Source organism: Protomyctophum parallelum (assembly GCF_964188405.1).
Source record: "Protomyctophum parallelum genome assembly, chromosome: 9".
Classification (NCBI taxonomy): domain Eukaryota; kingdom Metazoa; phylum Chordata; class Actinopteri; order Myctophiformes; family Myctophidae; genus Protomyctophum; species Protomyctophum parallelum.
Window position 1 is genome coordinate 28,748,821 of NC_139706.1, and position 72,089 is coordinate 28,820,909.

The 72,089-nt window shown below is 41.8% G+C and overlaps 3 protein-coding genes across 4 annotated transcripts in view; 2 read left to right on the forward strand and 1 right to left on the reverse strand.

Annotated features, from left to right (window-relative positions):
- Positions 1-4,304: 4,304 nt before the first annotated feature.
- Positions 4,305-14,026, forward strand: aipl1 (aryl hydrocarbon receptor interacting protein-like 1; the record flags this gene model as incomplete). Of its 2 annotated transcripts, none has more annotated exons than XM_083772942.1 (7): positions 4,305-4,519; positions 8,247-8,426; positions 9,220-9,408; positions 9,763-9,939; positions 10,779-10,920; positions 12,334-12,573; positions 13,945-14,026. In XM_083772942.1, 5 exons carry the CDS (start codon positions 8,325-8,327, stop codon positions 12,531-12,533), a joined length of 810 nt encoding a protein of 269 aa, XP_083629068.1. In that variant the 3' UTR covers positions 12,534-12,573; positions 13,945-14,026. The 2 variants fall into 2 exon arrangements, with proteins under 2 accessions (XP_083629068.1, XP_083629067.1); XM_083772941.1 differs by lacking the exon at positions 4,305-4,519 and adding an exon at positions 5,940-6,044.
- A 2,312-nt stretch (positions 14,027-16,338) lies between these two features.
- trarg1a (trafficking regulator of GLUT4 (SLC2A4) 1a) lies at positions 16,339-42,211 on the forward strand. Its single transcript, XM_083774097.1, has 3 exons — positions 16,339-17,290; positions 37,438-37,564; positions 40,942-42,211. Exons 1-3 carry the CDS (start codon positions 16,886-16,888, stop codon positions 40,950-40,952), a joined length of 543 nt encoding a protein of 180 aa, XP_083630223.1. The 5' UTR covers positions 16,339-16,885; the 3' UTR covers positions 40,953-42,211.
- A 3,831-nt stretch (positions 42,212-46,042) lies between these two features.
- The window catches only part of LOC310865116 (Golgi SNAP receptor complex member 1), a 39,577-nt gene continuing 13,530 nt past the window's right edge, over positions 46,043-72,089 (reverse strand). Inside the window, exons 7-9 of the mRNA XM_083774120.1 lie at positions 53,585-53,614; positions 49,932-50,014; positions 46,043-48,035 (exon numbers count right to left, since the gene is read on the reverse strand). Of these exons, the coding sequence (XP_083630246.1) occupies positions 47,911-48,035; positions 49,932-50,014; positions 53,585-53,614 (238 nt within the window). The 3' untranslated portion in view covers positions 46,043-47,910. The remainder of the gene's footprint in view (positions 48,036-49,931; positions 50,015-53,584; positions 53,615-72,089) is intronic.

Below are 72,089 nucleotides of genomic sequence, written 5' to 3' on the forward strand. Positions count from 1 at the left end.
GTAATTGATCTATGTGTAAGTCACATTTTACAGTGTTCAACAACCACTATACTTTGTGTGTCCTCCTTGGGGGCATATATGAATCCAAGAAGCAGACTCAAGGTATGTACTGTGTGCGTGGGTGGGTGTGTGTGTGCGTGCGTGCGTGCGTGTGTTTTGCATTTGCCCTTTGTCCTGGCTGCTATGTGCTCTGGTATGTAGCTAAAGGTCGGACTCTGGGCCAGGAGGAGAGGGGGGTGGGGGGTCAGGGGCTCTGTTAGGGGAGCTGTGGCCGCAGAGAGTCGAGGCCAGTCACACTGAGGAGTCGTTGTCGAAGAAGTACTCATTTTTGTTTAAAGGGATATTTCATTAAAAATGTATAATAATTGGTTATTGGTTTTATGAATCTACTCAGTTTTAAGTTTTTAAGTTGCTCGATTCAGTATTTAGATATACATTTTTATATTGATTTTATCAGACACACCCCCTTACTATACAAACCCATTGTCACTTCAAACTCTCATTTTGACCATGTTCGATTCATGGAAAACACCCATCCTTGGTTCGAGTGCCCTCCTAATACTGAGTGGAGCATTCTTTCATTTATATTGGGGGAAAATATATAAAAATATTTAAATAAAAGAAAAAATGTCATTTAAAAAAGTCATCATGAACCGAGGACAGGTGTTCTCAATCTATAATGATTAAACTGGAGTCTGATACAATGAATATCGAATATCTAAATACTGAAAAGCTGTCCGGTGTGTTCCCAAATGCCATAATATGCATTACTCATTTAAGTAAATATAATATTGATAGTTTGGAATCTTGTGCATTTCTGAGAGATGTGCCTGCAAGTCTCAACAGCTACAGCTGTCAAAACACACGCACGCGCACACACACACACACACACACACACACACACACACACACACACACACACACACACACACACACACACACACACACACACACACACACACACACACACACACACACACACACACACACACACACACACACACACACACACACACGGCCAGAAATAAATGAAACTGTCCTCTTAATCTGTGTGAAATCTGTGCACTAAACGTTTAGGTTCGTTTTAAACAAGGAACCGTGGAAGTTTGATTAGGAACACTTCACCCATTCTAACCTTATCTTCATATTACTGGTCTTCACTAATGCTGATTATAAGATGGCACCATTTCTGTCTATACTCGCCCTGTGTCTCAGAAACCTGTCCAGTGTCCACCAATGACATCACCGATGGGTATAAGCTAATAGAAACTAGGCTACAGCATTTTGCCTAATGGAAGGTTAGCACACTGAAATAGAAGTCATTGTTCTTAAATCGATACATTTAATAGGAAAAATAAAGTTTGAAATCATGTTTGAAGTGATCAAACCTGCTTACCGATGATGTCATTGGTATAGGCAGGTTTCGGAACTGTCCACAGCACACCTCTGAGACGCAGTAGAGAGCAAACTACACATAAATCGTTCCATCTTATAAAGAGCATTAGTGTCCTGAGGAACAATTATATGAAGACAATGTTGAATATGGGTGAAGCTAAACCTTTTAAAATGTGTAATCTCAAAATGGAAAAGGGGCCCTACACATTGAGAAGTGATATTCACCTTGGGCTTTATATCACATGACCCACTCGTGACCTCACAATTGTAACCAAATCACAGAGAGAATAACAGGTAATACATAGCTAATCTTTCTTTTGTTTACTTGAAACCCGTTTAATAGGTTCAACAAGTCAGCCTTTCTATCACCTATCACATGCATTGTTTGAATGTCATGGAAGACAAATATTGAAAATAAAGATTTGCTTAGACATACTTCAAGGTGTAGACTTCCTGAAAGCCTTATCCCCTAAACCCTGCAGGGCAATTTCATTTCTGTGTGGAAAAAAAAGAAAAGTCAAGAATTTATGTCTATATCGTTTATAGTTTTACACAGTGGTTCTAAAGATTAGCATTAATATTATTAACGTGAAACAGCTGCCATTTCCTCTACAACTTTACCATTGTTGACCTGCATTTGATATGAGATGAATGGATTGCTATTTTCTACCCACTTTGTTGTTGAGTAATCTCTCAAGACAGATTCAGAACTCCGCAGCTGAATCTGTCGGCAACTCCCGTTACAACGTGCACTGTATAGTGTGTTGTTAGTAGGAATGCAAACATTCGAACAAAGAGAAGCACTACTGGATGAGGAGGGCTGGAGGCGGGTGAGCCCGTTCTCTCTCCTCCAGCCCTCCTCTTGCGGTCTCTACACTGGAATGTGGCCAGTCAGAGTCAGACTAATGCCTAGGCCTAGTAGTAGATAACAGTAGATGCACGGCTGTGTGAGCATGTGCACATATCCATGAATGTTAAATGGTGCATTTATATAGCACCTTTATCCAAGGCGCTTTACAGATATTGTGCAATGTACATTCAACGATTCACACACCGATGCCAGATGAAACCATGCAAGGCACCAACCTGCACATGGGGAGCAATTAGGGGTTCAGAGTCTTGCTCAAGGACACTTCGACACTAACTCTAGGGGAGCCAGGGTTTGAACTGGGAACATTGTGGTTGCCATCCGGTCACTCTACCCCTGAGCCACTGCCACCCGTGCATGAAATGAATGTGCTCCTGGTGTAAAGTTGACTGAGGCTGGAATTGTCCTATGTGTGGACCTTCTAAAGTCAGAACAGATGAAACCTCTGGCAAAATGCCTCCACTGAACATGTTTAGCATTCTGTCCCTTCTGTGTGCGTGCGGTCGGGCGAGTGATATGTGGAGGGGGATGCATGTAAAGCAGTCTATGTAATCCATATTTCCGATTGAGGGTACGGCCCCCAGGCGAAGCCATATACGCATGTCTGAGCTTCCCAGAGTGCAGTCATTCTTAATACAAAGAATGCAAATTCCTGGATTCTGGCATGTTATGTGACGGGAACAGGGCGGGGCTGAGAGCATGTCAAAGTGTGTGTGTGTGTGTGTGTGTGTGTGTGTGTGTGTGTGTGTCTGACTGGCTGATTGAGCCTCTCCAAGCGAAGGCTTTGCTTGCTAGGGAGTCCACCACGCACCCTGTCACATCGTCTCAGCCTCAAGAACACACAAATAGACACACACACACACACACACACACACACACACACACACACACACACACACACACACACACACACATAAACGTTAATGCACGCATACATGTAACCCGCACACCAATGTACCCAAGCACACTAAAGTGCATGCACACACACAGTTGAGGTATCCTGGCTCATTCCTGACGTGCGTAGTGTTGTGTGTGTGCATGCATGTCACTCCATCTTAGATACCGCCCTACAGTGTTTGTTGGATGTTTGTTCTCCTCTGCTAGGTCAGCTCTACATGTCATCCTGACAAATAATGGCCACGCACACACACACACACACACACACACACACACACACACACACACACACACACACACACACACACACACACACACACACACACACACACACACACACACACACACACACACACACACACACACACACACACACAGATACTGTATGGTTCTGTGTGCAACTGAGGCTGAGCACACAGAACCACTGCAGAGAAAACACAAAAGAAGCACACAAATTGTGGAGTGCAGGCTGTGTGCTCAGTGCCCTGCGTACATCCTGTATGTCGGTCCCATGTGGTCTGTATACGTGAATGAATGGCCTCAGTGTATATGAATGACACAGCCTATGGCAACACCCTATACAGCAGCAACGACACTGATCCAACGTCCACAAATAGAAGAGGAACTAATGCAATCAGCAGTGGGTTTCCACCAGGGCTAAATATGACTGAGCACGGATTTGTACGTACCCTGGTCCAGAGAGAGAGAGAGTCTCTCTCTCTCTCTCTCTCTCTCACACAGCAGTGGAGATAGGCGTGGGCGATGTGACGCAGGCAACATGAGTCACTCTGTCAGAAAGCCTGAACCCTGATTTATAGCCTATACTTTGTCAAACAATGGTGTATGAATTAAGCATTATACTGTAGCTGCAGCACGTACACCATTCTGTCCTGTTACATCTCCAACAGGTGGTGGGAAATGCAGTTCCCTCTCTCCACCCCCCCACCCCCCTTTCTCACTCCCTTTCTCTCTCTCTCTTTCTCTCTCCCCCTCTCTGTCTCCCTTCTCTGTTTTTCCTCACTCTCTTAAGTGAGCAAAGGTGACGACATGGACGGATAAACTCTGAATGAGAACATTACGTCCATCCAAACATGGGACCCATGCATGCAGCCAATGGGCTTGGCTCATAAACATATGGAGGGCAAAAACCATCTGGAGCATCACAGGAACTGCCCTCTACTAAAAGCACATGTCATGGCCGCTGCAAGCTGTTAATATTATTTACTAGATCATATGTCTACGGAATTGGACACGAGCAATGCAATTTAAGGAAGCGATTATGTACTGAGCAACAACATACTATATAAACCCACAGGAAACAGCGCACACAATTATGCCAGTAATGCATCATGAGTTCAGGCAAGTTATACTTTCAATGATCAATTTCTATCAATGCTCATTTATGAATGTAAGGTCAGACTTTGTATGTACATTTTTACTCAGCTCTATTTCTTACTTTGCAAAAAACAGCAAAAAATAGCAAATCTACAAGCTCACAAATGTGTCTCATCATGTACATGTGAGCTTGTGTAGTAGATCTGCTATTTGCTATTGTTAATACAAGTCTATCCTTTTTCTTTTTTCCTTCCTTTCTTTCTTTTTTTCTTTTTTCGAAAAATGGTTTGAAAATTGTTACCTAGTATAAATATGACATGGTTGAGAGTGGTTAAGTACCAGTGCCAGACAGTACCCATCTGCTCCACAGGAGGGCGTCAAATCCCATCACTATGAATTGTGTTGGGCTGTTGCCAAGTGTACATACTAAACTGTTGCACAATTCTTATTGCCACATCATGGATGAAGAACAAACTGTTGTGTTGGGTAAGGATATAGGGTTTCTAGTTCAATACAGATAACACTTTATTAAATGTGCCTGTGAGAAAAATAAATCTGTTGCTTTATATGGCAGAAACACAAGCCTATAGGTCCCACAATTTGAAGAACTGCCAAGGTTCAGTTAAGGGGTTTTCCATTGTGGTAATTAGTGCAAAATAAGAGACTAACACTAAATAATGTTAGGGAATAATGGCCCCTTAAACTGCATGCTTGCAGGCGTTGTCAGCAAGCACCACCACAGCCTTTTACACGCACGCACGCACGCACGCACACACACACACACACACACACACAGCACAGATGGGAGACAGATGTGTAACAGACAGGGTCAAGGAGTCCATAATTGTCTGTGCTACTATTTCTCAGTATTCACTGCAAGGCTCAGATCAGTTCATCCACATATTACTAAATCCAGGAAATTTCCTTTGGAATGGAAACCACGTCCTACTCTGCTTTTGTTCCCCCCCTACTCTCTCTCTCTCTCCCCCTCTAATTCACACACACACACACACACACACACACACACACACACACACACACACACACACACACACACACACACACACACACACACACACACACACACACACACACACACACAGTACTCTCACTATCCATATTATATCTCTCTGTACTTGAGAGTACTTGAGGTGCACTGAAAATAGCCAAATCTACAAACTCACAACAAGACTTAATTGTAAACTTGTAGCTTGCAACTATCAGCTATTTCTTCCATGCAACACCGCAGCCAACAAAATATAAATCAGGCTTAACAGAGAGATGATGGGGGAAGGAAGGAGTCATATCAGATTGTAATCTCATTATCCTTGCCCAGCTAATCTACCAGTAACACATACAGCAGCCATATACATCCACACATTTGCTGCACCTGACCACACAGGACATACGCATAGAAATATCTAATTACCTTCTAGTCATAGAAATGAACGATATGGGGGACACCATGATGTTGGGGGTGGAAGGCGTAAAGAAAACCATTTTGAATGGAGGAACTGGAGACATCCCAATATTCACCTGCGGGGCTAAGGTAGAGTATCACTGGTTCATCACTGGGAATAACTTTAGATAGAGTATCCATCACTGGAAGTAAGGTAGCACGTTCATCACTGAGACTAAGTTAGAGTATCACTGTGGTTAAGAAAACCTATTCACACACTGGGACTAAGGTCACCTATTCACACACTGGGACTATAGGGCAGATTCACTTCACACTATGGTCCCGTGTGCACACTCGGGACCACTTGGCAGATGTTGTGGTAGTGTGAATACTGCGTACCGTTCCCAGAAGAGGATCACCCAACCATTCCCGGGATCACCCAACCATTCCCGGGACCATGGAGGTAGTCTCAGGGCTGATGTGTACTCGGAAACGGATAGCTGCAATGTGAAAGCATTGAATACAGTTGAATGAAGTGTACTTTGGTGCGGAAGAATCAAGGCCAATGTGAATCATGGCCAGCCAATCGTATTCGGGAACAGTTTGAACTAGAAGAAGTGCCCCTTGGGGCACAAGTCTCCACCAGGATTGATCTTTGGATAAAATCTGAAGGACTAATATAAAATAAGAGTGTTGCACTTGCACATAAATGGGCCTCCTGTTCCTGGTTTTCAGGGCCTCCTGAAAACTTTGGAAGGCAATCTTAGCCAATCAGTGCATCCAACAGACACGAGTCTGTTGGATGCACGTCTTGATCACATACAGATTATGTGTGTGGGAGATTATGTGTACCGATTTGTGTAAGATTTGGATGAAATCTGTGCGAATAATTTTAACAAATGTGTTTTACAGAAATCGGCCTCATGGTGAAGCTATAACAGGGAGATGTGGAAAATGCAGGGAGCATGTTTTGCCATGGCCTCTAGGGAGTGCGCATAGAAAGTTGTACACAGATCGATGCAGTTATAGGTAAAAACAGGAATTGGCCTGTTATAGCGCCACCGTGAGGCTGATATCGAAAAGATTAAGTCGCATGTTGTCCTCGGCCTAGTGGAAATGTGCGTGTATAATTTCACGGAAATTGTACACTGTGTGATTTGTGGCATTTTGTTCAAAACGGACTAATCATGCAAGCTTTGGAAGCCAAGCCAATCAGGATGGTATATGGTGCAGATCCGTGTTGATCACATGATTATGGAGATAGTGTATACCGAATTGCGTGATGTATGGATAAAAATAATGTGTATGAGTAATGTAATGCCAAAATCTGCCTCATGGTGGCACTATAACAGGCCGTTGTGGAATATTTGGCATCCAGGGAGTGTGTGTGCACAGTTTGGCATGGATCGGGCCAATGGTGCCAGAGATTAGCTGGTAATGGACGGACGGACACACACACAGGGACATACACACACGGACACACGGACGGATGGAGTGCAAAACATACTCTCTCCCCATGCCTTCGGCCTGGTGGAGACAACAAACAGACTCTGCCCTTAACGCAGGGTTCCCCAATAGGCGGCCCGCGGGCCATTTGCGGCCCACAGAGCGCCCCCTTGTGGCCCATGAAAGAATTTCAAAAAAAAAATATATGTTTTTTTTTGTTTTTTTTGTTTTTTTTAAGGGTCCCAGATATAAATGGCATTAAATGGGGGTCAGTAGCCTATGCATGTCAAACTGGGCATCCTTTTCAAATGGGGTCTTGCCCTGAAAATTAATTTTCAGGGCAAGACCTCGACCTCGCGCGTGCAGACTCGGCCCCCAGCCTGTTACGCTAGTCAAAATATGGCCCTTGAGGAAAATTAATTGGGGAACCCTGCCTTAACATAACCTATTCACAACTGGGACTAAGGTATTCACACACTGGGTGGGACTAAGATAACCTATTCACGTTTTGATTATTCAATTCTATTATGTATTTATTTGTTTTCAAATGTGGCATGGTGCTTGCCACAGGAAACATCAAAGTGGTTATATTGATTTGTCTACAAATGATCAAAGCCCTGATCGAGTCCTGCTCCTAACATTTTCTGTTCTTGATGGCCTTTTGAACATGTCCCAGTAGGCCACTACCATGTTGTGACATTCATGTTATTTAATTTTTTTACATTTTTATTTATTTTGATTATTTTCTCTTTTTTTTGGGGGGGGGGGGGGGGATTTTCCCCAAAGCTTCCAGTCATTTAATCTAATCCATTACTTATGCAACATTGGGAACCCATCACAAAACAGACCCACACGCCATACATTTTTATCTCTGCCTTCCATTCACTTCCCCCTCCATCTCCACAGATAACGTTCCATTTCCGTACCCTGCTGTGTAACGACGATCGTACAGTGATAGATGACAGCAAGGTGGTGGGAACGCCAATGCAGGTGCTGGTCGGCAACATGTTTAAACTGGACGTATGGGAGACACTACTGGCTTCCATGAGGATCGGCGAAGTTGCCGAGTTCTGGTGTGACATCATTGTGAGTGGTCAATCAAGTATCATTATTGCATTATGTATGGTTTAAACTTCATGTGGCACATTACTACCATGCATTTCGAAATCCTCCTAGTGCGTTTTGACTAACCTGTGAAGTTTGCAAAGACGTTGGATTTCCTACTCCTGATAGTGTCTGGGGGGTGGGGAGCATGATTGAGGAAACTACAGCAGACATGACTTGTATAAATTGTTTGACCTATTGAAATGTTACATTTAAATCATAAGCACAAGTACTGTCTTACTGTACCATTGTACTGAACCTCTATTTACTCTCACAGTCACCATTAATATATACTACAAACACAGCCATCCTGGGGTCTCCCAAAAGTTTAGACAGACAGACAAACACAGATTAGACTGGTGTAGCCATATCAAAACTGCCTCAATGTCAACCTTGTGCATGTGTGCCCTGTAGCCTGTGCATACAATGTGTGTCCAAGCATGCAGTGTCAGACAGGAGCCGGGCTGTCATTAATCTGTAGTACCCTCAGATTTCCCTAATCATGCTGACTCTGCAGTACTGCCACAGTCCCACTCAGATTATACACAGGCCTGCCCTACATATTGCACTGGGCCGAGCACTGTGTCTAAATTATAATTGTATTATCAGGCCTATATCCATGGGGTGCAACACTGCCCGGCTAACTGGAGAGATAAGAATTATGTTTTAAAAGAAGAAAATTAGTAAGCGAGCTAGCTGATGCCGCTTACGTTATTTTAAAATGTCATAATGAAATGAGTTCATGAAGAAAGACTAACATATATTTACTCCTCAGCACACAGGCGTTTATCCCATTGTGGCCAAAAGCATGAGGCGCATTGCAGAGGGTTTAGATGCAGTAGACTGGCAAGTCCATGGCTGTGGAATGGCCAACATGATGGCCTACAGCACCCTTGGCTATGATGATCTGGATGAACTGATGAGAGAGCCGCAGCCCCTCTACTTTGTCATGGAGCTGATCCGGGTTAGCAACACACACACACACACACACACACACACACACACACACACACGTATTTAGATGCTAATTATATAGTTCCATGTGCTAAACAAACTTATCTGGCAGATAAGGTTAAAAAAGAACATAAGATTTGCAAATATGACAAGTAGTACGTAGGCATCGTTTCTTCATTGGAGATAGAAAGGAACACATACCACATCTGATAGAACACAATGAATAATATTTACAGATCATGCATTCTATGACTACATCTTGTAGATTATATCCATATCAATGAAAATATAAAACATAGATGCGTGTGTGTGTGTGCACGTGCTTATGCATATGCATGCATCCGTTTGTGTGTGCAAATAACAGGTCCAGCAGCCCAATGAGTACAACAGGGAGACCTGGGCGTTGAATGATGACGAGAGGCTGAAGATTGTGCCTGTGCTGCACGGTCAGGGGAACCAGCTGTTTCAAATGGGACGCTACAGAGAGGCCACACTGAAATACAAAGAGGCCCTTATCTGCATCAGAAACATTCAGACTAAGGTAACTGTAGGCATTTTCCATGTGATTTTATTGTCAATTATCCTGACATATAGAATTTAAATCTGTGTAACAATGCAAAGATTATCTGGCAGATTTGTGCACGGTACATAGGCCTATACACGTGCATGAACTCAAGCCTAAAGCAATGTTGGCATACTGCTCTTAACCACTATCACCCTACTGTATATTTAAGTCCGCATTTCCCTCTACACCGTAACCAATCTCTTCTGTGACATATAGCTAATCTGAATTATCGTGTGTCTTATAACGAACCCAACCCGAACCTAAATGAGATGGAAAGTCTTGCTATTCGGAACACATATTATATAAAATCCGAAATTATTATTTTTAAGGGTACTTAGGACAACAGAGGCAAAAGGGTAGGTGCTCCTCAGCCCCCTGCCCTGCATGTGCCTGTGGTGTCACACACCACAAATAGCTGATCTACAACAAAAAAATACGGGGAAGCAGCTTTTTGCTTCTACGGGCCGTCGGCATGGAACAAGCTCCAACTGTACCTTCGTCAGGCAGCCTCTGTAGACATTTTTAAAGCTCAGCTCAAGACCCACTTCTACAACATTGCTTTTAATTGATCATTTATTTTTTATTTTTTGTTATTCATGTCCTCACTGTATTGCATTACTGCTTGTTTTTTTTAATGTCGTTGCCTTGCTTTTCTTTTATTCTCCATTGTTCTGTAAAGCACTTTGAGCTGCATTTCATGTCATGAAAGGTGCTATACAAATAAAGTTTATTATTATTATTATTACAAGATCACAAAGCATCACGTCATTGACAGAGCATACATTTGTCATATAACAGTGTGCATGTATCCTCAGGAAAAGGCCTGGGATACGCCATGGATGAAGCTAGAGAAGATTGGAAACACTTTGACTCTCAACTACTGCCAGTGTCTGATGCGCTTGGAAGAATATTATGAAGTCATTGAGCACACTACAGAAATTATAAGAATGCACCCAGGTAGGCCACTGAATGTATGTATATTAGGGCTGCAACTAATGCTTATATTCATAATCAATAAATCACACCTGTGTGAACTGAGCCGTGCAGGCTGCTCAACAACACCGCTGGCTGGCTGCAGTTATTGACCTTATGCACACCGCTGCCATCTTGACAGCAAGGTGCTAACTAGGTGCAAATTCCCATTGACAGCCCATTCAATCAAAAAGAAAAGTCCTATCTAATTGTATTAAACAACATCAAACTCACCAACATTGCAGCTGTACAAAAAGCTTTAATTATTCTCATAAAAATCCAAAAAGAAAATCATAAAAATCCACTGTAGACATGTGCTGGAGCAGCCCATGCAAACTCTGACAAAATAATAATCTGCAAGGAATTTCATGACAGGAAGTTTGAAACAAAGATAGAAAGAGGATAATTCAAGCTTTTCGTACAGCTGCAATGTTGGTGATTTTGACTTTGTTTAATACCATCAGATAGGACTTTTCTGTTTGGATGAATGGGCTAAGTATCAATGGGAAGTTGCACCTAGTTCGCACCATGCTGGCAAGATGGCATTGGTGTGCATAAGGTCAATAGTGCTCAGTGTGAATAGCCCTTTAGGCTGCTCAACAGTGCCATGTTACCGGTAGGTCACCCAGAGGTATTGCAGCTGTTCATACATACTGATAGACTATAAAATAATGGTAAGAGAAAATAATTAAGTACAAACACATCATTAGCCAGCAGGAAATACCATTATTTTCCTTTTATAATATAGAACATGGACACATTTTGGTGAAGTAGTAAATAACATGATAGCAATCGCTTGATCGCTGAACTGATTACTACCATTTAATTTGATTCATTGTCTGTCAATGAGGATGTCTATCGTTGACAGGACATTCATCACACTCAAGTCAATTAACAGATTGGTATTGTGAAAGCAACCTCATGGAGCTTCAAGTAATCTCCCCACTGACTGGCCTCCAAGCCTTGACTCTGTGACATATTAATGTCTGCACGTTGTAGTCTACATTGTGAATGCATCCCATAGCCCAATGCTGTATGTGCAGCCTGATTTTTTTTATCCAAACGTGGAAGCATATGTGAGTCCATGGCATTATTTTAAACAGTTGGTTAAGGTCTCTATATTTACATAATACCCAAGTCATCTATCAGTGTGCGGTTATAGTCATGCCAATGTGACAGAGGGTGATACTATCACCCTCTGTCACATTGGCATGGGTAAGTATTGAGAGAGTCCCATTATGAAAAGTGGAACTGGAATGGAAATGACCCGGGGACGTTGTGATTACGAGGCTGTTATGATACAGACTGGCTTAAAAGCTACTAACAGGGATGGTCTCTGTATCGGTCATGTGTGTGTAGCCACTGCAACACATTGATGTGTCTTTGTGTGTCTTTCAGGTGATAGAAAAGCCTTCTACTTGCGTGGGAAAGCCCACATGGAGGTGTGGAACGAGACAGAGGCTCGACAGGACTTCAGCCGTGTGCTTGACCTAGAACCTGGCATGAAGAAGACTGTCAAGAGAGATTTGAATGTACTCAACATGCGCATGGCACAGAAGAACCAGGAGGATAAATTGAAATACAAGGGCATGTTCTGAGCAGGAAAGTCAGACTAATGAAGCATTGATGATACTAGTGGTGAGTCTGACAAAATAAAAACAAATATACCAATCAGTATGTAGATATTTTCTATGCACGATATCTGCAACTTGTATAAATCAAGGGAGGAGACACATGGAGTGAGCGATAGACAAACAAGTAAAGAAAAACAATTCTTTAGCAACTAGTATTCACACAATACAACTATGAATAATTATAGCAGAGTATACAGGTATATACACACACTGCAACTGAGTCAGAATAGAACATATAGCATTCAAGCCGTAGAACATAATGAACAATGGTAGCTATAATGGTAGGCAATTAGGCAAGGCAAGTATATAACTTTGAATACAACTCTGGATAAACAGGTAGCACTGGGCATTTAGATCCTAGAGCATATGAAGCAATTATATTGCAGATGAAGTACAACAAATCTGATCAACATAACATGCAAACGATATAATCAAGTCTATACAGATTACAGAACAAAGGCTTACTTACATGGTCAGGTACGCATGGCGTTGTACTCAGTGAGAGCTGCAGGTTCTGCATGTGGCCTACATGTGTGATAGAATACTGATTTACCAAACATGCAAACATGACCTGCTTTAATTACTTCAGTCTATATATGTAGTTTAATGACTAGGATTACAATGTCATTGTCTTTTTTTATGTCCAATGTATTTGTATTTAGCTCATTAAGTTAATTTATATTAAATGCATTTAATCCAGTTACTTTTCAGGATTCCAATTCAAAAATAGCTAAATGTAATTCAGGATATCAATTCAAATATAGCAAAAATAGCTGATCTCCAAGTAGATCAGGAAATATGAAGAAATATGAAAGAAATATGCAACATGGCCCTCTGGAGTGAGTGTGGAAATATAGTGGCCCTATCCATTGTCCAAGTTGCCCATCCCTGCTAGGTATGAATGTTGTGAACTTATGAACTGAGTCAAATTGTGATAAAATTTGATATTTTCATGAGCTGCACTCTGACTTGTAATAACTTGAATTTTCCACAAAGTGGTGCTGTCCCCATAATGATCTCTCTGAGTCAGTTGGGTAAACTTGAATGCTATTGATATTCTCATTTGTAATAGGAGTGAAACATCCATTCATATGAGGTCAGTAGGTCACATGCATATGTGTGACTTTTGATACGTCTTTTGTCGAAGTTAAAAGATAAAGAGAAATCTAACTAGAGGTGCTTATTTTTTCTGCATAGCCATACAAGTTCAAGTGTGTTTTATCACATACAGTATAGGCTTCCACAATACAACGCAGCTGTACCAACATTATTGCAGTGAAATATAATAATAATATACCGGTATGTCCCCACTAAATTATTGCGTGTGTGTGTGTGTGTGTGTGTGTGTGTGTGTAAAATATTTACTCTGTTTCAGCTGTTATGGGCAGTTTGTCTGTGTGGAGGAGAAGGTGCCATGAACTGTCAACCCTGTAAAATTTGTTTCCCATTAAATGTAATCGTAATTTATGGATTCAAATTAAGAATTTAAATTACACTGGCACTTCGAATTTATGTTTTGTTGTTGTTCTCTGCTATATGGTTAGGTGTTTTTCTGTTGAACAGACCATGAAGATGAATATCCCTGAGGGAACAATAAAGACATTATTATGTATTATTACTTGCGCAAGCCGAGCGTGCAAGTACTGCGATGGGCTGGGTATGTATGTATGTCGGGGTATGTATGTCGGTGTACTCTCTTGTCCTACCGTAGCCCAATCAGGGACCAGCATCTCTGGCAATCATTATTAACAGGCAATGAGGGACAAGTATTCCTGGTGATGCCAGTGGTGATGTCATTCACATCGCCAGTGGTGATGTCATTCACATCGCCAGTGGTGATGTCATTCACATCGCCAGTGGTGATGCCAGTGGTGATGTCATTCACATCGCCAGTGGTGATGCCAGTGGTGATGTCATTCACATCGCCAGTGGTGATGTCATTCACATCGCCAGTGGTGATGTCATTCACATCGCCAGTGGTGATGCCAGTGGTGATGTCATTCACATCGCCAGTGGTGATGCCAGTGGTGATGTCATTCACATCGCCAGTGGTGATGTCATTCACATCGCCAGTGGTGATGTCATTCACATTGCCAGTGGTGATGCCAGTGGTGATGTCATTCACATCGCCAGTGGTGATGTCATTCACATCGCCAGTGGTGATGTCATTCACATTGCCAGTGGTGATGCCAGTGCTGATGCCAGTGGTGATGTCATTCACATTGCCAGTGGTGATGCCAGTGGTGATGTCATTCACATCGCCAGTGATGATGTCATTCACATTGCCAGTGGTGATGCCAGTGGTGATGTCATTCACATCGCCAGTGGTAATGCCAGTGGTGATGTCATTCACATCGCCAGTGGTAATGCCAGTGGTGATGCCAGTGCAGATGCCAGCGGTAATGACATTCACATCGCCTATCCACTTTTCAGCAATTTTTTGGCCACGTCACAGAAATTGCATGCGAATGGAGTCTGACTGGTTACAGGTCTACATCGTTGACAAACAACCCCTTCAGCCAAAAGAAATGACATCATAGCTCATTGTGTATATATTGCGTATAGCTTTTTTCTTTTTGGGCTTGCTGCTTGCAGCTATATTTATTATTATTATTATCATTATTCGTCTGTAGCATGCCTCTGGGTACCAAGAAACAGCTGACAATGGATTGCACTGCAGCCAAGATTTGTTGTGGCTGCAGCATATTTGTGCACAAAATGTATCAGGTTGTTTGTATATATTACATTATGCTGATAGATTGGTTTCAGGGAACCCACAGACACAGTTCTGTCCATTTCCACTACCACTACACTACACTTAATATTGTAGGCAACAGTACAGTAGCCTACAGCACATTACCAGGGGATTGGAGCCACAAAACACAGACACTGAAGCACCAATGAAATGATTAAGAAAATCAATAAAATAAAATAGCATTACATAAGTCGTTAAGCATTACAGGTTTCCTGTAATGATGTTAGTGTCGAATAAACCCAGATTTGGCACCAACAAGGGACCAAATTCACATCGCTCCTATGCCACCAAAATGTGGAACGCCCTACCAACAGCCATTAAGACATGCAAATCCCTTGACTCCTTCAAAACCACTCTCAAAGGGCACCTACGGACGGCTGCAATTCTAAACTGGCCCCCGTAAAATCTGAATCCCCTCCACCACCCTTTCCCCCTTACTGTATACGTTTTACCTCCTTAAATTATTTCCTGTTTTTTTATATAGGCCTAGAAGGGTATATTTGTATATGCTACTTTATAGCATGTCATTCTGACAATAAGCCAATGCCTATACTTTGCTCCAAAGAAACCTAACTGCCCTCTCCCCTCTGTCATGACTCTGAGCCCTCGGCAAAAAAAATTACATTCTGGTATAGCAACGCATAGATCTGTGTTATTTCATGGATAGGGCGGCACTGAGATGCAACACACCTTACAGCAATGGGGGCAGATGGATGGACATTGCAGTTATATAATGATGCACTGTAACCAGCAGGACACTCCCCACTCCCCAGCAACTGGCTGCATGCATGAGCTGCTGCCTGCCTGCCTGGTGCTGATGTTGTGAGGAGAAGGAAGGGGGGCGGGGTGGAGGAGGGTGTGTGATGGGGAGGGGGCGATGCGCGCCGCACTGCCCCGTTCCAAGTTGCTCCCAGTCGTCTCTGTTGCTGCAGCGTGCAGGAGTATAGTAGCCTATAAGTATAGGCTATCACTATACGATACCCGTTGCAGAACGAACTGCAGGGGAGGGGGACATTCACTTTCTGCGGTTGATGGAGACTTTAGACCTTAATTACGTCGTTCTTTGGAGTGTTAACGGGGGAAAGTAAAGCGACACACCGTAAACTATAGGCTATAGTGAGGATTGTACAGAGCGGTACCGGGATAGTCAGGTGAATAATTGTTCCTTGTTGTTGGCGCGTGTGGATGGAGAAGGATATCTGATCTGAGCCCTGCGGATCTGTGCTGAAGGAACCATTCTTCATCCAAGAGCAGGAACGATGAGCACATGTGGAAGACGCATTCCGATTTTGTTTACTCTCTGATTTTTGTTTTGTTTTGTTCCATTGCACTTGAGGTTTAGTCACCTTTCAGGTAATCTACATTTTAGTTATCATTAATATTATATTAATGATAAATATACCAATCATATAATAATTAGCCTCCTATTTATCAAGAGTGGCCTACATCTATTGTAGGCTAGTGTTTAAGAATAAGGGTATTTAAATTATGGGAAATTAGAGTGTTATATAATTTATAACGCGAGGGAAGAGATTTTTAACAGTTCTATTTTAGCTTGAAAATGGCCATCAACACAGACACTGAGTTTGAGAAATCCAACCTAGGAGAGAGCGGAGGCGCGCAACCTCCCGACTCCCACGAGACGGAAAAACTTCTAGCTGTGACCACCGAGCAGCCCGGAGGCAACGGATTGAAAATGTCCTCCTCGTTCACCGTCAACGTGAGCGGCGACAAGGACCAGGACGGCGACCAGAACGGCCACAGCGTGCCTCTGAGGTCAGGTTCCGCCGGCCACCTGGCCGCTGCCCCGCTGTCCCCTTCCAGAGCCAGCCTGAGCCGCTCCTCTATCGGCAACGCTGGGGTGCAGGAGACCCCAAAGCCCAAGGACTATCTGATCCTGGTCATCTTATCCTGCTTCTGCCCGGCCTGGCCCGTCAGCATCGTTGCTTTGGTCTATTCTATTATGGTAAGTGTAACATTTTGCTGTTCCCGTTTTATTTGGAAGTTAACTGCTGAGTTGACCCGTTTGATTTGGAAGTTTACTGCCGAGTTGAAAAGCAACATGCATGTTTACAAGTAGCCTATCGAATAGACCAATGAACAATAGTTCTATAGGCAACATCCGCTCCTACTGTAGGCATTGCATTTCTTTTTTCTTCCCCTAGGCCTAATTAACCTATAACAACAAGCTTTCTTTTTAGCTCTATTAAAGCTGCAATCTGAACTTATTCTATAACCATCGGCCACCGATGGTTATAGAATAAGTTCAGATGGCCCCCACAGACTCTACGACTACGTGGTTGCATCGGTGGGTGAAGCAGGGTACAATGTATGCTGATCTACAACTATAGCACATCTGCAGTGGTTGGAGCCTGTCCATCTTCCATTGAGAAATGCAGACCCTGTTGGGTATAGGCCTATAGGACAATAGGACACTGAGTGACAATGAGTGACAAGTAGCTACTGCGTCAAGCTCACATATACAGTAGGAACAACTCCGCTGGCCAAGTCCCTCTTGAAAGAGCAGTGCTAGTGTGGTCTCCCACAACGGAGACCCAGGTTCGAATCCTGGTATAGGACATGGAAGTTACAGATTGCAGCTTTAACCATGTCCAACAAAATGATGTACGCTCTCTCTCCCGGTCTAACTCATTGAGGAAAAATAGTGCAGCATAAGCACCCTGCAAACCTCTCTGGTGCCATGCCGTGCATTGGCACGACAGTCCCTGCTTCACAATGACCAATAGGCTCACTGGTGCAGAGCCCACAGGACCGCATGGACCGTGCAGAACAGACTACCACAGCAACATATAGGCGTTTGTAATTAAATAAACCAATGCCAAGTTTGAATAGAACCCAATGGGAACTGGTCCAAACCACAATAGGCAACAGGGGAAGTGGGCAGTTGAGAGAACTGCTCTGTGGTCTGGTCTGAGAACTGGTATGTTTTCTTTGGGGACAACTGGGCACTGTTTTAGGGAGAACATACAGGGCACAATGTTTGAGCGTATAGAACTGGGCATTATTGTGGATGAAGATCAGTGAGTAGACCATCTCATAACTCATTTATCACCATTATTGTTAAGCATTTTAAAATGGACAATGTGGTGCATTCAATATACAGCTTTTACATTTACAGCATAATTATGCATTCTTCCCTCCATAATGGTTCCTAAAACACGATGCTGTGGCAAGAATATATAATAGACAATAGACAGATAGACAGACAGAGAATGAGAACCAGTTCTCAGCTTTTTATCTTTACAAGAGATGTGCCAGCCGAAAGCATGGGAAAAGTCTTGGTCAACTAAGACCTGTCAATTATACAACTATCAGTGCCCATCAACACATTCTGGTCATATAATCTTATTGGACTGACAGACGGCCAATAAAACAAAGATGTGTGTGTGTGTGTGTGTGTGTGTGTGTGTGTGTGTGTGTGTGTGTGTGTGTGTGTGTGTGTGTGTGTGTGTGTGTGTGTGTGTGTGTGTGTGTGTGTGTGTGTGTGTGTGTGTGTGTGTGTGTGTGTGCATGGATTGACTGTGCTGGTAACCCCAGTAAAATCCTCAATGTTAATGTCACTCTGGGGATGAAAAATTGACCCATAGTCTCCTCAGTTATACATTAACACAGAGGGTGGTAGCCTACTGGTTCTCAGTTATATCACAGCATATACAGTATAGGAAGCCATATTATCCAACATGTATCATTCAAGAGGCTCTGACTAAAGCTATAGCTAGAGGATGGGGTTGAAGCAGGAATATCAGCCTCTTAAACGCTAACATGTCATTTTTCCGACCTCCCGTTAGTCTGACCGATTTTTATTTTATCCCACGATTTTTTCACCCATGTAATCCTGGGTGCTACACTTCCTCTGCCAACCTGGGGGGGCAGCGGACTGAGTTTCCCCGGTTGGACGTAGCACGTGGAAGGAACACGTTTTTCTGACCAGTTCCTTTCCCCTCCATCAGGCGCCCCGGCTGGCCATGGGGAGGTAGTTTTATAGACCAGGATTACTGCATGTTTTTTGTGAGGGTATACCTACTAGGGGACACGGGGAGAACATGCAAACTCCACACAGAAAGGCCCTTTCGCCAACCCTGCCTCGCGTATGGGTATACTGAAGACTCTAAGGCCCAGGGAGATTGACAGCTCAAACTAAATCAGTTAAATATTCCCATCACCATTCAAATTAATTGTCCAGTGTGGTCACACCACAGTAATAATACCTCAGCATGCTTGATCATCAGATGTCTGAGATCATTAAGTAAAACATGTCAAATGGTCATAAGTGAGAAGGGATTCGATAGGAATGGTCTGGATGCTATAGACATCCAGGAAATGTACAATTTAAGCATTTAGCACACTCTTGTCCAGCGTGACTTACAAAGTGCACGTTCAGAGGAAGAGTAAGTAAACACTAGCAAATTACATGGTGGTACTGTACATTGACATGTAAAATAGAGTGCACTGCAAAGTCTGCAAACAAAAGATAACAATTTAGTGCTATTAATGTATCTGTCTGACTGATTGTGAACAAGGGACTACCACCCTGACTTAGATTCAACATGGGGACCACTGTTGTGTTGGATGGGACTCAACAAATCCGACATTACTAAATGCATGGTCAGGGACCTCATGCAAAACCTTCACGGACCACCAGTGGTCCACGGATCACCTGTTGAAAACCCCGGTCTAAAACAAGGTTAACAAGGGGTCCAGGGCCTCTAGGGGGTCCTCAGAGTAACTGTAGAGGGTCTGGGCGCTGATGGGCTCCTCTGAGGAGAGAACAAGCCCCCAGCGCCCACAACGTCGCTGGTGGGATTTGAACCCGGGATCTTCTATAGCTGTGAGGCGGCAGCACTACCAACATACATTATTATGAACACTAGCCCTTACCCGTTGTGAGATATTTGCCCCCCCTTGTGGCCATGGGGGGTACTGCGCCCGGGTGCGTTTGTAATTGACTAATAAATAAATTAATAATCATGAATGTGTCAAATCGAAAAAAGGGCTTCGTTACGCCCTCCATATTCATATGGTCAATGCCTGTGTGAAAAGTGGGAGTGATTGGTGCAGGCAGTAAGGAGTTACGGCGGTGTTTCTGACAGACACACACACACACACACACACACACACACACACACACAGACGGACATTATTAGAATTATAGTATTATGATGATGATGTAACACTCAGATCTATATGGAAAATAGGAAACAAATTATAGAAGAACTGAGGTGTGCTATGGGCTGAGAGTGTGAAGACTTGAGTTTTCAGTGAGTCTGCAGTCGTGACTGAGGGGGGAGGTCATTCCATAGCTTGGGAGCCAGAAGGGAAAAGAGTCTAGGACGCTTGGAGTGTTGCCAGGGTGTCGTAGGGGAAGGCAAGGGCAGACGTCCTGTTAGCTGATATAAGTGAGCGGTAAGGGGTGTAGGGGTGGATCATATCCTGAAGGTAAGGGGGTGCCATGCCCTTGATTGCCTGGTGGGTCATCACCAGTGTTTTGAATTGGATATGGCATCAACTGGAAGCCAAGGAAGGGAACACAGAAGGGGGAGGTTGAAAACAAGGAATGAAGAAGGTGGCAGAGGTGCAAGACGAACAGGAATATAGAAAAGAAGAATAGCGTCTGCACTCTGCAGTGCACGCTGCTGGGAAAAGCTCCTCTGAAGTTTTATTGCTCGTCAACGTTTCGATATTATTCTTCATCAGGACATATACCGTATACCCATCATTTCCTTGCAAATGAGATTACTTTGTGATTCATTCCCCTGCTGAGGCATACCAAACCAAATCTTTATTCTGTACTATTTTCCAGGTCGCAGACTGATTCCATGATCATGGCATTATCGCTGCTCTAACACAATGGAAGGGTTGCAATTAACAATTCGTTTCACAATCAATTACTACCTCAATCATTTTTTCAATTATCTGGACTGGTTCATCTTTGCAATTAATTTGGACCATTAATGATGGCACAATGAGGTAATACAGAAGAAACTTAGTTGATGGCAAATTCTCATGGCAGGTCATTTGAACACAAACACTCTTACCAATGATGGTTTGTCTCTCTCTCTGTGTGTGTGTGTGTGTGTGTGTGTGTGTGTGTGTGTGTGTGTGTGTGTGTGTGTGTGTGTGAGTGTGTGTGTGTGTGTGTGTGTGTGTGTGTGTGTGTGTGTGTCTGTGTGTGTGTTACGACAGGGGAGAGAGCAGGGGAGAGAGAGGGGGAGAGAGAGAGAGGGAGGGAAGAAGGGAGAAACCAGAGCTGGCCACTAATGCAATAGAGAGCAAGAGAAGTCAATTTAGTGTTTTCCAGAGGTCACATTGCAGCAGTTAGCTGGGTACAAGTCACTGCGCGACATCCCCCTGCTGCAGTTAGCTGGGTACAAGTCACTGAGCGACATCCCCCTGCTGCAGTTAGCTGGGTACAAGTCACTGAGCGACATCCCCCTGCTGCAGTTAGCTGGGTACAAGTCACTGAGCGACATCCCCCTGCTGCAGTTAGCTGGGTACAAGTCACTGAGCGACATCCCCCTGCTGCAGTTAGCTGGGTACAAGTCACTGAGCGACATCCCCCTGCTGCAGTTAGCTGGGTACAAGTCACTGCGCGACATCCCCCTGCTGCAGTTAGCTGGGTACAAGTCACTGAGCGACATCCCTCTGCTGCAGTTAGCTGGGTACAAGTCACTGAGCGACATCCCTCTGCTGCAGTTAGCTGGGTACAAGTCACTGAGCGACATCCCTCTGCTGCAGTTAGCTGGGTGCAAGTCACTGAGCGACATCCCCCTGCTGCAGTTAGCTGGGTGCAAGTCACTGAGCGACATCCCCCTGCTGCAGTTAGCTGGGTACAAGTCACTGAGCGACATCCCTCTGCTGCAGTTAGCTGGGTACAAGTCACTGAGCGACATCCCCCTGCTGCAGTTAGCTGGGTACAAGTCACTGAGCGACATCCCCCTGCTGCAGTTAGCTGGGTACAAGTCACTGAGCGACATCCCTCTGCTGCAGTTAGCTGGGTACAAGTCACTGAGCGACATCCCCCTGCTGCAGTTAGCTGGGTACAAGTCACTGAGCGACATCCCCCTGCTGCAGTTAGCTGGGTACAAGTCACTGAGCGACATCCCTCTGCTGCAGTTAGCTGGGTACAAGTCACTGAGCGACATCCCTCTGCTGCAGTTAGCTGGGTACAAGTCACTGAGCGACATCCCTCTGCTGCAGTTAGCTGGGTACAAGTCACTGAGCGACATCCCTCTGCTGCAGTTAGCTGGGTACAAGTCACTGAGCGACATCCCTCTGCTGCAGTTAGCTGGGTACAAGTCACTGAGCGACATCCCTCTGCTGCAGTTAGCTGGGTACAAGTCACTGAGCGACATCCCTCTGCTGCAGTTAGCTGGGTACAAGTCACTGAGCGACATCCCTCTGCTGCAGTTAGCTGGGTACAAGTCACTGAGCGACATCCCTCTGCTGCAGGGGGGAAACACATTTAGCAATCAGATCAGAACCGTGCACAGGCTACAAGAGCAGATGGGAGTGTGAGACACAGCAAATGGCTAGGAAGTACTTCCTATTGCTGGATTAGAGCAGAACAGAATCAAATCCAATTGTGTTAGATCTGATAGAAGTGAGTGGGTGAGGGATACATCAATGGAGACTAGCATCACTTGTTTGGACTCTTGTAATGATATGGTTGTCACATGGATACTTGGAGTCACGTGGACCCTAATTGCTCCCTTGCATGGTTTTCTCCGCCATCCGGTGTGTATGTGTGTGTGTGTGTGTGTGAGAATGGGTGAATATAATGCTCAATCTATGTAAATGCTAAAGCGCTTTGGATGAAAGCACTATTTAAATGCACCGTTTACCATTTATTTACCATTTTACTGTAAGCTCACTCTGACCATGCACCAGGTGGTCAACTCCAGATTGGACCACAAAGTGTGGGTACAGAAGGGTAGTAGTGGCGACATTCTAAATCCTACACAGGCTGTGCTTGTAACCACGCCCCAATTATGTGGCCAACGTGGAAGTGCCTCTCGCCTCCAACAACTGCTGTGGACTAGACCTAAATATATTACTCTAATGACAAGACCGCGATGGAGGCCCACCATCTCAAGCTAACTTGAGTTCGCAAGTTGCCATGTCGAATGTTGCTTGGCCGACTCGAGTTGCAACCAGATAGGCAGAGAATAGTAAATAATGTTCTGCCGAGAGCGTTTGCCCCAACTGCCACTCAAAGTGGCTACTGGCCAATCACAGCGTGTCCTTGCACAACCTGTGTGGGCTTTCGAAGGACGCATAGTAGTGGTGGGTGTAGTTTGGAGCAGCAGGATTTACTTTATTCTTACACATGCTGATTTGTTGTCCTGAAACAGCAACATACATGGATGTGCATAACAATTCCTTTTGAATCTACTAGCAGAGTGTCCATGTCAGTGATGGCAAAAAATGAAATCTTTATACCTAATCCACCAAAAAACAAACTAAAATGTTGTTGAATGTGCTAAAGTCCCACTTAGCAATAGCCACTAAGGAGAGTAAAATCCAACTTTCAGACTGATAGAGGAACTAGAAAAAGTGCCCTTCTGGGCACAGGTCTCCACCAGGTTATCCACAGATCCGTGCAGTTAGAGGTAAAAACACTTTTGGGCCAGTTATAGCGCCACCTTGAGGCTGAGTTGAAATTGTTCATGTGGCATTTCGTCCTCGGCCTAGTGGGAATGTGCGTGCACAATTTCACGGAAATCACGCGATGTGTTCATGATTTGCAGCATTTTGTTTGAAACTGAGCACTCCTGTGAACTTTGGAAGCCAATCTTAACCAATCAGGATGGAGTCTGAGAAATCTGAAAGACCCGTTTCGTTGAATGGCTCTAGAGAGACTGTGTACTAATTTGCGTGATGTTTGGACAAAATCTGTAGGTGTACTGTGAAAAAACTTGTTTTGCACAAAGCGGCCTCCTGGTGGCGCTATAACAGGCCGTTCTGGAAAGTTTGGGGCAGAGGTTCATGGTTGGCATCCAGGGAGTGTGTGTGCAAAATTTGGCATCGACCGGGTTAACGGTGGCTGAGATTAGCTGGTCACGGACGGACGGACACACGGACGGACGGACGGAGTGCAAAACATACTCTCCCCATGCCTTCGGCTGGTGGAGACAATAAGGAGGCCTCAGAGCCATGACAGTTAGCACTGTTTTGTAATTGATTGAATAATGTATTAACAGTTTGCAAACAGTACAGCAAGTACAATTAATAAAAGATAACATGCTGAAAAGATAACATAAACTAGATAAAGTGCCAATCGGCACAGGTCTCCACCAGGATTCTTCCTCAGGCTAGTGGGAATATGCGTGCACAGTTTCATCGCAATGAATCGGACGCTGCATTGAGGAGTTGTGGCCATTTGCTACATTTGCTAGGCAATTGTGGTCAATCAGGATGGAATATGAGAAATCAAACAAACCTGTGTTGATCACATGACTATGGAGATCATGTGTACCGATTTGTGTGAAATTTGGTTAAAATCTGAAGGAGTAATAATAGAAAATGTGTTTTACATATGTCGGCCTCCTGGTGGCGCTATAAAGAGCAGATGTGAAAAATTCCAGACAAAGGTTTTTCCTTGGCCTCTAGGGAGTTGGCATACAAAGTTATCCACAGATCCGTGCAGTTAGAGGTAAAAACACTTTTCTGCCAGTTATAGCGCCACCTTGAGGCTGAGTTGAAATTGTTCATGTGGCATTTTGTCCTGGGCCTAGTGGGAATGTGGGTGCACAATTTCACGGAAATCACGCGATGTGTTCATGATTTGCAGCATTTTGTTTGTTTTGCACAAAGCGGCCTCCTGGTGGCGCTATAACAGGCCGTTCTGGAAATCTGAAAGACTGGTTTTGTCGAATGGCTCTAGAGAGACTGTGTACCAATTTGCGTGATGTTTGGACAAAATCTGTAGGTGTACTGTGCAAAAACTTGTTTAGCACAAAGCGGCCTCCTCAAAGCGGCCTCCTGGTGGCGCTATAACAGGCCGTTCTGGAAAGTTTGGGGCAGAGGTTCATCGTTGGCATCCAGGGAGTGTGTGTGCAAAATTTGGCATCGACCGGGTTAACGGTGGCCGAGATTAGCTGGTCACGGACACACGGACGGACGGACGGACGGACGGACGGACGGACGGACACACAAACGGACGGACGGAGTGCAAAACATCCCCTAGCCTTCGGCTGGTGGAGACAAAAAGCCTTGATTGCTTGTTTCCATTGTGGCCCTGTTATGGTCAAGGTTTGTGGCTGGCAACGAAGATGTGAAGTCAATTATGTGGAGTGGTGTAAACTGGGTTAATAGGCTTTTATTGCCCAGACTGACCTATCTCAGTAATGGGAAGGCCAAAATTTCAAGACTGTTATTGCTCACTCTGCACATTTGCCTGTGAAATATGGGCAAGCTGCAAGCAAGTCTGCAGCTGGATAGATGTTTTTTCTCGTCCCGCTGTGTGTGCGTGCGTGTGCGTGTGTGCATGCAGAATGAATAGGTACAGTAAATTACTTATCAGAAACTTCATAATCCCTAGCCTGGCTAATAAACCAGACTAATATCACTGTCGGCAGGCAATTGTTTTTTGCCAACGGCTGATTCGGTCTGGATTATTAGCCAGGCTATATAATCCCATGCAACACTGTTCAGATTGAAGAATATAGACACATCCAACATTTTCTACTAAGAAGTGTGGTAGCAATTACATTATCAAGCCACAGTGGAAAGCAGCTTCAGCAAAACTGTGATGAATCTTACTCTATAGGCTATACTGTAGACAGTGTAGAGTAATACACTCTCATTTAAAGTCTTTTAAATTTCATCAGAATGAGTATGAAGAAGCAAAGGTTTAATGAATTGGATGAATATAAACATTATCATTTAAATACTGATGATGGGAATAACAGGGACAACTGCTGCTCTGAGTCCTACAGCTCTCTGCTGTCTGTCTGCGTACGACTGCTGTTCTGAGTCCTGGAGCGCTCTGCTGTCTGTCTGGGTACGACTGCTGTTCTGAGTCCTGGAGCTCTCTGCTGTCTGTCTGGGTACGACTGCTGTTCTGAGTCCTGGAGCTCTCTGCTGTCTGTCTGGGTACGACTGCTGTTCTGAGTCCTGGAGCTCTCTGCTGTCTGTCTGGGTACGACTGCTGTTCTGAGTCCTGGAGCTCTCTGCTGTCTGTCTGGGTACGACTGCTGTTCTGAGTCCTGGAGCTCTCTGCTGTCTGTCTGGGTACGACTGCTGTTCTGAGTCCTGGAGCTCTCTGCTGTCTGTCTGGGTACGACTGCTGTTCTGAGTCCTGGAGCTCTCTGCTGTCTGTCTGGGTACGACTGCTGTTCTGAGTCCTGGAGCTCTCTGCTGTCTGTCTGGGTATGACTGCTGTTCCGAGTCCTAGAGTTCTCCGCTATTCTAAATCATTTAGACCCTATATTGACCTTGAACCTTGAAACGTACCTTAGTTACGTCACCAAGAACAGTGGTCCCTTATTGGCCAGTGGAGTACACTGACATACATACATACAGACACCGACATACATACATACCCAGCCGATCGCAGTACTTGCGCCCTCTGCTTGTGCAAGTAAAGCGTACGTAAGTATGTACTTTGTAATGCTCTTATCTGAACTGAAAAGGTTATATTGAAATTCCGTAAAGAAAGTGGGTGAATAAGTAGCTCTATATCCCATGGCAATCAATGCTATGCAGAGTTCAGTAACACTGATCTCCCAGTCTCTCCAGCTCTTTAGTAAACTGATCAAATATACACATGATCTCTATAGACATGCGATCAAGACAGATTTGTTAGAATTTTCATAATCCAGTCTGATTGGCTAAGATTGACATCTAAAGTTTGCATGAGTGGGATACCATGAGTGGGATACCAGTTTAATCCAATCATAAGAGAGAACTCATGCAGGACACAAGATAAACAAGTTAGAAACACTATCAAACGGAAGCTGATCAATTATCTTTGATGGGTATATTAAAGAAATGGAGAGATGTGGAGACCACTGTTACTGAACAAACACTATAGGGATGATCAGAAATTCAGAATAATAGAAATGTTGTTCTTTAACAAAAACCACTTACACTCCCTTTAAAATGTTTATCCAGCCACTTGTAATTTAATTACTTTTTATTACTCAAATTGAATTCAAATTTCCTGTTAATCAATCACCTTAGAGCATATTAATATGTCAAATAATATGTCTCAGATATCATGGCTTTATTAGGATTCTCTCGCACACACACACACACACACACACACACACACACACACACACACACACACACACACACACACACACACACACACACACACACACACACACACACACACACACACACACACACACACACACACACACACACACACACACACACACACACACACACACACACACACACACACACACACACACACACACACACACACACACACACACACACACACACACACGTGTTCTCAGTTCAGTGGGGCGACTGTGGCTCAAGAGGTAGAGCAGGTCGTCCAATGATCCATGGGTCGGCGGTTCGAATCCCGGCTCCTCCTGTCTACATGTCGAAGTGTCCTTGGGCAAGACACTGAACCCCAAATTGCTCCCGATGTGCTGGTTGGTACCTTGCATGGCTTCCGCCGCGATCGGTGTATGAATGGGTGAATGTAATGCACAATCTATGTAAAGCGCCTTGGATAAAGGCGCTATATAAATGCACCATTTACCATTTAACTATACTGCTGCAGTGCGAGGGTATGGTAAAATGAGTGCCCTGGCAAAGCTCATATTGATCTGGAATCACATCACAGAGAAAAGCCACATCAGCACCCTAAATCAATGGGAGGCCCTTTCAACAACACTTCCCTGTTAAACCACATCTCCTTAGAAAAATACCCTCATGCTGTCATTTATATTAATTCCCCATGCATGCACCAAAGATAAGATGTACTTTTATTAATGTATTGCTATAAATCACAGCAGTTGAAAAGGAAGATCTCACCTCTGAATAGCTTGGGGGATGTGTTATTGATAATGTGGTGTGTGTGTGTGTGTGTGTGTGTGTGTGTGTGTGTGTGTGCGTGCGTGAGCATGCATATGCGTATGTGTGCGTGCATGCGTAGGTGCGCACACGCATGTATGAGTGGGATGGACGTACTGTACACTTGGATTGATTAATGACATTATTGATTTTCAGGGAAAGCTATGCCTGGTGATATTTTCTTCTGAATGGGAAGATGTAGCCGGTTACCATGAAAGTGTCTTGTATACTCTTTACAATAGTACTGTCCATTCTTACCTGTCAACACACGCACGCACACACGCAGGCACGCATTCATGCACGCAAGCACACACACCATTTATTTTGTCACAACTCACAAGGGAGTTACCACTTTAGTTGTAGAGAGAGTGGTTAAGAGAACTGAGAGCTCTCCTTCACAGCTTTATGTCAGAAATAATGGACACCTGTTGGGCAGCTTGTTGTTGAGACAGACAGTGAAAGGCAGACTATTTACCACACACTATAGTGTCTTTTACAGCCCATACAATCTTCCATAAGTAAATTAGCGCTGCAACTATTAATTATAATTATAATTATCTTTTTCGAATAATCGAAAAGCCCATATAGACTTACAATTATACAACATAAAATAGAAATAGAATACACCATTGGGCCTGTAACAGGAGACCAGACATGGACCAGACTACTTGATTGTCTTCTCTAGAAACAAACTGTGCCGTCTTAAATACTTCATGATTAAATAACCACTCCAACTTCTGACCATCATCTTCCCAGAATCGCTCAGGGTTTTGTTGTTGCATTTCATCATGGAACAATCAAATCATCATAAAGTGTACGAATAAACATAAAATTAAATTAATTTTCATGTATAGTGTGCACTGTGCAGTACAATGGAGTTTAATGGCATTTCTGTACATTCATAATAGAGGCTCTATTCCGCTTCAGTATTTGTTCTATGAGCTAGAATGTATTTGTTATAGACAGCACAGTGTCAGCATATGGAAGCTACCGGCTTCTCCTTGACATCCTAGTCTCTGAAATGTCATATTGAACAGCTGCTTGAAAACAGCCCACACATTTCCTCCAACAAAATGTCATTTGTTTTTCTTCTAATTAAATGTGTGTTCAGAGTACAGTATCATCACTGTCATCATCACAACTGTACTCTCTGAAAACCTTGGAAGCATCATTCACCACGATGGGGGAGACTAGTAAGGACATTCAAAACCGGATCAACAAAGCATACACAACCATCATAAGACTTAAGCAAATCTGGAAATCAAAACAATACAGCACAAAGACAAAACTCCGGATTTACCAAAGCTGCGTACTCTCAATACTATTATACGGTGCAGAATGCTGGAAAACAACAGAAAATGACATCCATAAACTATCCACCTTCCACACATCATGCCTGCGAAAGATCCTGCACATATTCTGGCCCAAGACCATCTCAAACAATAACCTCCTCAACATCACCCAACAAGACAACATGCACAGCATAATCAATAAACGCAGGTGGACCTGGATTGGCCATGTGCTCAGAATGGACATCAACGCAATACCAAGAGTCGCATTACACTGGACCCCAGAAGTAGGGGCGGCGGTGGCTCAGGGGTAGAGTGCCTGGATGGTAACCGTAAGGTTGCCAGTTCAAACCCGGGCTCCCCCAGAGTTACTGTCGAAGTGTCCTTGAGCAAGACACTGAACCCCTAATTGCTCCCGATGTGCTAGTTGGTGCCTTGCATGGTTTCCGCTGCCATCGGTGTATGAATGGGTGAATGTAATGCACAATCTCTGTAAAGCGCCTTGGATAAAGGCGCTATATAAATGCACCATTTACCATTTACCAAGTAAAGAGAAAGAAAGGCAGGCCCAAAATGACATGGTGTAGGACGATCGAGAAGGAGCGTCAGCAAGAACATCAGAGCTGGGGGTCCATAGAGAAGATGGCCAAAGACAGATACGATAAGTGGAGGAACTTTGTTGCTGCCCTATGCGCCAGCCGGCGTAATGGGGATAAGTAAGTAAGTAACAAGCTCAGAATTGAAATTATTTGATGATTTATTAATTACCAGTAAGACGCCTGAGGGCGACAAGCGACGGTCGTTTATCGTGCACGCATTTGGCATGGGGGGTCAGATCAACATATGGAATGAATTCTGTACTGGCCATATAAGGAGCATGTCTTAAGTGTACAGGGTTTGATGAGGTCAGATCAACATATGGAATGTCAGAAAAGGTCAGCTCCACACAAATCATGGCCTGCAGAGTGTGTGTGTGCGTGCGTGTGTGCAACGCTTGTGTTGAATATATGACTGTTGATTTCACCAAGCCTACTCCAGTCTATCTGTGTGTGTGTTTGTGAGTGTTTTCCTTGGCAGCCTAAACAGTACATTTCACTCCCACGAGGCACAAAGCACACAGAAAACCAACAGCACAGTTGAGTTGACTTGAGTTTATTAGGATGCCCATCAGCTGATCTGTCTGGGGTCCAACAAGAAAGCTGTTCTGAAGCTAACTTTTAAAAGTTTATATTTGAACAGATTGGATGTGATTCCCAGAGTTCTCAACCTCCTGTTCCAGTTATTATTATTTTATTTTAAGGGGCCAAGCCCAAAAGGGCCTATATGGTCCCTTATTTTATTTGTATGTTTTGTTTTTCTTCTCCTTGTTCTTCAGTCACTTATTGCAGTTCTGGCTTAACCATGCAGTCATTTCTTATATCGTAGAGGACCGTCCGCAATACACATATGCGTCTCCTCATGGTGAACAACTTTCGTGTTCTGACTTTTGACCTAAATTCCATTAATTTTGCTCCTATGCCACCAAAATGTGGAATTCCCTACCAACAGTCATTAAGACATGAGAATCCCTTGACTCCTTCAAAACCGCTCTCAATGGACGGCTGCAATTCAAAACTGGCCCCCGTAAAATCTGAATCCCACCCACCCCCTTTTACCCCTCACCCTATGTTTTTTCCATTTTTGCCTGATTTCCTGTTTTGGGCTATATAGAAGTGTATATTTGTACATCTCTAAATGTTTTGATGAATTGAAAACGGTGTGCCCTATTGTAAACAAGTGTAATGCTTTTATGGTGTCTTATGGTGTTTTTGTATTGAGTTGTACTTGAAATGTACTGTAATTCTGCAAACTGTTAATAAATACTTCAATCAAACCTTTGACCTTTAGATCACAAAAGCCAAAACATATTTTGAAATGCTAACTTTAAACAGCATAGCTCATGAACTGTTTGACCGTCAGCAATAAAACTTCGATACACATATGCGTCTCCTCAAGGGGAACAACTTTCGTGAATCAGTGGGGTGGGAGCAGCTATCTTTGGGAGAGCTTTTATCATGTTGTCTGTATGGATGTATTGTTGTATTGTTTGTGAACTGTATTGTATGTATTGTTTATGTTTGAGGACCAGCTCTAAAATGAGATGATGCATCTGACAGGGATTATCCTTTCAATAAAGGTGTATATAATAATTCTGACTATTATTTTCATGTTTTTAATTAAGAAACCCATTTTTGTTTTGTTTGTGTGGGAGAAACAGGTTTTCCCAAGTGCATTGTAGGGTCCTACCACACTGGAGACAGCCTGGAGACAGAGAGGCTCATGGGAGTGAGAGGGTGGGGTCGAGGGATGATTCTTTATCACTGCAGTGCTAGGAGTGTAATCCTATCCTATAGGCTACTGAGGCAACAACTGCATTGCAAGAGAAAAGACAAGTAGGCAAACATGCTCACACACACACACACATACAATGTCAGGTTATATGTTCTGAATAAAAATGTTACAGACATGCACATAATACTGCATATTGTGCATAAGCTATGGAAATACAAATTCAACCTATCATTTTATTTGATCATCTTTGCATTTTCCTGGAAAAAGTCAGATTGTATTCCTCTTCTTGTGCTCATAAACCTATTAATTTGAATACTAATGAGGAAGCATATACAATAAGAACATGAAATTGCTGTTGTGATAAATTAAGCTATGAAACACTGCTGGGCCCCATGCATTTATTTCACTGCTACTGTTTTAGCCTGGGTGGTTAGTGCTTTACAATTGTACTTTTACTGTTAGATTTATGTATACATTAAATTATGTATGTATTAAATTAAATTTAAGTATAAATCAGGCTTATGCCTGAAACAACAGTTTTGAAAAGAAACGATTTAACTCAGTTGACTGGCCTGATGATATGATGATGAAGATGATTCTTATACATAATTGTTTTTCTGAAGTGTCACTTTTCTAAACCATTGCATCAGTGGAAAAACAAATACAATGGAGATCACGGTCATCAAATATTTGTCCAAAACTCTACCCTAATCCATGCTTGAGGAATGTGAGGAGTGTAGTGGGGGATTATTCAAAATTAGATTTTGCACAATCAGAGTAGATCAGGTGCGTCAAAGAAGACCATGGACAGGTTATCATGGGACAAAGGCTTCTTCACTTGTAATTAAAAATTTGATTTTATTAATTTTGATTCATTATAAGTGAAGAGAGTGCGGGAGTCTAAAAGTAAAAGCACTTTATAATATAATGTGTCCTAAAATTGTAAATTACACAACACACATTAGAGCACTGTTCATCTATTTATGCTCAAAGTAAATGATTGCTAGGGACTTTATCAAAGTACCATGTAGCCTACTGGGTTTAAATACAGTACTTTATCACAGTACCATGTACTGGGTTTAAATACAGTACTTTATCACAGTACCATGTACTGGGTTTAAATACAGTACTTTATCACAGTACCATGTAGTATTAAGTATAAGTATTAAGCTGCAATCATAACTTTCATGTCTTACCTGGGATTAGAACCCTTAGCATACAGATTGGTTGAAATAATGTTAACCATTATAGATTAAAGCTTTAAAACCAAAACCATCCAGACAGTTTGATGTTATGAAACAATGCATTTTAACTAGATATCTGTTGCATCATGCCATTGATCTGTTTTCTAGTCTGCTGCAGCTGTGTGCTCCTCTGGGGACCACTGAGGAGTTTAAGGAGAAACCAAAGCTAATGGGAAAGGATTGCCATTCGTGTGTGATTTAACTTTCAGGGAATCTCAGTCAGGAAAGCATGCAGCAACTCACTAGATGTATAGGGTTCACCACCATCCGTCATGCGGCATATGCCCCCCACACGCATGCACATAGTATACAGTACATATCATCCTGACTCCTTCTCGGACGGAGACATAAAGCAATATGTATACAGCATTAGGTTGACATACAACCCTTTCACATCGCTGCATTCATCTCCACAATCCAATAGGCTTTTTACATGTCACATCTGTCTATCAATGTCAACGCGGCATAGAATGAATGAATGTCAAAGTTCATGTTGAGATGGTTACCCGAAGAGCAACATATACTGTATGTGCTGTACATAAAACATGGTGATATGCATTTGTGCATAAAGGACGTGACTATAGTCAGCTACTAGGTAACATTCATATTCCATGGTTGATGAAGATGTAGTTTATATTAATAATAAGTTTATATATAAGTTTATATTTAAAGAACATATCCAAAATATGAATGAGACTACCTAGTACTTAAGAGGTTAATACAACATTTTGTTGTCATTAGTATTATTGTTATTAATATTATTTATATGTAATAATAATTATTATTATATTTTAACTGTTTGAACGTGTAAAAATAAGAAAAAGGCCCCACACTCGTAGCCATGATGCTGTATATTTATTGACAAGAATCCAACGTTTCGACCTAGGAGGTCTTGAGGGAATAACCAGCCAGAGGACAAACGCACACTTATACAGCATGGGCACACTTGAGCCGACAGCCACGGACAGAAGAAGCTGTGTTTTACGTCATTTCCGACTTTTTAGACAGCTGGTGGATGGAAAAGAAGCTCCACCCCCGCGGCTGACTGCCGCGGAGGAGAGCGTTTCCGGGAATCTGTCCGTCGCGCAGACCTCTACGCTCTCAACAGTTGGATCTGCGATGCAATGTGAGCTTGTATATCAGCTGTTCTCTGCGTGCAGTACTGTTGCGCTTTGAAGTATAAATGTCTCCTAGGGTGCATCTCACTAGCCAACACACGGGAGATTGAATGGACTGAAACCAGCGCTCCCCAAAACAGGTTTGGAGATCTGTTGGGAATTGATGACATGAAACAGTCACCCGTGACCCCGGAAAACAAATAATTGGTCTATAGGGGAGCAACAAGTGATTGGGAAGCCATTTTGAGGCAGGTAACCATGCATAATGCCAAATATAACCAGAATACGTGAACATTCAATGCACAAGATGTGTTTACTGTTTAGCTATGTGCAATAATAAATACATTTTAAGTCATTGGTTAAATATTTGTAATATAATTTTTATATTAATTTAAGAGATTTAAATACATTTTATAAATATTAGAAAACATCTAGATCTGGGGAGACAGAATATAATTATTAGTTTTACAGAGAAAACACTCAAAACACTATGAAAGGTAAATAAATTAAATGAAACAGGACAGTTCTTTGGTCAAACTCCTGAAAGAGAGAAGGCCGAATTGGTAGGGCACCTGAGGGTCTGTTATAGACCATACTAATTACAATTCAAGTGGCAAGAAGAAACATTTCAATATCGTAAATATCATAAATAGAACCCATATTTTGTACAGAGTCAACAAGAATTACAGTTGCAGTAAACACTGGAGGACACAGGTAGAGGGGAATGGGTTTGGAAGAAAAAAAGGTTTTGCAAACTTTAAGCTCTACCAGCGTTAAGGCTGTTAGGGGCAAGGGTGTTGAGGGTTGATAGGATATCCAGTAGGATTCTCTCTTCAGAAGTGCTTTGTCATGATCAACTGTTTGAACATGGCCATGGTATATAAGGGGGATAATGAACTCTGAGCAGTGTGGTTATACAGTGTGTGTGTGTGTGTGTGTGTATGATACTACTTACAGTAAAATTGTAAACTATATGGAATACACACACACACACACACACACACACACACACACACAGTTGATTGCTTAGTTTTTTTGTTGCTGTGTATATAAAATGCATATTGCAGTAGAAATTATGTAATATTGTATTTATTTATCTTTTCATGGAACTACAAGTGAATGATTTGTTTGATTTCCCTTTTAAAGCTGCTTCAGTCGATTAATGGAACCTACCTGATAAATATTTCAAAGACAAACACTCAGTGAGCGCGCCACCAGAGAGCCTGTTTCATGGAGGGAACATTCTCGGCTGATTTATGGGTGAATTAACAATCTTTGTTCTTGGGATGAAATGGTACAAGCTTACTAAAATAAAGTTTTTTTAAGATGAAAACCAGGTGACCCAATTCCCAATATTACACACACTGACACACAAGGCATATATATGCACAAGAAACATTCATAGTCCACACTGGGGTGAAACAGCGCTGCTTGCTTTCCCCGTTCTCCTATGTATTGACTGGAACATGAACAACACACGATAAAAAGACAAACGTACGAATCCTATAAACATCAGGGACCAGACAAATCAAGAAGTCAAGAATAGGGAAAGCGAGAACAACATTCAACATATTAAATAAGACTGGAAAACCAAAAACATCTCACTCAATACCAAGCTCAACCTCTTCAACTCCACCGTCAAATCTGTACTGCTGTATGGATCAGAAACCTAGGACCACCAACATGTCATCAACCAGTAACCACTGCCTAAGACGCTTCCTCAGGACCTGGCCAAACCGTATCAATAACAGCAACCTGTGGAACGCACCAATCAAGAACCAGTAAAGGTACAGCTGATAAAGAGAAAGTTGAACTGGATTGGTCACACATAACCAAACAGGCACCAACATGGAGGCAAATGGAACAGGGAGACCAAAACACCTGGAGAAGGCACAGAGCTAGATGTCAAACAGAAGGGACTGACTGTATCTACAGTGCTTTATGTTCTGTATTTTAACTGCTGCAATGTCTTTGGTGACTGAATTCCCCTTGCGGGATCAATAAATCAGATCTTATCTTATGTCATAGCTCCACAGAACATTAATTAATTTCACTGATATTTTTTCATTTTTTGGATACAATATCAGGTACATACACCATCCCTGAGCTAATGAAGGTCATGAATAGGAACAGAGACGTTACTGTAGGCTATATCTCAAAGAACCACGTATATAGCATGTTGCCAGTGCTCGAAACTTCAAAATAAAATAAAAGGAAATCATATTAGACTCTATTTTAGAAAGAAAGTGAGGGAGAGAGAGATAACCAACACTCTTTAACAGTACTGTACATGACAGGCAACAGCAGTTAGAATAACAAGATGCCCTTGTTGTCTGTGCAGTAAAGTCTTTGATCGGGTCAGTAAATCCAATTTTCCCAAAGTCACTCAGTCTCAAACATTGAGGTGATTTAAGATGGATACATAATCCACTTTTAGGTGATCACCTTATCACCTTTTAGGTGATGTCGGTTAGTAAAAACAGACAGATGTGTTGGGATGAGTGGTGAGTCGCTTATCACCGCAGCTTTGGTATGCGTGGGCCTGAAGACTCCAACCAGTGAACCTCTGTCTGTCCGTCTGTCTGAGTGAGAGCCAACTGTGAGATAGGACACCCAATTTTTTAACCCTACTTTTTAACAAATATATATATATCCTGGCTAATAGTGCATCCATAAACTGTCATTATGGTAAACCAATGTTGTAAAGGACATTGTTATTTTCATAATATCATATTTGTTATGCCAAGAAATTCCAATTATAAAAGCCTCTCCTTCTGGACTACAGCATCCTGAGTTAATGATGCCACATAGTATTGCAATATCAGTCACTTCGCTGGCTTTTGTTGGACAATTTATACTCTGTGGTACGATGCTGTATCTCACTGAACATACAGTAGGCTACATATAACAGAGCTCAACAAAGTATAATTCAGGATTTAGATCAAAATTGGTTTGCAAATTGCACTTAGTTCCTCTGGGCATGAAATGAATGTAGGTGAAAGAAACAGCCTAATGTATAAAACATAACTAACCTAGTTTATTTGCGTGTGTCTGTGTGTGTGCTCTCTCCAGTCCAGAAACAGTCTGCAGTCGGGGGATGTGGATGGAGCCAGGAGGCTGGGTCGACTGGCTCGTCTGCTCAGTGTCGTTTCCATCATCCTAGGCATCGTCGCCATCGTTGTCTTCGTCTCTGTCTCAGGTATACAAAATACACATTAAAGCACGTAAAACATTATTTTATTCACCAGTTAATCTCAGTTATTGCAAAAATAAAATACGAGCTCAAAAATCTTTTGAAAATAACAACTCTCCAAGCTCACAATCCGTTGAGGCGCAGCGCATTGTGAGCTTGTAGATCTGTTATTTTGACAAATTTGGACGCAGGGGGTAAAGTCGTTAAAGTTCACAGAAATTATTAAATGTTATCCGTGGTCATCATATGGGCATATCCAACAATGGATGCAAAGAAATTGCATTTTTGAGTGTTTTTATATAAAAAGTTCATAAAAATGTAAATGTAATTACTTCCTTAAAACGAAAACGTGCTGCGTGATGACGTGTAGAGCTACACATCAATAAAAGCCAATAAAATGAAGCTCACCCATTTGATTCCCATCGCTGCACGTCCTCCAAACACAGCTGCTACTGATTACAGAAATCCTCTGTTTTTAATCCAATTCAAGATGACATCCAGACAGTGAATTACTCGTTTTCAACTTAATCATCACGCTAAAATATGTCCCCTATAGGCCTAGGGGCACGGTGGCACAGTCTGTAGTGCTGTCGCCTCACAGCTAGGTGTCATCAGTGCCCTAGCCCTACAAGCAGAACCCAATGCTACTGAAGTTTCTGAAATTTTTTAGACCCAGAGCATGGGGTCCTATTCCACCTCCACCCTGCCACCGGGTACGCACACATAAATAAAGTAAATACCTTCGGATATGTCCTTCTGCGCTCTTTGACGGCTAATTTTCGTTTGAGGGCTTCTGAATCTGTGAACTATAAGTACCTATAAATACCGCTGCGAATATCTCCTGTGGCGCGGAAGCCGTTAAGTATTTTTAAGTCTTTGTTTGACCGATTTGGTCGCTTTGATTCTTCTTTTCCTTCCTTGTTTATTGACACCTCATTGTACCGCCTATCTGGCTAGCTAGTGGCGCTATAGCTATGACAGAGCAGATCAGAGGCAGGAACGTAGCCGGCACAAGCCAACCACACATCGGGAGGCGGTACAATAAACGGTAAATAAACAAGAAGAATCAAAGCGACCAAACAAAAATACTTAACGGCTTCCGCGACACAAGAGAATTTGCAGCGGTATGTATAGGTACTTATAGTTCACAAATTCAGAATAACTCAAACAAAAAGAAGCCTTCAAACGGCGCAGACACGACATTAACGACGATATTTATGTCCGCGTTCTATCATTTCAATACGAAAATATAGATACGCACAGTGACCCTACGCAAAGTGACATCCAAATTTCAGAAAAGCTTTACGGAGGGTTCCGAGAGGGGCTATCAGTGCCCATACCCGAGGCGGGGTTGGCATGTTGGAGTTTACATGCAGTAATCCTGGTCTCTAAACTACCTCCGCCTGGCCAGCCGGGGTGCCTGATGGAGGGGAAAGGAACTGGTCGGAATAACGTGTTCCTTCCACGCGCTATGTAAGAGTTGCCGAGCGGTCAAGAATCCAAGAATAGACGCAGTCCAAGACTGTACATCTTTTGTTGTATTTATATTTACCTCCAAAACTGATGAACGGATTGTCACAGCCCGGGTCTGAGGCAAAACAAAATACTGCACGAATGATACTGGCCACAATACACTTTCAAAAACCAAAAGTAAGAAATAAACACTTGATAACTAACAAAGACAAAAACAACAAACCAAGAACTAAAGACACTGAAAACAAGCTATGCCTTCCCTGAAGACCCTGGCAGCTCTCCCTTGGTGTTGTCCCTTTGCTGTCTCAAGCCAACTGAGCAATCTCTCCTCAACATTTCCAGCCTCCCTTATATACCAGGTGAGACCCACCCACAATGATTAGTAATTGGACCATCTACTCAAACAAGGTAAAACACAACCCATGAGATAGACTAACTATACAATTACACATTTCCTTAACAGACTCCGAATGTATTTCAAGGCATCAAATAAATCACAAAACAATTACAATAGAATTAGGCAACACAGATAAGGGTATATGATGCTACACATAGCCACACCTCCAAGGAGCTTGATGACCGTCAATTAATGGAAGCAGCTGTGCAGTGTGTGTTTGTCATGATCAGTTTTATATTGTGGTGTCTAGTTCTTCTAGTGCAGGGGTCCTCAACTAGAAATGATGAAGGTCCACAAATAATTATTTTAATAAGACCGAGGTCCGGTCCCATGCGCGGCGTCCATCGGAGAGCGGGGCTCTATGCCCGTTTAGTATGGTCAAGCCAAGCTTATACAAATCAGATCCCCTTCCACCCAACCAATAATGGGGTGCAGAGTGCAGGCCCGGAGTGGAACTCCAAATCAGGCCGGGAGTTATACGCCCTGGCAGGCCACACTGCGCGCGCGCCAGAATTTTGGGGGCCCTTGGGGGACATTTTGGGGGCCTTTGCAGCAATTTCACATGAGAAATGTACCATCTGATGTTATTTATATTATTAACTTAAAAAAACAAAAAAAACAAACAAACAAACATTTTTTTGTTTTTTTTTGGGTGGTCCGCAAAGAGGTGGTCCGCGGTCCGCGACCCGCCAGTTGGGTACCCCTGTTCTAGTGTCTATAGGGCACGGGTTGCCCCGTGACACGCTACGTCTGGCCGGGGAAACTCCCCCTCTCAGGTGAAAAGAAGCAGCTTGGACTCCTCATGCATAGAAGGAAGCATGAGGTCAGTCCGTTGCTCCCCCAGGTTGGCAGAGGAAGTGTAGCGCCCAGGATTACATTAGATAATTAACACTAAAAATGGGTTGCAAAATCGTGGGATAAAAATTACCGGTATATTTAAAAAAAATCCCCTGGCTTTTCTGCCGTCTCTCTGTCACTTTGTAAACAAACCACTCTGCATACGCGTGGACCTACTTCCCATAGCCTGGAGGGATGCAATGCTCTGATTGGTTCAGAAACTTAGATCCTGCCGTCTGAGGCTGAAACTTCAAAATATAATGCCCAAATGCCATTTCACTACACCTTTAAGTCGAGATGTATTTAATTGGCCTATGAGATGTGTATGTATTTCAATTATTTTAATAATGGTCTCTGTATGGTAGTCTTCATATTAGAGGTACTCCGATCAGGTTTTTTGAGACCGATCCCGATCACCGATTGTTTTTCTCACGATTGGCCGATACCGATCTTGTATGTAAAGGGAAATTTTGAATATTTCCAAAATGATATGTCAAAACCCATGCCAAAACTGTTCCTGTGTGTGTGGGGAGGAAGGGGAGAATGTTTAGGCCTGTCACAAAGATGCAGTCAGTCAGTCAAAACACTGCATAGAATTGTTAGTTTAACATTCTCTCTCTCTCTCTCTCTCTCTCTCTCTCTCTCTCTCTCTCTCTACCACTATCTCTCTTCACAGTGACCCAGTGACCATAGACTGGAGAATAAAGGGCAGTGCAAGCCAAACCATGGATGCATAAGAAAACCTTAATAAAAAAGTACATTGTGTCCATTAACATACAATAGAATATACAAAAAAATTATAATAATCCAAAACTATACCACATTGTAACTACACAAAGACACCACCTAAGCAAAAAATATATAGCAGACAAAAATATGTACTATAGCAACTTAATGAATTAATCACTCAATCAATCAAACACACACACACACACACACACACACACACACACACACACACACACACACACACACACATGCACGTACACACAAAATATCCAGAGGTGCATGCATTAGAATCCAGTAACATTTGCTTGACAATGACAAAAAAAACAACAACAACCTGATATTAAACTTAAAGGGAAGAGGAGCTGTGTTTGGTAAGACAAACATCTCTTTGACTGGAATGATGGACTTCTGAATATGAAGAGGTAAACATTGTATATGAAGACAAAATTAAGATAAGAAGAAAACAAAGGAAGAAAGTAATTCTGTCTGGGTAACTTTCAAAATGGGCTCTGGGTTTAGACTACAAACTTTGGACAAGTTGCATTATAATCCTCTTATACCGTATATCCTTTGTTGACCTTCTTGCATTTAAAGCATATTATAGAAATACAGATATTTGCAGTATAAATGAAGACAGATGCACATTTTATAAAAGGTTTGTATGTTGAGTGGTACCGGATTGATAGAATCACAATGGCTGCTTTGTCAGCACTTGGATTATTAGGGCTTTGTGAAAGGGACTGGGAATACATGTTGGATGTTTTGGGGGTTTGTGCTTATTTTGTATAATTTTTGGACAAAAAAAAGAAAAAAGGAGACCAACTGCATGCTGAAAGTAGATAACCAATGTTTTTATTTGCGAATGAGGACCCTCTTGATTGGTCTGTGTTTTCTTGTTTGTCATATAGGGGCACATGGTGAAACAATGAAAGCAAAAGTATTTGGGGTTGTCCAGCAATCTTAAACACTGACCAGTGTCCCTTTATTGTCCCAAATCTCTGGACTCTGGAGCCTTGCCTTGTACTGGGAGGGGTCTGATGTAATGAGGCGCATGCCCTCCCTCCCTTCCATATCCTCCCATTCCTGGCTACAGCCCAAATCCAACTTCCTGGCCAGTGTCAGGTTTCATTTATACGTTGTCACATGACCCATTTCAATAAGTGTCACCGGACACTTATTGGGGCGATCTGCCCCTTTCCATTCTTGTCCATCTTACATCTTCAAGCTCTATCTTACAATACATCCTACCCACTGATCCTACCCACTGATAATAATAATTGGACTGTTATATGTCAATTGTTTCACTGAATGCCTTTTATAGTACAAGGTCCTTACCCCTGACCTACAAATTGTATCCTCCACTATATATTGGTATTACTGTATTTATTGTATTTATATCAGAAAATAATATATGCAATATCTAGGCATGCTGTGGGCCAAACAGAACTTATCATTATTAATTTTATTCATCACTGTAATAATCACTGTAACAATTAACATTGCCTTTAGAGTTTGACTGAGTGATTGGCAGCAATTAGAGCATCTCTGTAAGCACGATGGATTGTCTGTAATAATGTCTCATACTTTTCTATGAAGTCACCTTTGGCAACACAGGACTGTTATATTGGTAAACTACAGCTTTATTCTGCAATTACACAGGACAGGAACTTGTAAGACCATTGTAGCACAACTTTTTATTAAGTGTACATGCTGTTTTTGTTTTCCTTTTTTACTTTTATAAGAATCCGGAATAATTCTGACAAGTTTTCTAAAAGTGAAAACTTTGACCATTCAGCAGCGTTTTATTTCACTAGTGTGGGTTTCTAAAGGGCACATTTTTGTTTTTTGTGGAACAGAGAGAAAAAGATTATTCACACATGGTTACAGATGACATTCATCAGACTTGGTTTGAACATAATTTTGTTAAGAATTATGACAATTCCAAACAACATTGTTTTTGAGACTACCTTTGGCAAGTAAAAAAAAAAAGATATGTTTCAAGTTAAAGGGCAATCAATAGCAATATAGTACACTATAGGACAGTAACAAAATAGTATTTAATCTATTCCATTCCAAGTCTGATTCCCTCAATCCGAGCTTGCTAAAAGCATCCAAAGAGTTTCATTATTACACTCCTTACTACTAAAATAATAATTAATGATGAATGAAATGGCAAAATCTGCATATAGCCTATATTAGAAAAACAAAGTTAATAGTGCTCATGGAACTAAGCTGATTTACAAACTGCAGGGTAGCCTACTTAAGTCAAGTGTTAATCTAAATCTACAACACTGAACCCTTCTGTTCCAGGGTACATTGCCTTGTCTAAGCATTGTTGTCAGTAAAACTTGAAACATAACATCTAAATGTTATTGTCTAATTTCCTCTTCTGAAAAATGTATGTGTCAGTTTTCCCTCTCTGTGTTGAGTATATTTTTGCATGCCTGAAATAAAGGTTAACATGCATGGTCCATACATTGTTGTTTGGCTTTTGATGTCTGCAGTCAAGTTGATAGCATAGCAAGCATGGGACTAAAGTGAGCTTTTCAGCTGGAATATCACCATCTGGTGTTACCAACTTGTACAAAAACCATGGTTCACAAAGCCTTTACCTGTGGCACTTTACAGCCGTGAGCAGGACAAGAGGGGAACCATTAGGGCTGAAGTTAGCAAGCAAACTCCCTGTATAAATTCATTCTACATTTTTCATGGTCTTGGCAGCATGCATATGACTAATTGATGGCCTATGAAAAGGCACAAGCTCTCCTAGCAGATTTTGCACTTTAGTCAGGGCCCTCCATGCCTGATTACAAATTAATGGTTTGACGCCCAGCTTGGCCACCCACAACAGATCCTTAATGCACACACAGGGAGGTAATATATTGCACTAAAGACAGTAACAGTCCATTCAGTGTCTACTCCAAACCCAATATCCCATTCTTAATTCCATACTGAACTGTATGACCAAAATAAAAGTCAGCCCTGCTTCTGGTAACAATTTATGAATGGGCTTTTGAATTTGACATGAGCTGGAGGCCGGAGCTAAAGAGCGCAAACAAGCAATAACAAGACATCATGGCCCGGATTTATACCCTCCCATGGGCCAACGGGCTAGACAAAATTTCAGGGCCGCCCTGGGCAGCCCCCCCCCAAAAGAAAACAGAAAGAAAGGCAGGCAGGCAGACATACACTATAGTCGCTATGTGCATGGCAGGCTGCCATGCACAGCGACATTATGGGCTGTATTTTGCGTGTCTTAAGTACCAGGTCTTATTACCTAACTTGAGTAAACTAAAGACCTGGAGGCATGATCAATGCCATTTGGCTATTCTGAGTGGCCAAAGAGCATTGATCAAGCCTCCAGGTCTTTAGTTTACTCAAGTTAGGTAATAAGACCTGGTACTTAAGACACGCAAAATACCGCCCTAGGTTTCTACAGCGTCACTGTGCAGACAGCAGAGCAGAAGCTCTCAATGTTTTAACCATAATACTAAATAAATATACAATAACTAAACATAACTTTTTTTGGTGCCCCCCCCCGGGCTGCAGCCCACCCTAGCCCAATGGTTATCTCTCTTTCTCAGACAAGCCCTACTCCAGTCATGCCGGTTCTCCATACATCTGGCCAGCTCGTTGGTGCTTTGCGCTCCTGCGTCTTTCTTGAGTACATCCACATATGTTAATGTAGGACGTGCTTGCATGTAGGCACAAGATGAACACATTTATCATTAATGAAACCACTGCAATATATGTTAGAATCTATAAAACACTTTAAATGGGTAAGTATTCACTGAAGTGGATTTATGTGTATGAGATGTTGAAAATAATAATTTTGACTCAAAATTAGATCACAGCACTAGGTATCAACCTTTGTAATTGGGGCCCAGTACTTCTGTAATGTGTGTCAGCCACCTATAGTTGCCTCCTCTGGGACAGCATATGGTATGCATGAAAGATGTAATTATGCTACTTTTGCTATTCACGGTCTGTTTAAGGCCTTAGATAAGAACATCTTCTATTACTGTCCACGGAAATGATTAATAACTAGTGTAGTGACCGCATTGTGAGACAGACTTATCAGACACAGGTGACATAACAAGAGTGATGCATTTCCAGTGGTGAGGCCAGATTGTCAGCTTTCTAAAGAATCATGGGGAGCTGCTGTCAATCTCCAAAGTCCTGTAACATTATCTCTCCTCAGCACACCTGCGGCAACCAGCCTTTCTGCCGAGTGGGATTGGGAGAATCAATAGAGATACTTTCCTCTTGTCCTGGAGCCTGCCATCTTCAGTCGGCTGGATTTCAAAATCTCATTTGTCACACAATAGTCCTAAAGTCCTGTCCACAAGAAATAGGCTAAGTAAGACAAAACACTGGAAAAAGACTCATCTTGGGTTGTTAATAATAAATAAATAATAATTCAGGACCCCTAGAATATAATTCAAAAATCCTTTATTTTACATGAACAATTACATTATATTGAAGACTGACCTTAATAATTTGCTGCTATTTTTATACAAGATGAGTCTTTTTCCAATGTTTTCTCTTTTCTGTCAGGATAATTTTAACCATCTTCAAAGAGTGTCTTGACTATTAGATCTGTGATTACATAATCTATTGTTTCCAGGTGAACATACTGTAACATCACGTAGACTACTCCAATTCATTTCGGAGTGGTAAATATAGTACAAGGTCTTAACCCATTCTGGGCGGGAACCCCTTTTGGTGTTTTAAACATTGTTATAATTTATCTATTTTTTTTTAACCCATTCTGAACGGGCACCCATTTTGGTGTCGGCATCATGTTATGCTTTAGCTATTGAAAAATAGCAGATCTACAAGCTCATATCGCGCCACCGAGTGGCGCGATACGAGCTTGTAGGTCTGCTATTTTTGAAAAATCGAAGAGCGACTGACATTTTTAGAATCTGATCTCAGGTCAGAATGGGTTCATCAGACCAGTGTGTGTCCGGCGGAAACCTCGTATGAATCTGATCTCAGGTCAGAATGGGTTAATCGTGAAAATATTTATTTCAGGAAAATGGAGGATTTAGAAGATTTCTTTTAAATTTTTAGGTCAGGCCTGAGGATTCTGTAAACGAGAAACAATGGTATGGTAAAGTGTCAGTGTGGACATGACATTTTATACTATATAGATATATAAATCTCTCATAAATCTATAATTAAAACCCTGATACAGTATCTAGTACCTCTCCAAGAAGCCTGCCAAATGTTATATGCATCCTACTCCAATTTGCACAGAACCTCCAGAGGTAAATGAGGACAATGAATCAAGTTGGCTGTCTAAAGCCAAGAATAATGATGATAATCATGACAATGATGTGAGCACCCAAACTGATGAATGACAACATTCAGTAAACATGTTGCGTGAGTGAGTGCAGTGGCAACAGGTCTATGGCAGTAGCAGTGGCATCAGTGGCATGCCCTGATGATTGAGATGGGTCATCGTCTGACATCAACCTCCGGGTGCCGAGGGAGTACGCTGAGCATTGAGCATTGAGCAACCCGCTGTGGGACCACTTTAACCTCTCCCTGAGGCTGGGGATGGTGCCTCAACTCTGGAATCCTCCAACATTGTCCGAGTACCCAATAATTAAGGAACTCCCCTCTGTCCTCAATGACTAAAGGCCAGTTTATACAGGCCACAAGACAAGGACAATGCCACACATCGTTGCTCTGCTTGGTACACATACAAATAACTCTCTGGAGTAACATCCATTCTGAGGACAATACTTAATGATACTGTATTGATTTTCTCTTGATCTTTGGGTTTACTGCATTTGGGGTCATCTGTATTGATGCTGCGTTTTGCTCTTGGTATTTGCCTACATTCAATGCTGTCCTCTATACATCCTTTTAACAATCCTGTAACGATTCTGTGCTATTCCAGCCTTTGCAGATTATATTTATAGACCACGTTGATAGTGAAGAATCTCCATTACTTTCCCCACCAATATTTGATTTGACGACATATTGATAAAAGAATAACACTTCAGTCTAATGACACATTAACTTATAGATGTTTGGACTGATACAGTTGTCGCAAACCCAATTTACCAGATGACAGATGTACAGCCTAACCAAAGTATTTTGTCATTTATATCTGCTTTACATAGGTTGTTTTTGATTAATATCCCACATTGCTATTGAAAGTGTGTGGTGCAGTACCTCCATTTATATGGAGGTAAACGATATGGCTCCCCAACATAAGTACATGAGTAGCATTGCTATAGTATTGTAATCCCAAAATGTAGTACATTTTAGTAGTTCTTAGTGACCCATTACACTTTAAGAACAAATAAAAACTACTAAAATAGTGTTGAGTGCCTGACAACACCACACTTTGTACATACTGAATATGAATAATTTATTAATGCACATTTTACAACTGATGATTATTAAACCGTCCCCCTTCATTACTTTAAAAGACCATTCAACTAAAAATCCTTGCACCTCAAAATCAATGACATTCAAAATCAGATTAGCAGTCTCTTCAGGCCAAGCTCGGCACAAAGTCTTTCTCCAAGTGAGTGTTATCAATATATAACTATTTAACCACTTAACCACAAACCTTTCATTTTAGACTTTTTACACTTCACGTATGACATGCCCAAAATTGGGATGCCAGGGTTAAAGTGGTTAATATCTAGTCCTATAAGTACATTTTGGTCTCTCTGATCCCTGACTGGTGGTAGAACAGCACCCAACCACCAGTCCTCTTCTTGTCCCAGTACAAGTACAAATCAGGTAGCTTGGTTGGCTGATGGGATGAAACTGCTCAACAGCCTCCAGAGTTCTCCAATCACCAGGCGTCGTTTCCTGGAAGCTTCCGAGCTCCACAGAGCAGAGTAAATCCACTTCCTTTACAAAAGCTATTGACCACGGGGCCTGTTGGTCAGTGCAAAGCATAGAGCAGCAGCAGAATTGTGCAGACACCAATGACTCCACCGAGGATGAGGGAGTCTCGCCTCTTCCGCAGGTTGACTCGTTGGATGAGGTTGTTGATGGCTGGGAAACGGTCTAGAAGACGTGCATGTTAAGGGACATTAAAAATATACTAAATGACAGGTTAAAAAAAAAGTTCACGTTTCTCATATATTATGCTACAATTTTGGTTTGTTTGTGCGACTTCTATTATCCAATTGGCTCCGAACTTACTTGGCACAAACATTGTTCATGGGGTCTGCCCTTTGACAAAGTACCGGTACTTTTGTCAGACATTGTACAGTTTATGTAATATTCCATTTTAGGCCAATATTTTGACCACTGCCCATCAGAACTGCCGCCCAATGCTGCATTGTATAGAGCCATTGAGATAGATCTCCTTTCACTCCATCGGGTCACAAACGTAGCCTCATTGCTGCAACTGTTCTATCTCAATGGCTCTGGAAGTGTATACGTCACTGTTTGTCATCAATGTCCGACGTGCTTTAACACAATTCCATTAATTATTTGCCATGTTTGTTGTAGCTTATTATATTTGTATAATGACACCCTACAGTAGACTGTAGTTAGTGTGGTTGCCTATGGGCAACCATACTATTGCTTTTCTGCCCTTTTATTTATTTTCTTGGTTCTTTTTATACTAGATAAACTTTATTTTGTCGTGTTACTCCTCCCACAGTTGTCGCACGCACTCGAGCCATACTGTATGTCAAAACGACGGGAATCGTGAATCGTGTGCTTGTATTTTGCTAAGACATTTGTTGGATAGTTTAATTGATATTAATTAATTAGTGCATTACATTTCCCCATAGACATTAATGGGAAAATGCAAAAACTCACTTTCAAGTATTTTTTCCTCTGAGACCGTAAGGGCTATACTTACAAGACTTGGAGGAGAAATTCATAATAATTACTAAAATTAATTACCGTAGAAGTATATCGGTCGGCCTCATGGTGGCTCTATAACAGCCAACTTTACGTTTTGGGGTATAACTCTTGAACCGTAGGTCGTAAAATCTAAAAATGTTTTTTTCCCTGGATTCCTTGGGTCATGACGCATCTCCCCATATAGGCCACGCCCATTTGCGTCTAGATAGATTTCCCGCCATTTTGCATTTTGTTCAAAACACACTTTTGGATCCTCCACCTACATATTTTGTCCAAATCTCACAGAAATCGTTACACATGATCTCGGGACCTATCCGATTAAAACAGCACAGTCAGAATTTCGATATTCCGTATCGTTCGTCTGTAATCAGCTTCCGAAGTGAGTGGGAGGGGCCTATTTTACAAAAAAAGCCACAATTCACGCACGGAATGTCCGATCCATCCCAAATATGAATCACATGTCGAGGGTGGCTTAATCAACGCAGAGCCAAAAGCAATTCCATTTTCGACAGGTGCGATGTAGGCAACCACACTTTGCAATTTCCCAGAATTGCCTCTTTCTAGTTTATTTTGTGACTGTGGTGCTGGTGTGTAACAGCAATAGTGTCAGACCAATCACACACAATGGATGTCAATTTATCGTCAGAAGTAGGATAAATTCCATTCCCATCACCACTAAAGTCTGTGTTTAATTTGTTCATGGTTCATTTTGGTTGTGGAAAATAAGGAGGGAATAACTATATGAAACAACTTGCTCTGTGATTCATTAAAAAACGTTTTGCCCAAAGGGTGCTATTTTCTAGTTAAAGTATAGAACCACCAACACACCATGAACTTTATAGATTATTTTCAATTTCCAGCAAAGGATCTTTCTCATCATCATGTGTCACATCACAGAGATTTGAATTATTGTAAATTGTCTATTTTCATTTTTACTTTTTTCATGTGTACAGAGTGATAACACATGTTATAGAGGCTATTTTGCACTGATGAATGACAACACAGATGAAAACAGAGGTGTGTCTTGACCTTTGGTGTGACCATTGGGCACAAAACGATTGAAAACCACTGCCATAAGGATACTGGCCAAAGTGTTGACCTTGCTCTGGATGGACTTCAGCACTCCCCTTTGTGAGGTCATGTTTTCCTTGGTTGCCATGGCAATACTGGTGAGGAAGGGGAGTGGGGGGTGGCACAAGAGAGAGAGAGAGAATATGTTGAAACATAACATTGCAGTTCTCATCTCCACATGGTTGTAAAATGCTTTCAACCATGCACAAAAAAAATGCGATAGGTCCCACAAGTGTCATTAACCTGCCTAGCGAATGGACAATAGTGGTGGAAACACCATTAGTAGTGCAGCTATGGAAGGAGTGATCATTCAAAATGAGGTTACAATTGGACGAGAAGTAGTAGTAAATGCAGGAGATCCCAGCCTGCAGAGAATGATTCTTGTTGGGTGTAAGAAGAGTCAGTGGTATTTTCCTTCAGCTTAGTGTTTCTGTGCCTGATTTTCACGTAGCCGTGCATCGGTATCACACACCAGAAATAGATAAAAAAGATCTACAACATCAGAAGCTATTTTTGTCACATGACACCCATCTATCTATCTATCTATAAATGCACCAAGTCTGTGTGTATGTACAGTACGTCTGTAATCCACGTAACTCGAGAACCGTTCGTTCCACAGACTTCAAATTCATCACACGCGATCCACATCCCCACAGGGAGTGCTGTGCCCAGAGTCGGTCGGACCCAAAGTTGTCCAGAACCGCCACAAAAGGCCTGATCACCCCCCAACGGGCACTGTTCTAGTTTAATCAGGCATAAGTGTCTATACATGGGTGTATGTGGTACAGAATATGTGTGTAAGTAGTGCAGTACAGTTTGGCCCTGAATTTATAGTCGTATAGAATTGCCATCATAATGTACTTCTCACCCTCGAAGTGAGGCTTCAGCATCTTTGAAGGCAGGAAAGTGCATCTGGGCAATTGGCAGGAAAAGCCCAGCCTCTTCACTCTGCTTCTGTGGCATCGGTTACACAAGCTAATCAATATCAACTGCTAAAGCCCACATCTCAGCCCCTCACTGGAGCTGGTGATGCCGAGTGATAAGACAGAAGAAACCAGCTGCTACTGCATCCTACTCCTTCAACGCTATCCACTCTCACTATAGAAAGTTTGATCGTAGAAGACGCTAAAATGTTTTGCCGCATACAGGCTAATTCGGGAGATATTATAATTGGGCAGAGGGCTAACTAAATCTGTTTAAATCCATCTGGATACAACACAGTAACTTAAAGAGGCCATGGTCCCTTTCATTCGCAGGATTTTTTGTGAAGTGCTAATAAATCAAAAAGTCTATTTCACAGCACACTAATTCTCCATCTTATTTTAGCAGTGTGAAGGCTTCAGGAGCCCGGCCCCATTTAAAACGCCATCCCGCTAAGACTTCTTTAATTCATGCAGCTCACACCAGCTGGAGCATAAGCAGATGACATATCTAGGCATATAGTGTAAGTAAGATTAACAAACAAGGTTGGCTCTAATTGATTTGCACTTGCAGGTTTGATGATACAACAGTGAGGCCTCAGCCACGTGCCAAGCAGTTACTGTAAGTAGTCAGCCCTGGGGACAAGCTACAGTATCTCTAGTCCTGGGCGACAGGGTCCCAATGGAAGACAAGCTACCTCTAGTCCTGGGTGACAGGGTCCCAATGGATGACATAGATGTTACCTCTAGGTAAACAAGGATGTTTACATCTAGCTGGCAACTTATAAAAAAGCATATCGGTAAAACCTCCAAACAATAAAATAGCATGTGAGTGAGTGTCTATATACACACCCAAAGACATCAAAACCTGTGAACACAAACATAGACAATTTGTGTGTTAGAGTTAGGTTGCATCATTGTATGTTTAAGTAGCTTGCAAAAACAAGGGTCTCGATGTGTGAGGGTGTGTGTAGTCTACAGAGATATGGAGAGAGAGGGATAGACAGAAAGAGATGATATGACAGATAGCGATGATCCCATGCCATCCCTTGAGGGTTAAAGTTGCTGACAGTCCCCAGCTCAGGCCAGGGACATCTCACAGCTGTGGATCATGTTCACAGTGAGGAGAAACACATTTGCTGACTCCAACAGCTATATAGGCATTGTAATCATCATGATGTGAAATTTAAAAAGAATTGTTGATATGACATCCCAGCTCTGATGTGTAATAATTACACAAAAGCTAAACAAATCTAGGCTCTACCGTTTTGGATTTTACTTACTCTGAGATGTCACTGTACTTGCTTTTGCGTTAATGTTTATTATTATTATTTCTTTACATCACTGTTGTGAGTCGGAGAATCAATCTAGTCTGCCTGGTTACCATTACGATATGACATTTAATACAAAATCACAACCATTATGTGGTTTGATAATAAAATTAGGGAGGGAAACAGGAAGTAAAATTGGCTGAAGATAGGCTACAGGTCTGTAGGATCGGATACGTTACACAGTGGAAGAACTGATGTACAGTAAATTAACAACTACCCTTTTTTCCTCTGTGTATGAAGAAACAATCCAATATGTTTAGATTGATCTATTAATTCAATGTGCAACAATACATTGTAATCAATGAAAAGTGAAAACATTAGTTCAGATCATTATTCTTTGCAAAATGTACTTTCATTCAGCAAAATGTTTTTAAATGCACATCCCACATCATGGTTGCAGTTTGTCCATATTGAACAGTGCAACAGGTCCTTTCTTTTTACAGCCTTGTGAGCTGCCATCAGCCATCACTTTTGTTTTTTTTTAAAGAGTACCTTGTACCCCAATGAAACACAAGCATAATGATTGATGATATTTGGCTTCATTCACCAAACGTGGATAATCATATTTGATGATAAAGTGTGAATATTTTTGTTCATCAAATTGGTATGATATATGATATGATATAGTACGTTATTGTCAGTTTGCACTGAAATGTATAGTAGTACACCGTCCTGTTTATGCCCATGGTGGTTTTCTGTAATCTGAGATGTATTCTTTTCCATCTACTATTATACTACACTACTACTGGACAGCTGACAGTGCAGTCTCTACAAATGTTGCACTTAATCCTTTTATCCAAATCTGACAGCTCCACAGTGCCCTGTTCTTCAGTGTCCTGCCCTCTGCGTTTCTTATAAAAAGTACCTACTTGGGTTGCACTCAAAATTATAACATACTAGGGAATTAGGGATCCTAATAAACTAAACTAGTCCATGTTTTTCCACATAGCATTTCACTTGAGGATATAAAATAATAGCTTGTTAATTGTTTAGAGATACATTTCCAAAGTGCTGAATCAGCAAACTCACTAAATGATTAACGGTTATAGAAATACATAAATTAATCTAAACATGATGCGGCACTCAAGTCTAGTGCACTCTTTACATTATACGGGTTAGCTGTCAACTAATTGCATTTAACGGTCAACACAAAAAGTCATCAGCATGTTGATTTTAACATGCAAGGATTAGCTTCTAAATTCTACTATTCAATTTGTTTAATTGATCATGTCTGATTGTCTGTATGGTATATATACACTATACCCGAGATGACAATGTCTGGCTAAGCAACGGCTACTTTGTGCACTGATATAAGTGATCATCCTATCTACTGTAAGCCCCTCAATCAAATCAAATCTTATTATGGCAAAATGTGTGATATCAGCAACCTTAAATGACAGAAGTGATGTCTCACCTTATTGTGTCATCCATCAGCCGGTCAGAACTGTAAACAAGGAAAGAGAGGGAGAAAGAGGAAAAGGGGAGAAGAGAGAAAACATTGGTCACTAGTTAGCTACTATATGTTATTATAATAATTGCGAAAGGAATGCAGCAATATAATACTAAAAAGTCAAACTCAAAGTGGGGTCCGTGACGTGGACCTCAGGGATTCTTAGCCCCTTTTGGGACCCTAGTTTAGCTTGTCTGTATTTGGGATGTCGATGGCTAACTACTAACTACAAACTATGGTACAATAAAAGCATATCAGCATATGATGTATATTTGAGAGAGAAAAACTAAAAGGGATTTTATTTTTAGGCAAAATCGAACAGCCCTACTACTGTGGATTCCTGATGCAACTGTATGAGTACTGTATAACTTCTCAGTGTTGACACTTCTGGTGCAGTCAAGCACAAACGTATTAAACTTTGATTACATGTCATGTCCTGCACACAAGCTCATCTGTCAAAGAATAGCTTTCCCTCATATAAGCGACTCAACTCCAGAAAGGTCTGAGAAAATATGGCATTTTTTTATGGATAACACGGAAGAAACAAGCAAAGCCATATATTTTCTTACCAAGAAACAACACAATTACCTCAGCCATATAAAATGTCAGCCTCAGAGCTCTAAATGAAACACTTTTACTGCTGCATTCAATAAGCATCACACCTATGAAAATGTCAAGCAGTGAGTGACTTCCACCTTTGCTGCAATTTGACTAAAGTGACGTATTACGGTACAGTATATACTGTGAGAGAAGTATCAAATCCATCAATAAATTCCTAATAAAAAAAACGTCACACAGCAAACAGGGGAAATGGCATTACATTTCAGCAGTGATGTGGTACAAAGCGGGTTGATTTTCCCCTCCTAGTGCTCGTTTGTACACTGATTAACAGTGTGTTTGCTTGCTCATTACTGAAAAACTATATAACTAACTATAAGCAAGATTGACGAGTTATGTTAAAACAAAGAGTGCCAAAATAAACACAAATGGGTAGAAATACAAACGTATCACCAGCTTGGATGGGCATGTTGCCACTAAAGAGGCCATATGGTCTCATCTGACTGACACTGAAGCACACCTTCCAGACATTACATTCTGTAATAAACCGCTCAATCTAAAGCCTGTTTAAATCACCTCACTCCATTCTCTGTGAATGACTTGGCATTGCTTTCATTCATTTTCAGACTCAAGAATGGCATTGGTTGATGAAGACATTAAGCAAACAAGGTTAGAAAGAACTGTGTGACTAATAGTTAAAAATTGCTGTGATTCTGTGCTGACATGGCTATTGCTGGTCTCTCAGACTACAGAGGAACAGCCCTGTTTGTTGGAGAGGTTAATTGTGTGGGTCCACAACCACAACACCAGAAGGAGTTCAACAAACCATGTACAACCCAGATTCGGCACAAACAAGAGACTAAATTCATTTCACTCCTATGCCACCACAATGTGGAACACCCTACCAAGAGTCATTAAGACATGTGAATCCCTTGACTCCTTCAAAACCGCTCTCAAAGGGCACCTACAGACGGCTGCAATTCGAAACTGGCCCCCTGAAATCATCTCTTCTGTGGTGTAGGCAGGGGATCAAATGCCCCAAATATCCATACTTGAACTACACATGCTTGTACTACAAACACACAAAATGATGAATGCCGCTCCAGGAGCATCAGTGGATGCAGGCACTGCCATCTTTTGCCACCTGGTGTACTCAAAGAGACAGATAGATGACTGGAAACGTCCACAAGTGTGTAATGAGCCGCCCCTCTGTCTGACCTTCCAATTTTATGGTTAGAGGGAGGCAGCATTACATTGTGTGTGTGTGTGTGTGTGTGTGTGTGTGTGTGTGTGTGTGTGTGTGTGTGTGTGTTATTTTTAGCTGGCAAGCATGTCTACTGATATCAAGGTCTATGTGCTGAGCTAGCACTTTTGCGTTCCAACAAAAGTCGGGCACTCTTCCAGAGTTGTGGCAATATTTAGCTTGTCAAGAATTATGAGTGTAAAGAGAGCAATGAGAGAGGGGCAGTTTGATGAGCTATTACTGTAGATGTGGAAGGAATTAGGGTTTTGCAGAATGTTTAATTTAGTCCAACAGTTCAACCTTAGTTATGAAATAAAGGACACTAAACCAGAAAACCCAAGTCAAATCATTTTGATGATTAAGTTGATATCTGAGTGACCTGCATTGATAATTATCATCTTGTAGAAGATGATACACACACGCCCGCGGACCCCCAGCGAACACACACACATGCCCACGGCCCCCCAGCAAACACACGCACACGCCCACGGACCCCCAGCAAACACACACACATGACCACGGACCCCCAGCGAACACACACACATGGCCACGGACAGCGGCGTCAACTCCGGGGGTGCTCAGGCGCAGAAGCACCCACGGGCAAAATAATAAGCGGCCCCAATATCAATATGCAGAAGCAGAATATGCACCCACTGTCCTGACTGAAATGTCCCTTCCCCAGGCCAGTGGTCATGTTTTCATGCACGTAGTCACTGTAAGTCACATACCTTTACGGGGGGTTGTGGGCGCTTGGGCCAGATAGGTGTTGGGCCGCTGCCCATGGGCATTCAAATGCTATTAAGGTGGCTTTTGTTCTGCTGCCAGGTAGAGCGTATAAATGTTGCATACAGTACAGTACAGGATTTATTTCCATTTGACTACGATGATGAAGCACCCTCCAGCCAAGAAGAGATTTGTCCAGTCCATGCTACAATTCGGCGCCGCCGCCGCCGGCTAAAACACACCCTAACTAGTCCTTAATATCTACGGAAAACCCACCAATAAGCCCTTATCCAACACAAATTAATTAATTTTTTCTCAAGCCGCACAATTTCACTGGAGCGCAGCGCTTATATGTACGCAGACAGCACATGATACAGGCCTACGCATGTCCCGTCCCAAACACTGAGGACAATGAGGAGGTAAAGTAAACTTGTTTATAATGTGTCAATTATGTATAATGGTGCGCACTCACCATGAATCCAAGCAGAGGTCCTCACAAGTATAGCCGCCACAGTCCCAATGGCACGTGAGCAAAAAGTTGATATCTAACTTTGGCTATAATCAGCCAAATCTCAACCGATTGGTATAATTCCAAATGGTATACACTCAATGAAATTTATATTTTCCATTTTTCATGGGTGTATAAGTCATAGAGCCAGAGAAAGGAGAGATATGGTAGGGGAAGCACTAACCCCTGTTAGCCATGCAGCCTATATGTTTCATGAGCTGTGGTGGCTTGCACTCTCTCAATTAGGGATTTAGTGGTTAATTTCACTGATGTGTACAACCTTTATTCAAATAGTTGCAAATGTATTAATTAAAAGACTGAGCATGTATGTTTGATATAAGGCCATCATGTCATTTAACACTAATTCTTTACTGTAATATTGTCTGGGCTGCTACATATTCAACAAATCTCACTAAATTACTCTTTATTAAATATTCACTATCACCCATTGACAAAGTAAATGTTTTTCAGACCTGTTTATTTATGTTTCACAATTTTTTCCGTGTTACTTCTGACATTCACTCCACCCCACAAGGCAAAGAGATGATTTTGAATTACCCTATTGTCGCACTTCCAAACATCAATCTTTCATCAAATTTAGAGGCCCTCATCTATGGAATTCCCTAGATGCGTCACTTAAATCCTCATTATCCTTGCCAATATTCAAGAAACATCTAAAGAATTATCTTATTTTTTCCTCTCTGTAGATTACATGATTTACTTTGATGTGTTATATTTTCTTTTGTGTGTTTGTTGTTGTATTGTTTATTTCCCCTTTTTGTGCAGTCTGTGTTTTTATTTCTTTATTGCACAGCTGCCCGTGTGCGGTTAGGGTTAGGTTAGTGTTTTGGTAGGGTTTCAGACTAATGACTTTCGGACTCTCATGCCTGCACCAAGGACTGTCTAAAGAGGACAAGAAGCGAAGACCGTACGGGCGCTCACATGGTGCTCCATGGAAGGAAAGAAACATGCGCAGTTGCAGACCAAGGAAGCTGAACGCGGAAGTGTTGGCTGCATAAAGCCCATTGCGCATGTTTCTTTCCTTCCATGGAGCACCATGTGAGCAACATGGCGGCGCCCTTACGGTCTTCGCTTCCTGTCCTCTTTATACAGTCCTTGGCCTGCACCCGGAACAGAATGGCGGAAAAGGGCAGGACCTACAAACTGTATATGGGAATGATCCAAAGAATCCATGGCCATGGCCAGTTCTTCATTGGCCTACACGACATAATCCCCAGCCTCATGCCATTCCGGTAACACGGAGATAACAATGAAATTGTTCTGATCCAATTTTACTTCAATGGGTGGTTGGTAATCTTGTCCAGGTCATTGGAGTGGTCAAGTATTGACACATGGCATTTGTCATGGGCCAATCCATGTCTTGATCTACTTATTGATGTATTTATGTAACGATTTGTTAATGCTTAACAGCTTTTAATGCTCGATTCCCTGGATTATTTTCTAAAGTTGGGTTGATATCATGCCGTAATACTTATATAATAGTTTCTATAGTCTACACATTTTCTTATATCAGGATGTTGCTGAAAATAAATAGCATTATCGTAGCCTGGGCCTGGAATTGCTTCCCCCCCATCCATAAATTCACTATTTTATAGTTTTTGTATGACAGCGGTACAACATTTGCAAAAAAAAAAAATAGCCCTGCTTCTACACGAAGGTGGGAGAGGCAATACAGGGGCAGCTGGAAGAGAAAAGTGAACCCTCAGCTGTTGCCCGTCTGCTCATGGTGCACACCCTGTAAATCACAGCTTATATAGAGGCATACATAGGGAGGGGAGGTGCTGTGAGCTGCGGCAAATACTGATTCATGGCGTTTTCATATGCATCAATGAGATGGGCCACAGGATTTATACATTGCACGTTCTATCAGGATAAAGTTGCACTGAAGGGGAGAGAGGCTTTAGCTATTGGTTTGCATGTGTGTGTGTGTGTGTGTGTGTGTGTGTGTGTGTGTGTGTGTGTGTGTGTGTGTGTCTGCAGTGTTGCTGCACTGGGTGACTTGCCTTTCCCCTGTAGGATGGGGCTCAAGTCTGCTGCAGTCATTAAATTACTCATTAGAACCCACGTACTGTGATAAACCCTCTCTCTCTCTCTCTGTCTCACACAGACAGAGAGACACACAGACACACGTGTGTGTACAGCCCGCACACCAAACTAATATAACTAACATAATTTCAACTTCCCTATAAAATAAATCAAATGGGAGTATTACAAAACATATATTTATTTTTCATGAATTGAAATTTAGGGGTTAGAGGTTGGGAGTCTTGGGACAGGCACCTTCCAATAGGAAGTAACATAACAAGGATGGTTTTTATATATTTAATTTTATATTATCTCAATTATTGTATTGTATATGTATTGTGATAAATTAGACCACACTATGACATTACTACAGTGAAAAGTCTGAACACTAAATTGTTTTTTTTTTCATTGTGGGACTGCAATTTGAACCAATTCGGTAGAATGGCCCATATCAAACTTCAACAATACATGTACTTTCCGAGACTTGTATATAGATGGCCAATTTGCAGAATTTGGAGATTTGTGTGCAACCTATTACCTGCGACAATCTGACCGGTTTAGTTATTTTCAGGTTCGACACTTTGTTAAAACCCACTCTCCAACATTCCCGCAGTTAACTATGCGGTCGGGTGTGGAGGTCTTTATGCCTGCAGCAAGCCTAGCTAGAGGTGTTGTTTCTTGTCTCTATGAGACTATCCCCCGCAGAGACCCGGGTTTGGATAAGATCAGGGCAGGCTGGGAGGCCGAATTTCCATCGCATTGAATCGCATTTTCAGATGAGTGGTGGGAGCAGGCAACGGAGAGGGTTCATTCTTCCTCTTCCTGTGCTAGGCTTAGCCTCATTCTGTTTAAAGTTCTCCACAGAACTCATTACAGTAAAGCAAGGTTATCTAAAATATATCCGGGCATGACGGATAGTTGCGATAGATGTTCACAATCACCAGGGAATCTGTCCCACATGTTCTTGTCTTGCCCCAAATTGATACCATTCTAGAAATCTTTCTTTGACATAATTTCTGAAGTGCTGGAGACAACCATTTTGCCTTGCCCCCAAATTTCAATTTTTGGAATCCCGGAGGAGGATGTAGTTTTACCCAGAAAGCAACTTAATGTTATTGCCTTCGCCTCATTAATCGCCTGCAGGAGGATACTTTTACAGTGGAAGGCTGAGTCCCCTCCCTCGGCTAAATCATGGTTGATTGATGTTATGTCCTTTCTGAAACTTGAAAAGATCAAATTCACAATTCGAGGTACAACCATTGGCAACCTTTAATATCGTATGTAAGCAGTTTAGAATCACTTTCACCTGACTGAAGACACATGGTGTTGGTGTGCGGATCTCTACTTGGTGCAATATATATAGCATAATATGTCGGAAATCATTACACATGAGAGTCGAGAAATTAGCCAATTAAGCGCTTTATCTCTTTATATGTATATATATATAGTTTTTCTTTTTTTTATTATTTATATATATATATATATATATATATATAATTATTTTTATTTAATATTACTTTGTTTTATTTTTATTTACCTGTTTGTATTATTGTTAATCTTACCCCCCATTGAAGTTGTTTATTAACCATAACCATGTGATCCCTTTCTTTGTGTCTTAGTATGTCTGTATGTTGTGTGTATTGCTTTGTACTCAAATTATTGTTTTTTATACCTGTGTTTGTATGTTGTTTATATGTCTGGCCTCATGGGGAAAGATGGTGGGTGGGTGGGGAGGACTGGGAAAGGAGTTGTGGGAGAAAATGTAAAAAACGAAGAGTCGTATTCTCTTTCTGTGAAAACTGCATATGATGTCAAACTCTTTGAATAAAATGTACTTAAAAAAAAAAAAACAATACATGTACTGCCTCTGATGCATTCCCAACTTGCAGTTTGGAGTTGTCCGGTGCAAGGGCACCGGACTAGTACATAATACTGATGTGAGGTATGCTGCTGAGATGGTGAACAATGGCAGGGTGTCATTATAATTTCCTGTTTGCTAATTCACAACTACTACTACTACTTTGGTGTTGACATTTATGAAAAGGCTACAGTGAATTTGGTTCATGGAAGTTGTTGTAGGCTATGTGGGGATTATCCGATGCGATCTGACATGTATCTTGCCTTGCACCCCCCCCCCCCCCCCAGCCCCTCCCACCCCTCACTGGGGAAAAGTCCGTTAGTAGTAGTGCAAGCCTGGCTCAGGGAGTAGGACGCCCCTGCCTTGCAGAGTCCCTAGGCACTTTGGACTTATCATGTCCTGTGTTTTCGAAATCATGCACCTTGTCATGGGTGATTTCTTGTGATTTTCTTGGGTGATGTGGGTTATGCCAAATGGGTGTATAGGTGACATTGTTTGTGGTGCTCTATATCAGGGGTTCCCAACCTTCATATTACCATAACATGTTTGCGGATCGGCGTGGTACTGCACCCAACCAGCATAAAACTAGCTGGGTGCAGGTACAGTATTAAACTGAGCCTTCCATGACTTTGGTCTGATGGAGATTATATACTTCCAAGAAAACTTTGCCCATTTGAACACACGCTTGACGTCAGGAGTGTACACTTTATATATATATATAATGTACACTTTATATATACAGTATATAGTATATGATGTCCTCACATCAGAACAATGGGGCAAACAAATTGGCAATATTTCCATTTAAATCCTACAACCCCCTCCCCAGTCCCCATAATGGAAAATTGGCTAATCTGACACCTGTCCAGATTAAAAAAGAACTAGAACTGCACTCTGTCGAGTGCATACTTGCTTGTTGCACACTAGTAGGCCATAAATGGCCAACTAGTGCGCAAGCAGAGCGCGCATGTAATGTTTTCGCCCGCTGTAAACTGCCAAATCTCAGTATCTCTGTGAAGGAATGTTTGAAATGATTAATGTTTAGATGTAATTATTTGCTACCTACTATACATGTAAACATTTAGTATTAAGTATGATTCTAGTTTCTATCTATATAAGAAATACTGTTTTATCGTTGTAGATATATTCTGGATCCCTTTTTTATTCAGAGAAAAATAAATCACTTATATGTGTTGAAAAAAAAAGGTATATAAACTGAATTAAAATATGTTATACAGTATACTTTTTCTGTAAACGGTGGAATCTCAATATCTCTGTGAAGGAACATTTGAAATGTGTAATTATTAGGTGTAACTATTTACTACCTATCTAATTTATGTATGTAAACGCCTATAAAAAAAAGTATATAAACTGAATTAAAAATTTAATTTTAATTTTAAATCTATTTCATGTTAGACTATAGTGATATTAATACTAAATCATGGTCAGAGTAATATGTGTCTCTAACTTCAATTTCTATAATAATACTTTCACATTTGTTAAAATATACATGATCTAAAATATTTCCGTAATCTGTAGTTGGATTTGTATTTAATTGTTTAAAGCCTAATTTTGACATGTAGGTCTTTATACTTCTTTCTATCTTAGTATTATGGTCTTCATTGAAATCTCCTATTATCAAAATTGCAGAAGTCGGAGATGATATATACTGTACCATGTATTCGAGAAATGTGTTTAATTTTGAAAGCTCTGTTTTAGGTGATCTGTACATAAGAATGATATATAGATTTTTATCTTTTACATGTATACATATATGTTCTACTTTCTCTAATATCCTGCTTTCAGTTGGAATTTCTTCAATGGAAATATCTTCTTTTATAGCAAACATAACTCCCCCACCTATATCTTTTTCTCTATATCTTTTCCTCATCCGCAGAAAAACATCAAATCTGTGCCCGTATTGCTGGATCAATGATGACGAAATTACCATATTTCTTACGTCATCATTTAGAGCTAGTCATACACGTATTTCTTACGTCATCATTTAGAGCTAGTCATACATCAAATCTGTACCCATATTGCTGGACCGATGATGACGAAATGACCATATTTCTTACATACACACCACGTACTCTAGTCCCAGCAGATCAGGCACAATTTGGTAAATTATTTTTTTATTGATTATGTATATAGTATACGTATGACTAGCTCTAAATGATGACGTAAGAAATATATATAGTATATATATAGTATACTGTATAAAGTGTGTAGTTGTAAGTTGATTAGCGGTATTCTGTGGTCACTTTGGTCCAAAAACCGTGACAGCCGTTCCGCCATTTCAGGACCCCCCCAGAAAAACATCAAATCTGTGCCCGTATTGCTGGACCAATGATGACGAAATGACCATATTTACAATTTACAATTTAGGCATTTAGCAGACGCTCTTAATCCAGAGCGACTTACATTTAAGCAAGAACAAAAGCATGGGAATACATCACATAAAAGCATTTATCATGAAACATGCGTAAGCTAAGAAAGTAACAGTGGAATATCTATATAATGAAACTATACATACATATAATGAAACTATACATACACTATACATATAATACTATATATACATATAAACTATACATATTTACTACTATGCTATACATATGTACTATGGCGTGCTATGACTAAATACAATACAATTATAGTGCTGTCTACATAACATGCTATAAGTCTGTATCAAATGCTATCTAAGGCAACATAAATGCTATCTAAGGGGGTAGGGTAAGTGCTATGGGCCATGATGGAGTCTGAAAAGGTGGGTTTTCAGGCTACGGCGGAAGATTGGGAGTGATTGGGAGTGATGCTGCAGTTCTATTTCTTACGTCATCATTTAGAGCTAGTCATACACATACACACACATTTGAGGCTTACGCAGAAAAACATCAAATCTGTGTCCGTATTGCTGGATCAATGATGACGAAATGACCATATTTCTTACGTCATCATTTAGAGCTAGTCATACACGTATTTCTTACGTCATCATTTAGAGCTAGTCATACATCAAATCTGTGCCCGTATTGCTGGACCAATGATGACGAAATGACCATATTTCTTACATACACACCACGTACTCTGGTCCCAGCAGATCAGGCACAATTTGGTAAATTATTTTTTATTGATTATGTATATAGTATACGTATGACTAGCTCTAAATGATGACGTAAGAAATATATATAGTATATATATAGTATATAGGCATATACTATATATGTATACATATATACTCTATACTCTATACTGTATAAAGTGTGTAGTTGTAAGTTGATTAGCGGTATTCTGTGGTCACTTTGGTCCAAAAACCGTGACAGCCGTTCCGCCATTTCAGGACCCCCCCAGAAAAACATCAAATCTGTGCCCGTATTGCTGGACCAATGATGACGAAATGACCATATTTCTTACGTCATCATTTAGAGCTAGTCATACACGTATGTGTATGACTAGCTCTAAATGATGACGTAAGAAATACGTGTATGACTAGCTCTAAATGATGACGTAAGAAATATGGTCATTTCGTCATCATTGGTCCAGCAATACGGGCACAGATTTGATGTTTTTCTGGGGGGGTCCTGAAATGGCGGAACGGCTGTCACGACAAATGGACCAGGCCGATCACATTACTTGCGCGCTCTGCTTGCGCAAGTAATGACACCCGTGTGAAGTAAGTGGTGACCCAGTTCCTGCGAGCCACCCTGTGTCCGAAACGGTCGAGAAATGACAGAGTTACCGTGTGGGGGTCCTCGGGGGTCCCCGGAACATCCAGACCCCCAGGAACGCTCCCAGGGGTCCAGGCCGGTTCCGGCGAGCCTGAAACGGTTGAGATATGACAGAGTTGTGGGGGTCCCCAGGGGGTCCCTCTACTGTACTGTACTGATACACATGAAATGCAATTTCTGTGCTCAGACACAGCCAGCCAGCCACCCAGCTACCCAGCCAGCCAGCCAGCCAGCCAGGCACACACAAAGCTACTTACCCCCTTATGGCTATTGACGTAATTGACGTAACGAATAAAAAAAATCCACCATTACCCTTGACGTAAATGACGTAATCGCTTTATTCCCTATAATCGGGGGCTTAATGTAGCAAAATGTAGCAACCTTTAGCTTGTTTGGCTATAACGGCCGATGTAATCTACCTAAAACCGTCCGAAATCCGCACGCACTAACGCAGTCTTTATGTGCATCGCTGCGTAAAATGCAATATTTGGGGCTTGATTAGAGCTTAATTTGACACATGTACAGTAACACATTGAAGAAAGCTAGCGGATGTTGTGATCGACTGACCGGAAATGACATCGCCAGACACGCTCAAAATCGGCATAATGGTGAAGTTACCGCCACCATCAGGACTCGGTGTCTAATACTATAGGATTACCGTGTTAGAATGAGATATAGTGTATGTCACAGACTTTTCTATTGGCAAATAAAATTATGAATTAAACATATGAATAGTGCAGGTAGAAGGCACAATCTACTGCCATAAGAGGGTTAAGGAAGTGGTTGCACTACTTAACAACTAAGAAAGCAATTGACCTCAAATGGTCCAAAGACTGTGTGGACTACGGTGAACTGCTGAGTAGTCGAGGGGAACGAGTTGCCTGAAAACGCCCCACTGCCGTGTCTCTGTGACAGGCAAGTGAAAGGGAGGCTGAACGGAGCAACCCTCCCCATCCTTGCTTTCCCAGAGCTCTCCCTCTATCCACTTGTATTGATTACATTAGCATTTCAGCCAAATAGCAGCTCGGGACTCGCCGGGGGACTGCACTAGGCGGGCAGAGGGCCAGCTGCATAGAACGTACTGCTATGCATGAGCCTGAAAGATAGAGAAAGAAAGCAAGAGTAAAGAGAGAGAAACAAGGACATTTATAGAGGGCGGTAGGGAGGCAGAGTTGGTGAGAGATTATAGGGGATAGGGAGAAGGAGAATAGTGACTGCCTGGTCTGCAGAACAATGAGCCATACTATTCTGTTTAGGAATGCAGTCAATCCTGCAGCAGACATGCTTTTGGATGTGAAAAAGATGTCAAACTAAATGCATAAGTAATCTACAAAACCTATTGCAGAACAATAGGCTTGATTAAAGGGCTGCTTAATCACAAAACCGTACACTCCCAATTTTGTTAACGCCATAAATAGGTGAGAGCACATACTATTTAACAATAGTATGTGTTAAAAAGAAATGTATTGTACACCTACTGTACATGCAAGAGCAAAGCGGGACAGAGGCCAACTGCAAACTCATTCTTTGACAAATAGCATGAACACACCTCACTGTGCTTCGACTTTTTTTGAGGAGTGCAACCACTCCTATAGACAGCTGTGTGTGTCCCTGGCTGGGTCTGTCCGAGCACGAAAATAGCGTTTGGTTGGTTTTCACAACCAAGTGTCACTGTTGCGCAGCCACACACACACAGCGTTCCTGTGGGTCTCCTGTGGAACTTCCGTGGACCCCCCCGGGAACTCTCACACAGATTTGTACAACTCACTTCACACAGATGTGATTTCCCATCCTGATTGGCTAAGATTGGAAGTTTGCAGGAGTGCTCTGTTTAGAACAAAGTGCCTCAAATAACACAGCATGCGATTTGTGAAATTTTGCTCTCACTTTATCACTAGGCCAAGGAAGAAATTTCACTTGAAGAATTTCAAATCAGCCTCAAGGTGGTGCTATAACAGGCCGATTCATGTTCTTACCTGCACCTACAAACGTTTTGCCCTGCATTTTTCACATCTGACTTTTATAACTCCACCAGGAGGCAGACTTATGTAAAACACATATTTTGATATTACTCAAATTTCACATGACAAATTTCACATGATCTTTGTTTTTTCATATTCCATCCTAATTGGCTAAAAGTAAATAGGCTCTAAACAAAAAGTCCATAGACTTGGCTGCCATATGACGTAATTTCAAAAGCCAGACGATGGAAACCTCAAAAACCTGAAAACGGATAATCTGTAAATATAGGAAGGGAGAGCTGGGCTAAAAGTAAAATGGGACAGTATAGATAGATGGAGATGCTAATAGGGAAGGAAATGGGTATAATAGGGGAGATAGCAGTCAAAGAACGAGAGATAGAGAGAGTAGAGGAAAAACCAAGATGAAGAGGAAAGAGAGTGTGTCAAACCCTCAAAGTGAGAAGAATCTGTTTCTGTTTGACAGTAAGTCCTAATCACCATGGTGACCGCAACCATTAGAGCAGTTACACAACACAATGGACTCTTAATGGACAACAATTATTTGTTTATTCATGAACACTGTGGCGTTTAAGGAAGAAAAATATGGAATATGGGGAGAGAGTACAAGGCTACATTAACAGCTGATCACATAAACCTCTGTAAAAAAAACGGTCTCATTACCACCTCTGATCTTCCTAAAAAAAGGACACATTATCAACTAAAGAAAGTCATATCACACTTTTGGGGCAACAAAAATGCCCTCCCAACTTCCCAAGTCATGTCAGGACACAAATATGACTACAATAAAAAAAAATGCAGGCAGCGAGAGGAAGACAAAAAGGTAAACGAAACGGAATGTATTTATAGAGTCACTTTAACCAGCCAGCCAGACTCCCTCTCGACAGCCCTTAGTGCATGTCTTCCCCCCATTTCCTGTCAGCCTAAATATAAAATAAAGGTGAAAGCAACAAAGAAAACATAATAAAACAAAAAAGAAAAAGTTGGGAAAGCCTGGACTAGTGTTCATGATTTGTGTATTTGTTTTCTAAAATAAATGGGCCCCTCCCACAAACTTTGGAAACCAATCATAGCCAATAGAAATGTAATACTAAAACAGCTAACCGATCACATGACACCAGAGAGAATGTGGTCTGAATTGTGTTACACATCTTTATAGGGAGTTGTGTCATGAATGATCCTTCGGTTCAATAGGTCTAGGCCAAAACGTGAAGTAGACTGTTATAGTACCAACATGAGGCAGATTAGAAAAACGTAGCATCATATGATCAGTGTCATTGAATCTTCAGCCCTCTTTTCTCTTTTAAATTTTAATATCCAACAGCCGGTGGTGTGAACAATAAATATACGGCCAATTACTGTACAGTAGTATTAACTTTGGTTGTACTCATAAATAAACCATTCATAAATAAATGTGTCTGGGAAAAACTCAAACTCATCCATCCATCCATCTTCAACGGCTTATCCGTAGTCGGGTCACGGGGGCAACAGCTCCATAGAGAGCTCCAGACTTCCCTCTCCAGAGCAACATTAGTGACTTCCTCCTGGAGGATCCCGAGACGTTCCAAGGCCAGTGAGTCGATGTAATCCCTCCACCTGTGCCTTGGTCTGCCCCGGGGTCTCCTCCCAGTGGGACATGCATCAAGGACCTCCCTAGGGAGACGCCCGAGAGGCATCCTAACCAGATGCCCAAACTCACCCCTACTAAAAAAGCAGCACAATGATTGAGCACAATGGACCACAAACACCCAGGGATTTTTGTGTTAGGCCTAAAAAAAAAAAACTTTGGTTTCCGATTTTATTTTTTCGTGGGAAGGATGGGTAGCAAGGAATTTATTTTATTTTATTTTATTTATTTATTTTTTCGTGGGAAGGATGGGTAGCAAGGATTTAAAAAAAAAATCCTACGGCAATGATGGATAGGCTTCTACATATTTCATATTTTGGCTATGTGAAATAACTGTGGCAGTTTTAATGGTTAATACAACTTTACATTGTTTTCATTACACAGTGACATACCTGGAGTAGAGGCAGCAGGTTTAGAAAATAGGGTTGCTGATATTTTCTGCTGCCCTGTGGTTGGCTTTGGCAATTCTTTTGGTGGCATTTTAATGTGCGGTGGCAGTGGCACCACAACACACACGCAACAGAAACACAACAATATCGGCGTGTGTTATTCAATGTGTGTTTGTGTTTCCCATTGAACCGGGTCTGCATGTCACGTTAAAACATGTTCCCCTGAATATTTCTGTCGGAGGCAGCGCGGTTTAGTTGAGAGAGTTGCGACATCTCCGTTCACTGCTTATTCGTGGGGCTGCATGCGTCATTGATCAGTCCATTGTCGTCACTCTCTGTCTCTAAACGGCTCTAGTCTAGAGGCTGCGCTCCGCTCCCCGGTCAGAGCTGAGCAACATGGCGGCGCACAGCGCGCTGTGTTGACAGTGTTGTTACAAACGATAGTGGTTCTACAACTATTCCTACGTGGATTAATTTTTTTATAACGTAGGATGAGGTCGCGTGTCCCGATGGTCTCATCAAAGAGAATTTTAATGATCAAAGACCTTTTTGGTCTTGACTCGGTCGTATTCTGAGCTTTTTTTTTTTTTTTTTTTTTTTTTTCACCAAATGCCAATAAAATAATATGGGTCGCGCATATTTAATAGAGTCGGTCGGCAACCGGAAACCAAAGTTTTTTTTTTTTAGGCCTTATCCTGTTAGCATAACCTTTGACTGTACTACCTGTACTGTTAATAAACATGTTAAGTATTCAATCAATCAATCTCCATTTCATTTTATAAAACTATAGTAAATATTAGTAATTGATTGTTGCTTTTTGAATAATTTGCCATCTTATATCCAAGTGATAGCATTTCTCACAGTGGGCAGAACGCTGATATGTTCTTCTCTAAGTACCTTTTTCCCCAGACAGGACAGAGCGGTAGGAAATGCTTGGCTCATAGCGAGACACAGCAAACCTCTTTAGACCATTATTGTGGCCAGTAAACCATTTCAACCCCCTTCACTTCAGAGCCTCTTTCCTGTTCTCTGGCTCTAATAGAACGAATCAAGTGTAACCTAATGCTCATCTCCTACCAGCCACTCTCCCTGTCCAATCTCTGTCATTGGTCTGGGGAAGCCCTGTTAGATGGACTGTGGTTTATTAAGCTAACGGAATTAGCAGTATCCTGTTCAGTTCGACTGGACTGGCATGCAGCAAGCATGGATTTCTACAGCAAGTGGATGGCTACAGACAACATGAGAGAAAGGCTGTGCGATGTCTCCCCCTAGCCTTGCTGTTCCAGGCTCATATTTCTTAATTAATGTCCCTGTCAGCACACTGACAGGGACATTAATTAAGTAGTTCTTTTATGTTTTACTAAAATACAGGACATTGCCTGATGCTTTAGTAATTTGCCCTAGCTGACATACAATGCAGAGTACTAGTATATAAGTGATAGTTACAGGGGCAATGTATATGAATATAGGTGTAAGTAAGTACTAAGTACGTAAGCCGGAGAGGCTTATTGTCAGTATCGGCCAAGAACTGAACTGAAAGGAGATGGATTGCTGAGGTGGCGCAACACCTACCAACAACTCCCAGAACTTTAGGGATGCACCGATCCGATACTCGTATCGGAGATCGGCGCCGATCCAGGCTAAAATTCTAGATCGGGTATCGGATCGGTGGCCGATCCATTATCCGATCCGATCCGATAATTATGTGTAATTACAGTATGAAAACAACTCTACCTCCTCTGTGACACAGCAGTGTAGTATTGACAGTATAACATGTGGAATGCAGCCAGGCTAGCCTGCGCACACATTAACCTGGTCTAATTGTTGCACAGTTATTTAATAAATAATTCAGTGCATCTATATCTGTGTTTGTTACATTTTGTTTTACAAAGTTGGGAAAGTAATGTTTAAGTCAAGCCTTGATGTTGCCTTACACAAAATAATGATTCCAGACTCCACACAGTGAGGCATACAGCTTAATAGGTTATTACGTTTCTTTGTGGGGGGTATCGGATCGGTACTCTGTATCGGCAGATACTGGACCCCCATGTATCGAAATCGGTATCGAATGCCAAAAAGCCGGATCGGTGCATCCCTACAGAACTTACCGCACGACTTGACGCACCCAAGCCGCGCTACTCATATGCTGAGTTGGAAGTGCCCGGGAACAAACCCCTGACCTGTGGTTAAAACTAGATCTCTACCGACTGAGCTATGCGGACACAAATATAGGTGTGCCTTAAGATTATGACTTGTCTTTTGATTTGCCTTCAGCACAAAAAGTTTGAAAACCACTGGAATTAAGTAATAGTATGAAATACACTTGCTTTCATGAACGCAAATGAGATTACAGGTGGAAATTCAGTCGTTATGTGTCACATCTAGGAAAACCTTGGTTTCAACTTAAATCATAAGGCAGTACTCCTTTCAGTCTGTGGCAGAAAATGAATGGTGAACCAATTTCAAAGGTAGACCACTCAGACTGGTTTATAGTTCTCATGCCCATTTATTGACTCTGATGAGGCTCTCCAAGGCCATTCAGCGTCAGCCATGATGAACACTGCTGGGTGGGGTTTTTTCCGGTGTGTGTGTGCCCTGCTGTTTCACTTCACACATAGCCTCATACTGTAAAATGCCTCTCACACTCTCATGGCTGCATAGATATGCAAATAATGACTGCTAGAATTTTTTTATCACATGCTGTTCATATTGGGAGAAGGCTGCTATGCGGGCACATATCAACAATTCATTTAATAAGACTGACCAGCCAAGGCTTACACAAATGCCTATGTAAATGGCAAACTGTGCGATGCTTTGACCTTTACGTTTTATTACCATGTTGTTAACTGCAGGATTATAATGCGTGGAAGAAGAAAAAAATTGCCTAGCTTACCATGCCCATATATTCTTCTAACTGTCTGGAACACAAAATGTTTTCACACAGGACTAAAAGACAAGGTGCTCAAAACAAATTTTGTTTTTTTAGCCTGATTAAAACCGCAATAGGTGGAGCTTAAAAACAAGAAAAACACAGCTTCCCTTAGGTGGTGGCAAGAGGGCTGATTAAGAGAGAGTGAGGCAGCGAGAGAGAGAGAGAGAGAGAGAGGGAGAGAGAGAGAGACAGAGACAGACATACAGTACCCACCACCATCCACTCACATGCAAGCACCACCAACCACACCACAATACACTTATGCCCAAGCTCTGAAAACAACCACTCCCAGCCCCACACATGGAAGAATCACACCCTATGAGCACAACATGCATAATGAGCTCATCAACATGCTCAGTAAGCTTTACACCAACTGGTTCCAGGCCAAAACTACTAGTGGAATATAATTCCAAAATGGATTACAAACCTTATAGACTCAGTGAACACAGTATTACGATGGAGATATTCCACCATAGGCAGACATGGCTCCCAAGAGAAGACAGACTATGCACCCACTGCACACACAACGAGGTAGAGACTGAGCTACATTTCCTAGCCGTCTGACCACTGTACCAAGACATCAGAGACACATACTGTCCACTCTCCACTGTACCAAGACATCAGAGACATGTACTTCCCACGGATTACAATCACCCAAGGAGAGTATGAAAACATTGAAATACTGCTGTCAACTTTCAAAAGTATAAAGCGTCTCCTATATGGATGTATTACTATCTCTGGCAGAAAATTCACAATCTTTTTTTTATAGTTTCACAAGATAGTATTACTCAAAGTGTTAATGTAACACAGCTCTGTTTACACGTTTATTTTATTGTTTTATCTTGATTGTTTTGTTCCACTTTCGCTTTGGCAATGTA

What these genes read in the sequence shown, in the direction of transcription:
- trarg1a (XM_083774097.1), top strand. Translation starts at nt 16,886, where the DNA reads ATGGCCATCAACACAGACACTGAGTTTGAGAAATCCAACCTAGGAGAG. An exon ending in CTTTGGTCTATTCTATTATG is followed by an intron (nt 17,291 to 37,437) that starts GTAAGTGTAACA and finishes TGCTCTCTCCAG; the next exon opens with TCCAGAAACAGTCTGCAGTC.